Source organism: Taudactylus pleione, unplaced genomic scaffold (genome assembly GCF_031769625.1).
Source record: "Taudactylus pleione unplaced genomic scaffold, aTauple2 ptg000740l, whole genome shotgun sequence".
NCBI lineage: Eukaryota > Metazoa > Chordata > Amphibia > Anura > Myobatrachidae > Taudactylus > Taudactylus pleione.
The window spans coordinates 1,240,348-1,312,436 of NW_028285142.1; the positions used below are offsets into that span (position 1 = coordinate 1,240,348).

Sequence of the window (72,089 nt, forward strand, 5' to 3'; positions counted from 1 at the left end):
GGTTAAGAAGGCTGCAACTACATACCAGACCTGGGAATCAGAGTATGTAGAGGGACACAGGACAGAATCGGTATGAAATAACAAGAGATATGGTGAGAACTTACCTTTGTTATCTCTGTTTCTACGAAGTCCATAGGGTTGACCTTGGGGTATAGCTGGATCTGGATCCACGGCCCCACGCAGTTAAAGCTTTGCTGCTCCCAGGATGCACTTGGGTCCGTCCTCCTCTATACCCCGCCCCCGAGCCACAGGCACCTCAGTTGGTAAGCCAAGGCCGGAGGAGGAGACTAAATAGAGAGAAGGAAGACTGGAACACACAAGAAGCCATACTCACAGAAATGGGAGACGTTAAACCGGTGACCAGCCACACAGCCCATATGAAGCCAGGTGCGTCAGGGCGGGCGCCCTGTGGACCCTATGGACTTCGTAGAAACAGAGATAACAAAGGTAAGTTCTTACCATATCTCTTGTTTTCTACTTCAGGGTCCACAGGGTTGACCTTGGGGATGTCCCAAAGCAGTTCAACTAAGGGCGGGGACGCTCCTGTACTGAAAGGAGCACCCGGCGCCCGAAGGATGCATCCTGAGAGGCGAAGGTGTCAAACGCATAGAACCTCAAAAACTTTTGAATTGAAGACCAAGTGGCCGCCTTGCACAGCTGAACAGCGGAGGCGCCACGTCTAGCAGCCCAAGAGGGACCCACAGAACGAGTGGAATGAGCCTTAACAGAGGCTGGCACAGGTAAACCCTCCTGTGCATAAGCCTCACAAATAACTGAACGAAGCCAACGGGCTAATGTTTGCTTGTTGGCAGGCCAACCCCTCTTGTGAAAACCGAAGAGGACACACAATGAATCCGACTTCCTAACCGAAGCAGTCCGGTCCACATAGATTCTAAGTGCCCGGACCGCATCTAAGGAAGCCTCACCAGCTGAAAGATCAGGTGACTGAAAAATTGGCACAACAAGTTCCTGATTAATGTGGAACTTTGAGACCACCTTGGGCAAAAACTCAGGACGAGTGCGGAGCACCGCTCTGTCCTGGTGAAAAATCAGAAAAGGAGGGCGACAGGAAAGCGCCCCCAATTCTGACACCCTCCTGGCAGAAGCAATTGCCAGGAGAAAAACGGTCTTAAACGTCAGCCACTTGAGTTCCACCAACTCAAGCGGCTCAAAAGGAGGACCCTGCAAGACCCGTAGTACCACCGCCAAGTCCCAAGGAGCCACCGGAGGCACGAAGGGAGGCTGGATCCTGAGAACACCCTGGAAAAAGGTGTGAACATCTGGTAGTGTAGCAATCCATCGCTGAAACCACACGGACAAAGCAGACACATGAACCTTCAGAGAGGCCAGGCGTAAGCCGAGGTCCAAACTCGATTGAAGAAACCCGGAACACCTGCGGATCACAGTTTCTGGATTCACACCACTGAAAATAAGTGTGCCACACCCTGTGGTAAATCCGCGCGGAAGCAGGCTTGGGTGCCCTAAGCATGGTACCAATGACCGAACTGGAGAAACCCCTAGACCTCAAGACGGCTGTCTCAAGAGCCACGCCGTCAAAGACAGCCGACCCAGATCCGGGTAAAAGCAGGGCCCTTGAGACAACAGGTCCCGACGCTGAGGGAGAAGGTACGGAGCGTCGATGGAGAGGCACCTCAGATCGGAGTACCAAGGACGTCTGGGCCACGCCGGAGCTACCAGCACGAGCGTGCCGTCGTCCTGCTTGAATTTCCGCAGAACCCGAAGGGATATCAGAGGAAACAGATACGCCAGGTGAAACGTCCATTTCACCGACAGTGCGTCTACCAGACAGGCGCCTGCGTCTCTTGTCCTTGACCCGTAAACGGGCAACTTGTGATTGTGACGGTAGGCCATCAAGTCCAGCTCCGGCAGCCCACACCTGTCCACGAGTAGCTGAAACACCTCTGGGTGAAGCGACCATTCCCCGGGATGCACGTCGTGACGGCTGAGGAAGTCCGCCTCCCAATTGAGGACTCCGGGAATGAAGACTGCCGAGATCGCTGGAATGTGACACTCTGCCCAAGCAAGAATGCAAGACACCTCTGACATCGCTACCTGACTGCGAGTTCCTCCTTGGTGGTTGATGTACGCCACCGTGGTGGCGTTGTCGGACTGCACCTGAACCGCCCTTCCGTGAAGAGCGGGGCCGGACGACTGCAGGGCCCTGTATACTGCCCGCAGTTCCAGGATGTTGATGGGGAGAAGTGCTTCTTCCGCGGACCAACGACCCTGAAGCGATAATGAGCCGGTCACTGCCCCCCAACCCCGGAGACTGGCATCCGTCGTGAGCAGGACCCAGTCCGGGATCCAAAAGGGGCGCCCCTCGACTAGATGCGCTGTCTGAAGCCACCAAGCCAAAGACTGCCGAACCTCCGGGGACAACACCAGCATCTGAGAGCGGATCCGGTGAGGTAACCCGTTCCATTCCGATAGAATCAGCCCCTGCAGGGGCCGGGAATGGAACTGGGCAAATTCCACCATGTCGAATGTCGACACCATGGACCCCAGAACTCTCATAGCCGAATGGACAGACAGGCGCCAACTGCTCAGGCAACTGTGTATACGCAGCTGCAGGGAGGAGACCTTCTCCGGGGTCAGGAACATCCGTTGCTGACGAGAATCTAGCAGGGCTCCCAAATGAACCATCCGCTGTGACGGAATCAGGGAGGACTTTTTCCAATTTATCAGCCACCCGTGCGCTTGCAGGCAAGTGATCGTCAGGTGGAGATGTTGAAGCAGTACCTCCAGGGAGCTCGCAAGCAACAGGAGGTCGTCCAGATACGGCAACAGCCGTACATTCTGGTTCCGAAGATGTGCGGCCATGACCGCCATAATCTTCGTGAACACCCTCGGTGCCGTGGAGAGGCCAAAGGGTAGCGCCCGGAACTGAAAATGATGTTGAAGGATAGCGAACCTCAGATACCGCTGGTGCGAAGGTGCTATCGGAACATGGAGGTAGGCGTCCTGGATATCCAGGGACACCATGTAATCCCCTGGTTCCATCGCCAGAATGATGGAACGCAACGTTTCCATCCTGAACTTGGGGAATTTGTTCAGAGACTTCAAGTTGAGGATAGGGCGATGAGAACCATTGGGTTTCTGCACCAGAAACAGAAGAATAGTACCCCGTCCCTCGTTGTAATTGAGGAACGGGAACAATGACCCCTGCTTTCAGCAAGGACTCTACAGCTTCCTGAATCTGTAAAGTCTTGGTCGTATCCTGAGAAGGACTCGTGCAGAAAAACTGGTGGGGCAGTCTGTGCCGAAAAGACAGGGCGTACCCCTGGGAGACCACTTCTCGAACCCAGGCATACGTGGTGGTATTGTGCCAGCACTGGGCAAATAGAAGAAGTCGGCATCCCACTCTGGGGTCCCCCAGAGGGAGGCCCGTCCCATCAGGCAGAAGGTTTATCCTCCTGCTTGGAAGAAGGGCGCCTGGCACTCCAGGCCTGCTTCTTGGGCTTAGAAGCGGCCTTGGTCGCCGACTGCCTCGGGAAGGACTGACCTTTTGCCTTGCCCTGAACCCGAAAGGACCGAAAGGCAGAGCTCCGTACCTCAGTAGGTGCAGAGGCCGAAGGGAGAAAGGCTGATTTAGACTTAGCCATAGTATCCACAATTTTGTCCAAGTCTGGACCAAAAAGCAACTCCCCATTAAAAGATAAGGCCTCCAGTCCCTTTTTGGAGTCTGTGTCAGCTCTCCAAGACCTCAGCCACAAGGACCGACGCGCCGACACAGCTGCAGCCGACACCCGAGAGGTCAGCAGGCTTGCATCTAAAGATGCTTCCCCAATGTAGGAAGCCGCATCCCTCATTTGTCCTATCAACGCTCTCTGGAACTCCAGAGCATCTTCCGGAAAGGTATCCTCCAAAGCGTTGGCCCAGCTCTCGATGACCTTAGCCACCCAAGAGATGGCCATGGTCGGACGGGCAACTGCCCCCGAGAGTAGATAGACTTTAAACAAGTCTCCACTTTCCTGTCCGTGGGATCTTTCAGGGAAGAGATCGACGGCAAAGGCAGCGTAGCACTTTTAATTAAGCGGGTAACGTGGGAATCCACCGCAGGCGGAGTTTCCCACTTCCTGCAATGAGCCTCAGGAAAAAGGATAGTTTGAAGCCAACCGTTTCTGCGGTTGGAACCTCTTTCTGGGCAACTGCCAGGCCCCTGCCATATGATCCGTTAACTGGTCGGACAGGGGAAAAACCGTCAAAGCTACTTTGGCCTTCTTAAAATTAGGGTACTTCGACCTGGGAGCCGGAGCATCTTCCTCAATATGAAGGATGGCCCGCACCGCCCTAACCAATGCCGGTACATTAATGGAGGACTTAGCCTTCACCTCCTGGGCCCCAGCATCCGAGTCAGAGTCTTCATGGATCTCCCAGTCATCCGAAGACACGTCCGTGTCCGTAAACTGTGCCGCCAATGAAGCCGGAACAGGTCGCTTGGAAGCCCTTGGTGGCAAATCACTGTGCAACAGTTTGAAAGGCCGATGATGAAGCCGCCAGGCTCTGAACAGAGCTGGAGAACACATCCACCCAGGGAGGGGGTACCGTTTGAGGATACCCCTGAAACGGTACCATCAACTGCTGCGGTACCGTGGGAGATTGCACGTATACAGGCAAACCCGCATAAGGACCCACAGTCTGAGACCCGGGAGGAGACTGCACCAGAAGCATCTCGCCCGGGGAATGGGGGATGGTAGGCTGGGGAAACGCCCTAGAAGGGACCGCCAGCCGGTCCGCGATCGAAGCCAGCACTTGTGTAAACATCGCCCACGGAGGATCCTGCACCACTGGGGGTTTAGAGAGACCAGGTACCAGCTGGCACCGCCAGCACAGACCGTCCTGAGACAAATCCGCCCCCGTCAATCCCTGCCGAACAGCGTCGGCAGGAAAACACAGGAGCCACGGAGCGCTCATTCTCCTCATCAGACATGACACAAAACTTTTGCAATAAAAAAATGTATCACCGAAAAGAGGTGAGGCGTATAACACCCGCGCACTCCCAAGATGCAACACAAGCAGCCCACAACCTGGTACTGAGTAGCACACCGCTGTATGTGACGGACCTCACAAATACGTAGATCTATATAAGTGAGGTACACAGAAAGAACACCCCTCCCCCACGCACCTGCGGGCCGTAGAAGGAAAGGGATAGGTAAAAAGCTGACAGTAAGTAGAAATAAGCACAGACAGCAGCACTAGCAAAAGTCACATACCATGCAGAGAAGTTATACTCACTGCACCTTCCGCTACAATCAACCTCTCAGATTCAGTGTCTGGGATGGCTATAGCGCTGCGAACACTGTCCTGATCAGGGGAGAGGTACGCAGGGGGACTGGTCCACTGTATCCGCCTGGGAGCTCTGCGATGCTGCCTGGAAGATGGCCACCGGAGAGCACTGAGGAGTGGCCAGGAGATAACAGCCCAGCGACGCCAGCACACGAGAGAAGGCGCGCTTGGCTGAGGGGAGAAGCGCTAAAGCAGCGAAGAAGGCTGCCTCCCCTGCTAGTATTAAACCCCCAGGAAAGCCGGTTCCCCGCCGGTACACGCGGGGTATACCAGAGTGGGGGAGACCGGCGGCTAAGAGACTGCATTTGTTCCCCGCACGAAGCGCTGCACGCGGCTTACCTGGCCCTGTGGAATCCGGCAGCAGTCAGTGGGAGCTCCCGGAGCCACGCTAGTACTAACTCCGGGGTCCCGCTGCGACCCCCAGATCAGTACTGGCGTCGCAGCGCCAGCGGGGCTGTTGGAGCGGCAGCATAGACGTCCAGATAGACAGTCTGATGCTGCCGCTCTGAAGATAGTAAAAATAAAATCTTTTTAAAAATAAAGCTTAAGGGCTGCTTATGCAGCCCCACCGCGCAGGGTGACCCGACTCCGGCCGGGCACCAACTAAAACAGGTGCCTGTGGCTCGGGGTATAGACGACGGACCCAAGTGCATCCTGGGAGCAGCAAAGCTTTAACTGCGTGGTACCCGTGGATCCAGATCCAGCTATGCCCCAAGGTCAACCCTGTGGACCCCCTATGGACACTGAAGTAGAAACAGCCGGCCGCATGGACGGCAGTTCGATTCCTGGCAGTGTCAGTCCAACAGTGGAACAGATCCCAGCAGTGGCAGCCCTGGAAATCCCGATCGCCCCCAGGTAAGTATAAACTAACCTAGCCCTCCCTTAGGTTTAGGCAACTGGGAAGGGGGGGTTAGGCTTAGGCAACGGGGAAGGGGGGGTTAGGTTTAGGCACCCCTAATAAAACCCACCCCCCTGCGCCGATGAAATGAGCGATGTCTACATCTAGACGCCGGTCATTTCACTCTCGCCAGGATGAGTTGGGAAGCCGGCTGTCGGTATGTCAGCCAGCTTCCCGATTGCATCCCCACAGGACACCAGCTACTCACCCGCTGTCTGTCAGGAAATGGCCCCCAAACGCTTGCTGGGGGGGGTGGTGCCTGCAGGAGTCATCCACTGCAGCATTGCCTGAGAGCGGAGCAAAGGCGTAGAGTGGATGGGCCGGCTGCTGAGCAGGTGTGCAATCTCCCCCGGCCAGGCTGAGCTCTGCCGGGCCCTTCCTCCTCCAGAGCCCGGCGGTTGTGTCCTAGTGGACTCCAGGGTATTGGGGGCCAAGTGCCACTGGTGACTGGCGCTGGGCGTCCCCTGCCTGGCGCTAATAGGTTGCCCTGTGGCGGTTCCAGCCTAGGGATACCACGCGCAGTAGTGTCGCTTTACCTACCCTCCTTCCCCCCGCTGCTGCAACCCTGGGAGCCAGCATGTCCCGCTAGCAGGGACATGCTGCTCCTGCCCAGACTCGCGCTCTCTGGCAAGTGGGGGGGGGGACCAGTGCATCCTGGGAGGAAAGGGTAACTGCATGGTGCCCGATGCCTACGTCATCCACCTATACCCCAAGGTCACCTGTGGACCCTAAGGAACCTGTAGTAGAAATTTGCATATAATTGGAAACTTTAAGGGAATATTTTGACCCACAAGAGAAGTAAAAGGATTTTCTCAAAAAAATGAAGTGCAATTAGACTATTCACATAACCGTTTGGGCTTTTGTACCACAATGGTGCGGAAGTTTTACTTCATATCTTTAAGACCTGGGGAATGTGTCAGTAATGATTACACCTGTGCACATGCCAGCAACCTGGCAAATGTGACCTGTATGGGGGTCCAGAGGGCAGAGTTTGAGAACCACTGCTTTAAAGGACTGATATCCCTCTTAAAACAATTCTAACAATTAAGGGGACAGGGCATATTTGTTGGGGGCAACATGGTATCCGATTGGCAGCTGTGCACATGAGAGCGCAGTCAGGTTGGAACGCTTACCTCTGCAGCGTACAAGGACAGCTGCACCCAGGCTCTAAGCTCACCATTCTCTACAGGAGCTGTAGTGTACTTATGGCAACTTCCTAGACCAGTGATTCCCAACCTCAGCCTTCAAGGCACACTAAGTCCTGGCGATAGCCAGGCTTGAACACAGATGGTTAAATCAAAATAACTGAGGTACTAATTAAGTCACCTGTGCTCCAGTATGGCTATCCTCAAAACCTGGACTGTTAAGTGTCCCTTGAGGACCATGGTTGGGAATCCCTGTCCTAGACACTCAGATGGCGTGCCAGATTCCTTTCAGCAAGTAATAGAATCCCTATGGCAATGATTTGCATGTACTGATATTGATGGCAGATCACTTACGAGTGGCATCAGCAAACCCTACATTAGGTAATGACACCCGATTGTGGGACAGGGCCTGGTCTCACATAAGGCGTTTTGCTAGACATAGAACTACAGCCCTGTTTAGACCAATTCTGCATCAATCTTACTTGTAAAGTGCCAGGCGATCACTTCATTACACCCAGTATTCACTGTGGTCTCCATGAAATCACACAACTGTCCCTCCTTTATGTGGCTACACAGGCTTCCTACCCCATCTCCCAAAACTCTGCTGCTATTACAGTCCAGGGTTTGAGGATATCCAATTAAGTTAGTGCTTCTGTCAATTTGAAGTCAATACCTGGGACTTTAACACCGATTACCCTTGAAGTCTGGACTAAATGGCAGAGTTTGGGAAGCTGCCATTCACCTGTCAATGCTGCAGTTTGTCCAATGGCTTTACTTGCGTCTAAAGGCACACATCCACTAGACTATTAAATTGAGCAATTGAACAATGAAGTAAAGTGTGAAAATTTAGAAAAAAAATGTCTGAAACTAGCGATGTGTGCTCCCGCTGGTCGTTTAGACATCCATCATCGGGCAAACGTGTTGTACAACCAGATAATAAGGTTGGGTTCAGCATGTTATACGATTGATGAGCCTACACTGAATGACTGCACGGTTACAATGTTGTAATCATAGTCATTTTGCTGTCTTAGTGGATGTGTGCCTTACTCTAACAAGGAGTTGCTTTGTGCAGCACATTGACCATAACAGCTCTGCTACAGACATGACAATGGGGCAGACTACATCCCCCAATCTTTTAGTAAACCCTGGTTTATGTAGATTTTTGATGTCTGTATAAGATCACGGTAACACTGCAGCCTTAAGACTTCCTTGAACGTGGATGCAAGATTACTACATCACATGTAATCTAAAGATGACCTCACCAGCGTTTGTTACCTACAGTGGCTTGTCTATCGCACAATGCCATGTCACAAGGTTTAATAAGTGTATCCGAGTTGAATTTTAGATTCCTTCTTGCAGGCCATGTATAGACTACATACATTGTGTTTACACAGCTTCACATTATGTAGCCATTGTTATTCCATCATGATGCAGCCCTGGTGCTTTCTAGCAGAAATGCCTCACCAGGGGCAACATTAACCACACAATTAGTGATTGCTGCTGTGTAATAGGAACAGCTCATACCTAGCAGGTGGGGTATTATCCATTACAGCAGCAGTCACCTGCTCTCATCCCTGTGAGGGCTTCCTCCATAGACTGGATCTGTGTTTTGCTCCACACCCTCTGCTGTAAGGCCATGTGACTAGTTCTAATGATTGGCACATAGATTACAAGCATTCAATACAAATGCATAGAACATGCACAATACCAGGTAGCCTTAATTACCCCACACCATCTCCCAAGGGCCTCATCTGAGGCAGATTGGAGAAACAAGGTCCAAACCCAGAAGCCAATTAAATAGATTTATTCTTCTGAACAAATGCTTGTTACACAACAGGTAAAGTGCAATGGTGTTCTGTCTGGTGGAGTGACTTCAAGTATTAATGCCCCAAAGTTAAACTTTACAGCAGCTTACATGGGAATTAACACAGAACAGCCATTAAAAACAAAGTTGCGCCCTAGGAATTACAAGACTAACATGAGGAATGCGGTTCAAGTTTAGTCGACCTCTTCAATTGTTGGTCCTGATGATGCGCCACCTGATGGAGCACCGCCTGCTCCTGGGAAGCCACCGGGCATTCCGCCAGGCATGCCACCAGCGCTCTGGTACAGCTTTGTGATGATGGGGTTGCACACCTTCTCCAGCTCCTTCTGCTGGTGCTCAAACTCATCCTTCTCGGCAGTCTGGAAAGAAGAAGGTCAGGCTTAGAGGAGGACTAGATCAGAACTAGACAGGTTAGGCATGTTATCACTAGGCATGTGTCGCTCAGACATCCAAGGAAGGTACTGGAGCCATCATGAGCCTCACGGCTCTGGTCTGGAGGAAACTACGAATGGCGTTGGAAACATTCATCACAGCGACTAGAACCACCACCTGCCCAGTACACTTACCTGATTCTTGTCCAGCCAGGCAATTATCTCATTGCATTTTTCCTGGATCTTCTGCTTGTCCTCATCGGAGATCTTGCCTTGAAGCTTCTCGTCCTCCACAGTTGCCTTCATGTTGAATGCATAGGATTCCAGGGAGTTCTTAGAAGAGACTTTGTCTCTCTGCTTCTCATCCTCAGCTTTGTATTTCTCAGCTTCTTGGACCATACGCTCGATGTCTTCCTTGCTCAGACGACCTGTTACAAATTAAAACACAATTCAATTTGCACGTGAAGTGGACACAAACAGCATCAAAAGTATTTTCTTTTTTATAGGTTCATCCGCTCAGACATCCAAGGAAGGTACTGGAGCCATCATGAGCCTCACGACTCTGGTCTGGAGGAAACTACGAATGGCGTTGGAAACATTCATCATAGCGGGTGAGAAGTTTAGAGGATATAGGCGACTGTTTACCTTTGTCATTTGTTATGGTGATCTTGTTTTCTTTGCCAGTGCTCTTGTCGACAGCAGACACATTCAGGATACCATTGGCATCAATATCAAATGTCACCTCAATCTGAGGAACACCGCGAGGTGCTGGAGGGATACCAGTCAGCTCAAACTTGCCCAGTAAGTTGTTGTCTTTAGTCATTGCTCTCTCCCCTTCATATACCTGAAAGGTAAGACTGCAGTTAGAACATCTGGTGGGTGATTAACTGGCAACCAGTGGTCAGTTATAGTGTAACCAGTAGATGTTACTTCTAAGTATTGTCGCTCAGACATCCAAGGAAGGTACTGGAGCCATCATGAGCCTCACGGCTCTGGTCTGGAGGAAACTACGAATGGCGTTGGAAACATTCATCACAGCGACTAAGCAGAAGGGCATAGCAGGTCTCATTACCTGAATCAGGACACCAGGCTGGTTGTCAGAGTAGGTTGTGAAGGTCTGCGTTTGCTTTGTGGGAATGGTTGTGTTGCGCTTGATCAGGACAGTCATCACTCCACCAGCAGTCTCAATACCCAGAGACAGAGGTGTGACATCCAGCAGCAGGAGGTCCTGAACATTCTCAGATTTGTCACCGGACAAGATGGCAGCCTGCACAGCTGAAGGGAAAATAAAACTTAGATGTTATATTCTTTATAGTCAAGATTTAATTAGTACAGGGAAAAGGGTGCGGGTCGCTCAGACATCCAAGGAAGGTACAGGAGCCATCATGAGCCTCACGGCTCTGGTCTGGAGGAAACTACGAATGGCGTTGGAAACATTCATCACAGCGAACCATTTACCCATTACATGTTTCCCCTTAATGTACAGTCACCATCACAACTAAAAACATACCTGCACCATAAGCCACAGCCTCATCTGGGTTAATGCTTTTGTTAAGTTCCTTTCCATTAAAGAAATCCTGAAGGAGTTTCTGAATTTTGGGGATACGAGTGGACCCACCAACCAACACAATGTCATGGATCTGTGACTTATCAAGCTTGGCATCACGGAGAGCCTTTTCTACTGGGTCCAGTGTGCCTCTGAAGAGATCAGCATTCAGTTCTTCAAAGCGAGCTCTGGTGATTGAGGTATAGAAGTCGATTCCTTCATACAGAGAATCTATTTCTATGCTAGCCTGGGTGCTGGATGACAGTGTACGCTTTGCGCGCTCACAGGCTGTGCGGAGACGGCGAACAGCTCTCTTGTTATCGATGATATCTTTCTTGTGCTTCCTCTTGAACTCTGCTACAAAGTGATTCACCATTCTATTGTCAAAGTCTTCTCCACCCAAATGAGTGTCACCAGCGGTTGACTTTACTTCGAAGATCCCATCTTCAATGGTCAAGATGGAAACATCAAAAGTACCACCACCAAGATCAAAGATCAGCACGTTTCTCTCTGCGCCAACCTGTAAACAAGGAAAAAATAAAAATAAATAGTTCAAGTACAATTACTTTACAGAACTCAAGCGTTAAGAGTAGGCCTAACTGACATGACTGTCCTGACACTGACCATATAGACCAGGCCGACCTGTGACTCCAGCTGTTGCAAAACTACAAAGTCCCAGCATGCCTTGCCAGTTTTGCTATTAGGGCATGCTGGGATTTGTAGTTGGAGAGCCACACGTTGGCCAGGCCTGATATAGACCCTTGTTTTGAAAACAATGATTATCTCTACATATGCTCTTATACCACAAGTGAATTATATAGTTCAAAATGATATATGTAACCAACCATTTTGCCAAATTATATATTTACTTTCAACTTTTACTGAAAAGAAATTAATGTACATCTAATCTGCCAGAGATGAGTATTTAATTCATCAGTAAATGCAGCCCATATATGTACACATTACAATGCAGTTTATATGCATGCACTTACACCATTAATATCCATTAGAAGACTACTGTAGCTGAATAACCAGGAATATCCATAGCTTCCCAGAATATAGGATTGTAAATGCCTACAATGTTAGTTATTTTCTGCGGTAACTACTTTAGTTAAGTCCACTACCTGGTAAATGATTAGCATGCAGGTGTGGCAAGTTGTCCAACTTTAGATAACATGATACTGATGACACCCAACAAACAGCTTGAAATCACTGGCATAGCTAATGTGATCGCTCAGACATCCAAGGAAGGTACTGGAGCCATCATGAGCCTCACGGCTCTGGTCTGGAGGAAACTACGAATGGCTTTGGAAACATTCATCACAGCGATCAGTAGTTACAAGGCTAAAGCTGCATACACACGATTTTTTGAATGATTATCGTTAAATGATATCGTTTAACGATAATAGTTTGAAAAAATCGTTCACTTTCTGAGTCAAACGATGAACGATTATCGTTCATGCACGTTCACATTTGTAGTTCAGTCAGACTTGTCAACTCAACGATTTTCATTACTGGAATATGCAAAAATCGTTTGTAGTTCAAAAAAATCGTTCATTACACTTTAAAAAAAATCTAACAGAAAATTGTTCCAAAAAATAGTTCATAAAATCTTTGGTAACAAAATCGTTGAGTGTGCAGCTTAAGTTACAGTCAGTTACCTTCTTGTCCAACCCATAAGCAATGGCGGCAGCTGTTGGCTCATTGATGATACGCAGAACATTGAGGCCAGAAATTGTGCCGGCGTCTTTAGTGGCCTGACGCTGGGAATCGTTGAAGTAGGCAGGTACAGTGATCACAGCATTTGTCACAGTCTAGAGAGGGGAGAGAATAAGGTTTAGTACGACTGAAGGCCAATGACAATCACTGAAACAAGGCAGCAGATGCATCAACTATACAAATTGTAACATTAGTCATCTTACCGACTCATTAATACCCCGGGGACATGTCACATGTACAATTATACAGCATTGCAGCAGAGAATGCCAGAACTAAAGTTAATAAAATTTAGGCCCCCATACATCCGAGATTGATTGTGGCGATTCTGCAATCTAGTGCAAACTGCACGATTGCTGCAATCGATTGAAAAAGGGAAAGATTTTTTATGCACAATCGTGCAATTTGCAATCTCTGATGTATGGGGGCCTTGTGTTAATCAAGAATACCACTACACCTTACTCCCAATCACCATGATTACATTTATTAACCCACCTTTCCAAGGTAAGCTTCAGCGATCTCCTTCATCTTCACCAAGACCATGGATGAGATTTCTTCTGGAAAGAAACACTTTGTCTCTCCTTTGTAGTCTACTTGGACCTTGGGTCTTCCACCATCACTTATAACAGTGAATGGCCAGTGCTTCATGTCAGACTGTACAACGGCATCGTCAAATCTGCGGCCAATTAGACGCTTGGCATCTTAAAGGAAATAGCGATACACATTACATTATTGCACAACTAATGACAAAACCCTCACAAATCAGAGCCCGACAAGATGTATTGCCATGTACATCGGCTCTTCTGTCACTTTCTCACATGTTCTCAAAGATTATTCCCTTCCATAATTATGTTTTGCTAATCATAGGTTTCTGGTGTTTTCCCTACTACTGTAACCAGTAATGTTCTTGGGCAATATAAATAGATCAGATGCTGCTATTAATTCCCAACTACAGATACTCAGAAGTGGCCAGAACTCTTGGCTTGCTTCTATGTATAGTATAGCCATGGATTGTTAGAGGTGATGGTCACTGGCCTTCACATGCCACATAGTAGAAAGCACGACACTGATCTCCATCCATAGCGAGAACCAGCCTTGCACCATTCCCTCACCCCCCAGCGAGAACCAGCCTTGCACCATTCCCTCACCCCCCAGCGAGAACCAGCCTTGCACCATTCCCCTCACCCCCTAGCGAGAACCAGCCTGCCCCCTCCCCTCACCCCCTAGCGAGAACCAGCCTGCCCCCTCCCCTCACGAGAACCAGCCTGCCCCCTCCCCTCCTAGCGAGAACCAGCCTGGCCCCTCCCCTCTGACCTTACTGCACAGATCTGCAGCGCCGTTTTGTGATAGCACACAAGAGATGACTGGCTTATAGTATAGTAATAACAGATTTGTTTTAAGTGTGAACATATATATCCAATTAAAAATACTCAATTAACCTTTAGATTGTAAATTTTCCCTCCGCTGGAAAATGATAGCACCAAAGTTGCTATTAGTTCTCACTTCCCATCACTACTTGTAGTTATAGACCAAATGCAAACAAGAGAACTTACCGAAAACGGTGTTAGTTGGGTTCATGGCAACTTGATTTTTAGCAGCATCTCCGATGAGCCTTTCTGTGTCTGTGAAGGCCACGTAGCTGGGTGTAGTACGGTTACCCTGGTCATTAGCAATGATTTCCACCTTGCCATGTTGAAAGACACCCACGCAGGAGTAGGTGGTGCCAAGATCAATGCCGACTGCTGGTCCCTTAGACATGATTACTGCAAAATGAAATGCAAGGAGTGCATCAGCCACTGGAACAGACTCAGCCACAGGATACACAGATAATGGAGCAGGAGCTACAATGACACAGGGGCGGCTCAGGGGGAGGAGCTATGACACGGACAGTACAAAGCTCAGGGGAGGAGCTACACTGATACAGGAACAGGACACCACTCAAGGGGAGGAGCTATGACACAGACAGTACAAAGCTCAGGGGAGGAGCTACACTGATACAGGAACAGGACACCACTCAAGGGGAGGAGCTATGACACAGACAGTACAAAGCTCAGGGGAGGAGCTACACTGATACAGGAACAGGACACCACTCAAGGGGAGGAGCTATGACACAGACAGTACAAAGCTCAGGGGAGGAGCTACACTGATACAGGAACAGGACACTACTCAAGGGGAGGAGCTATGACACAGACAGTACAAAGCTCAGGGGAGGAGCTACACTGATACAGGAACAGGACACCACTCAAGGGGAGGAGCTATGACACAGACAGTACAAAGCTCAGGGGAGGAGCTACACTGATACAGGAACAGGACACCACACAAGGGGAGGAGCTAGTGATGGTAAGAATACAATGTTTCATTTGAACCATTGAAATGGTGCCAATTGTTAACTCTGCGATGTTAAGGAAAGCCATTGTATCACAAGGAGAAACCTATGCTGACCACTGGTACCAGATGGTCTGCAGCACAGAGTATTTGTCAGAGATATTGTGTTAAATGTATTTTTAAAGGGCAATCAGTTATCATGCAAAAGCACTTATTACCCCTTTAAAACAGCCAAACTTACCGATGCCGTTAAGTTGCAGGCTATATTTACCCCTGAAGGCCTGAGGCCAACGTTATTTCAGCAGTGACTGCCTTCATGCCAATATTGATGGGCTTCCTACTGCGTGCCACCAGTTGCAGCACCAATGTGTATGAATACACCATTGGATATTGCAGCTACCCCCATGGCAGGTGCAATATCTGCAGAGGTCAATGCAGCCACATCTGCATGCACTCACCATGGCACGCCTGCACCTGGCTAGCCACCCCTATTAGCTCCTATAAATATCCACCAACATCCCATGGCTCTGTGTGCAAGTCCAACCTGTGCGTTTCACAAGCAATGTACCAAGGCTATGTGATCAGTGTAACAAGTAAATACCCAGTATTACAGATGTCCCATCCTAGGAGCCAATGAGCACGACACAGCACGTTAGGGGGCATTAGGTACAAGACACAGCACAGGGGGCAGTAGGTACAGGATCAGGACAGCACATTAGGGGTAGTAGGTACAGGACACAACACAAGGGGCATTAGGGGTAGTAGTTACAGGGTACAGGACACAGCACAGGGGGCATTAGGTACAGGATCAGGACAGCACATTAGGGGGTAGTAGTTACAGGACACAACACAAGGGGCATTAGGGGGTAGTAGTTACAGGACACAGCACAGGGGGCATTAGGGGGTAGTAGTTACAGGGTACAGGACACAGCACAGGGGGCATTAGGGGGTAGTAGTTACTGGACAAGGACACAGCACAGGGGGCAGTAGTTACAGGACACAGCACAGGGGGCAGTAGTTACAGGACACAGCACAGGGGGCAGTAGTTACAGGACACAGCACAGGGGGCAGTAGTTACAGGACACAGCACAGGGGGCATTAGGGGGTAGTAGTTACAGGATCAGGACACAGCACATGGGGCATTAGGGGGTAGTAGTTTCAGGACCAGGACACAGCACATTAGGGGTAAGAGCCGCAGTGACACCGCCCCGGGTGTGGGAGCTACACTGACACCGCCGCCCTATGACTCAGGGACAGGACACGTGGTATTACAGAGGACAGGACAGATAGGTACAGGCACGGGGGCCATTTTGCGGCAAGGTGCCGCCATCTTGCTGTAGACTACACCCACGTGACACCGCACGGAAGCGGGTAACCGGCGGTAAGGGGGGAGCACCGCATCACCCCGCCCTCATTACACCGGTCACCCCCGGATCCGCCTTCCCTGAGCCCGCACTGCGGCTGCTGATCCCCGGCCGCCCTCAGCCCGTACCCGCCGCACTGCGGTTCCCCGGCTGTGATATCACACCCGCACTGCTGCTACTGACCCCCGCCCGGCTGTACGTACCTGCACTGCGGCTGGTATTCCCCGGACAGTGGCTGAGCTGCTCGCCGTCTCCGAGCTGTTGCTGAGGTGAATGAGGCGGAGCTCCTGTGCCGGCTCCCTTATATACGGCCTGAGAAGCTTCCAGAACTCGGTGACGTAGAAACCCTGCGTCATCCGCCCTGCACCAATCCGAGCGCTCCCTGCTCACACGTGACGTCATACGTCACACCCTTCTGGAACGTTCTCACCTTCCCTCGCCTGTGTGTGGGCTGCCGAGCGCCGCCATTTTAGAACTGATTCATAGATGCGTGCCGCTGCCACACAGCATTGTATGACACCGAGTGGCGGCGGTGATGGCGCAGCGCCTCTCCGCGCTTATTATTCGCGCTCTGCGCTGCCGTTACTCGGATCGTTCTGCGTCTCAACGGAACTGCCCTTAGGTAACATGGCGCTGCCCTGATGTAAAATGGCGGATGTCACGTTCATGGCGCTGCCCAGATGTAAAATGGCGGCTGTCACGTTCATGGCGCTGCCCAGATGTAAAATGGCGGATGTCACGTTCATGGCGCTGCCCAGATGTAATATGGCGGATTTCACGTACAAGTAGCGAAGTTGCTCTGATGTAACATGGTGGCTGTCTGTAATGTACGGTTGGTGAAGCTGAAGACGTTGGGAGGGGGGCGGAGCGTCCTGATTGGGTGCTGGCATCACGTGCAGCTCGGCGCGGGAAGGAAGCTGGGGTAAGGCGGGGTGTGTAACTGTCACTCCGTTGCTAGGCAGCTGTTGTGTCACCGTGACGTCACCCTCCCGGGCGCTTACGTCCCGCCGTGCGGAGGCCGCATCTCCTGGTTACCGAGTGCCGCTGCTGGGCTGTACCGGGCTCGCTGTTCCGTCTGGCCTGCCGTGGCATGGGCTGCCTTACCGCGGGCGGAGGTCACCCTGAGCGCACTCTGGTGAGTACAGATCTCACCCTCACTCAGACGGATATATAGAGAGAGAGAGAGAGAGAGACTTGATACATCTCCCCATAGCCTCTTGGTGAGCGGGCTGCCCTCCAGCTGTTGTAGAACTACACATCCCAGCATTCACTGCCACATTTCTGCTATTTGGCCATGGATAGCTATAGAATGAGGTGATGTAATGGACCTCTGACGTCACAACTACCTGACCAGCTGCAGCAGGCGGAGGGGGCGACCGTGTCCCCTCGCAGGCATGCTGCGCTCGCCACTGCTCGGATACACCCAATTAGCAGAGCTGCTCCGATGGTGTCACCCGATTTACAGAGGGTGCACAGATCTGACAGTGTTACTGTGGCGCACGTGGGGCAGGGGTGACACTGAATGTGGCGCACGTGGGGCAGGGGTGACACTGAATGGGGTGCACGTGGGGCAGGGGTGACCCTGAATGTGGGGCAGGGGTGACCCTGAATGTGGGGCAGGGGTGACCCTGAATGTGGGGCATGGGTGACACTGAATGTGGGGCAAGGGTGACACTGAATGTGGGGCATGGGTGACACTGAATGTGGGGCAGGGGTGACACTGAATGTAGCGCATGTGGGGCAGGGGTGACACTGAATGTGGCGCACGTGGGGCAGGGGTGACACTGAATGTGGCGCACGTGGGGCAGGGGTGACACTGAATGGGGTGCACGTGGGGCAGGGGTGACCCTGAATGTGGGGCAGGGGTGACCCTGAATGTGGGGCAGGGGTGACCCTGAATGTGGGGCATGGGTGACACTGAATGTGGGGCAAGGGTGACACTGAATGTGGGGCATGGGTGACACTGAATGTGGGGCAGGGGTGACACTGAATGTAGCGCATGTGGGGCAGGGGTGACACTGAATGTGGCGCACGTGGGGCAGGGGTGACACTGAATGTGGCGCACGTGGGGCAGGGGTGACACTGAATGGGGTGCACGTGGGGCAGGGGTGACCCTGAATGTGGGGCAGGGGTGACCCTGAATGTGGGGCAGGGGTGACCCTGAATGTGGGGCAGGGGTGACCCTGAATGTGGGGCAGGGGTGACACTGAATGTGGGGCAAGGGTGACACTGAATGTAGCGCACGTGGGGCAGGGGTGACACTGAATGTGGCGCACATGGGGCAGGGGTGACACTGAATGTAGCGCACGTGGGGCAGGGGTGACACTGAATGTGGCGCACGTGGGGCAGGGGTGACACTGAATGTAGCGCGGGTAGGGCAGGGGTGACACTGAATGGGGCGCACGTGGGGCAGGGGTGACACTGAATGGGGCACACGTGGGGCAGGGGTGACACTGAATGGGGCGCACGTGGGGCAGGGGTGACACTGAATGTGGCGCACGTGGGGCAGGGGTGACACTGAATGTGGCGCACGTGGGGCAGGGGTGACACTGAATGTGGCGCACGTGGGGCAGGGGTGACACTGAATGTGGTGCACGTGGGGCAGGGGTGACACTGAATGGGGTGCACGTGGGGCAGGGGTGACACTGAATGGGGCGCACGTGGGGCAGGGGTGACACTGAATGTGGGGCAGGGGTGACACTGAATGTGGCGCACGTGGGACAGGGGTGACACTGAATGTGGGGCAGGGGTGACACTGAATGTAGTGCGGGTAGGGCAGGGGTGATACTGAATGGGGTGCACGTGGGGCAGGGGTGACACTGAATGTGGCGCACGTGGGGCGGGGGTGACACTGAATGTGGGGCAGGGGTGACACTGAATGTGGGGCAGGGGTGACACTGAATGTGGGGCAGGGGTGACACTGAATGTGGGGCAGGGGTGACACTGAATGTGGGGCAAGGGTGACACTGAATGTAGCGCACGTGGGGCAGGGGTGACACTGAATGTGGCGCACGTGGGGCAGGGGTGACACTGAATGTAGCGCACGTGGGGCAGGGGTGACACTGGGGCGCACGTGGGGCAGGGGTGACACTGAATGGGGTGCACGTGGGGCAGGGGTGACACTGAATGTGGGGCAGGGGTGACACTGAATGTGGCGCACGTGGGACAGGGGTGACACTGAATGTGGCGCACGTGGGGCAGGGGTGACACTGAATGTAGTGCGGGTAGGGCAGGGGTGATACTGAATGGGGTGCACGTGGGGCAGGGGTGACACTGAATGTGGCACACGTGGGGCGGGGGTGACACTGAATGTGGGGTAGGGGTGACACTGAATGTGGGGCAGGGGTGACACTGAATGTGGGGCAAGGGTGACACTGAATGGGGCGCACGTGGGGCAGGGGTGACACTGAATGGGGCGCACGTGGGGCAGGGGTGACACTGAATGGGGCGCACGTGGGGCAGGGGTGACACTGAATGGGGCGCACGTGGGGCAGGGGTGACACTGAATGTGGCGCACGTGGGGCAGGGGTGACACTGAATGTGGGGCAGGGGTGACACTGAATGTGGCGCACGTGGGGCAGGGGTGACACTGAATGGGGCGCACGTGGGGCAGGGGTGATACTGAATGGGGTGCATGTGGGGCAGGGGTGACACTGAATGTGGGGCAGGGGAGACACTGAATGTGGCGCACGTGGGGCAGGGGTGACACTGAATGTAGCGCACTTGGGGCAGGGGTGACACTGAATGTGGCGCACGTGGGGCAGGGGTGACACTGAATGTGGCGCACGTGGGGCAGGGGTGACACTGAATGTGGCGCACGTGGGGCAGGGGTGACACTGAATGTAGCGCACGTGGGGAAGGGGTGACACTGAATGGGGTGCACGTGGGGCAGGGGTGCACGTGGGGCAGGGGTGACCCTGAATGTGGGGCAGGGGTGACCCTGAATGTGGGGCAGGGGTGACCCTGAATGTGGGGCAGGGGTGACCCTGAATGTGGGGCAAGGGTGACACTGAATGTGGGGCAAGGGTGACACTGAATGTAGCGCACGTGGGGCAGGGGTGACACTGAATGTGGCGCACGTGGGGCAGGGGTGACACTGAATGTGGCGCACGTGGGGCAGGGGTGACACTGAATGTGGCGCACGTGGGGCCGGGGTGACACTGAATGGGGCGCACGTGGGGCAGGGGTGACACTGAATGGGGCGCACGTGGGGCAGGGGTGACACTGAATGGGGCGCACGTGGGGCAGGGGTGACACTGAATGTGGGGCAGGGGTGACACTGAATGTGGCGCACGTGGGACAGGGGTGACACTGAATGTGGCGCACGTGGGGCAGGGGTGACACAATGTAGCGCGGGTAGGGCAGGGGTGATACTGAATGGGGCGCACGTGGGGCAGGGGTGACACTGAATGGGGCGCACGTGGGGCAGGGGTGACACTGAATGTGGGGCAGGGGAGACACTGAATGTGGTGCACGTGGGGCAGGGGTGGCACTGAATGTGGCGCACGTGGGGCAGGGGTGACACTGAATGTGGCGCACGTGGGGCAGGGGTGACACTGAATGGGGCGCACGTGGGGCAGGGGTGACACTGAATGGGGCGCACGTGGGGCAGGGGTGACACTGAATGGGGTGCACGTGGGGCAGGGGTGACACTGAATGGGGCGCACGTGGGGCAGGGGTGACACTGAATGTAGCGCACGTGGGGCAGGGGTGGCACTGAATGTGGCGCACGTGGGGCAGGGGTGACACTGAATGTGGGGCAGGGGTGACACTGAATGTGGGGCAAGGGTGACACTGAATGTGGGGCATGGGTGACACTGAATGTGGGGCAGGGGTGACACTGAATGTAGCGCATGTGGGGCAGGGGTGACACTGAATGTGGCGCACGTGGGGCAGGGGTGACACTGAATGTGGCGCACGTGGGGCAGGGGTGACACTGAATGTGGCGCACGTGGGGTAGGGGTGACACTGAATGTGGCGCACGTGGGGTAGGGGTGACACTGAATGTGGCGCACGTGGGGCAGGGGTGACACTGAATGTAGCGCACGTGGGGCAGGGGTGACACTGAATGTAGCGCACGTGGGGCAGGGGTGACACTGAATGGGGTGCACGTGGGGCAGGGGTGACACTGAATGTGGCGCACGTGGGGCAGGGGTGACACTGAATGTGGGGCAGGGGTGACACTGAATGTGGGGCAAGGGTGACACTGAATGTAGCGCACGTGGGGCAGGGGTGACACTGAATGTGGCGCACGTGGGGCAGGGGTGACACTGAATGTAGCGCACGTGGGGCAGGGGTGACACTGAATGGGGCGCATGTGGGGCAGGGGTGACACTGAATGGGGCGCACGTGGGGCAGGGGTGACACTGAATGGGGCGCACGTGGGGCAGGGGTGACACTGAATGTGGCGCACGTGGGGCAGGGGTGACACTGAATGTGGCGCACGTGGGGCAGGGGTGACACTGAATGTGGCGCACGTGGGGCAGGGGTGACACTGAATGTGGCGCACGTGGGGCAGGGGTGACACTGAATGTGGCGCACGTGGGGCAGGGGTGACACTGAATGTGGGGCAGGGGTGACACTGAATGTGGGGCAGGGGAGACACTGAATGTGGCGCACGTGGGGCAGGGGTGACACTGAATGTAGCGCACGTGGGGCAGGGGTGACACTGAATGTGGCGCACGTGGGGCAGGGGTGACACTGAATGTGGCGCATGGGTGACACTGAATGTAGCGCACGTGGGGCAGGGGTGACACTGAATGTAGCGCACGTGGGGCAGGGGTGACACTGAATGTGGCGCACATGGGGCAGGGGTGACCCTGAATGTAGCGCACGTGGGGCAGGGGTGACACTGAATGTGGGGCAGGGGTGACACTGAATGTGGGGCAGGGGTGACACTGAATGTAGCACACGTGGGGCAGGGGTGACACTGAATGTGGCGCACGTGGGGCAGGGGTGACACTGAATGTGGCGCACGTGGGGCAGGGGTGACACTGAATGTAGCGCACGTGGGGCAGGGGTGACACTGAATGTGGGGCAGGGGTGACACTGAATGGCGCACGTGGGGCAGGGGTGACACTGAATGTAGCGCACGTGGGGCAGGGGTGACACTGAATGGGGCGCATGTGGGGCAGGGGTGACACTGAATGGGGCGCATGTGGGGCAGGGGTGACACTGAATGTGGCGCACATGGGGCAGGGGTGACACTGAATGTAGTGCACGTGGGGCAGGGGTGACACTGAATGTGGCGCACGTGGGCAGGGGTGATGCCGACGTGAGAATGTGGATACGGCCCCTTGTCTGTACAAGATCATATAGAATGAAGTGTCTGATGCGCTGGTATCTTGTCCGCTGCCGGCATTAAATATCCGCGTATGTCATTTCAGCACACTGGGGCACATTCACTAACCAGCGCCGATCGTGGCTGATACCATTTATTTGTGTTGCTAGTTTATATGTAAGTCCGGCTTGCTTAGTAATTATGTCTCTCACCACTGTAATGCGATCAGTCTTCCATGTGGATAGGAGCTGCCCTGCTCAGCGAGTTCCTGGCCAGTCTGCCCAATGTTTTAAGGGGGAAAGCATTTAAATGGCAAAAAAAACAGGGAATCCGCCGATGCCTGCAAGCCGCAGGCTGGTACATTTACCTATTAGACTGGCTGCTTGGCACTGCCTTATTCCGCCCCAACAAAGCTATGAGGGAAAAGTGCTACTAAGGTCAATGTAAAAATGTCTATATTTAAACACAGGCATACATACGATTTACCGCCGGCCGTTCTAATCCCGGGAGAGGAGGAAATCCTGATTGTCAAAGGGAAATATTTACTAACCTAATTCTACCCCCTAACCCTCCCTAAGGGGTGCCTAACCCTAACCCTAACCTCATCCCCCCAAGTGGCTAACCCTAATCCCCCCCTCCCCCACCGCCTAAACCTAAGTCCCCCGCTGGGGTGCCTAACCCCCCCTTACCCTAGCCTAAACCTAACCTCCTGGGGGAAGGGGAGGGGTGCCTAACACTAAATCCCCTCTGGGAACCCTAAACCTAACCCTCCACCCCACTCGCGACTGTTTGCGCCCGGCTTACCTTCGATCGGTAAGCCGGGTGTCGGGATATCGGCGCCTGCCGTTTAACCCCTTGCCAGGATTAGACAGTCGGGAAGCCTGACGGTCAGGATTCCGTCCATCGGCTTCCCTCGGACGGCATGATCACTACCATGGAGGCCTTTATGCTCTGTTCATGTCCCAAATCATTTGCAGGAAAGTAGCGCAAACTTTAAAAAATGCCCGAACAATAATCTATACATCCCAACATGTCTGCCATTTCCATACACCATAAAGTAGAAAAGCGAGTGGTGGCTACAAAGTGAGAGAGCAGGCCAATAATAAGGAGTAATACTTTGTTTCCAGTGTCCTATTTATATAGTACTTTTATAGTATTCATTTGATACTATAAGTGAAAAGTTCTATATTATCAAATGTTGCCTTATTTAATATTGCAAATAAAACTGATTTATATTTTCTATTTTTGTTTGTGGTTTTTGTTTCTAAGACCAGGACCATAAAATGCCAGGCTGCTCCACCTCACCCTTCCAATAAACGTCTGGGCTTGCCGGGGATGTGGTTGGGCTTGTTATGGAATTCACAGCTGCGTCTTTACCATTTCAGAGTTGGCAACACTGCCTGCAGGCTGTGGCGGAGTGCTGCGCGCAGTAAGGAATTGGAAAGACTGACAGACTCCGCAGTTACAGCTCGGAATACGGACAGGAAGTGACCTCAGAACACCGCTGACATGTGCGAAGGGGCATCCAGAATAACTGGGCCAATTCCCCCCGATCCCACTCTCTTTCCAGACTGCTACAGGCGGCCGGCGTCAGCCCGTGGGAGGCTGGAGGGCACTGCTCTGAAGCTGGATTTTCTATCCGGCCCTTTGGCACCGGACCCCACATTATACCCAACTTGTTACACCTCACGACCGGCCCAACCTGCACCCAGAATCCGCCCCAATGCACAGGACATTTTGCAGAGGGGGCAGAGGGGCACTGTGGGTGTCCTCCTGAAACTGGAGGGGATCTCTCTCCACACTGACTCCCCTCCTCCAAGAAAGAGCAAGGACCACGGGAAGGAAAATGTGCGCCGTATGAGGGAAATCCAGAAACGGTGCAGAGATAAGGAGGTGGACAAGGTTCGGGAGGCTCCTAAGCCAGTGAAAGCTCTATGGAAATCCCCCAAATACGAAAATGTGGAGTCCAAGGTCAAAATCAAACTCCAGGAGCAGCCCACCCTTCCCAACACAGTGCAGGCAGCTTTCCTTAAGTCACATTCTAAGTGTGGGTCCTGTGTGCCACCCAAGAGACCGGTCTCACCAGCGCCCAGCCGCCCTACCACTCCCCGGAACACCATGGAGATCCAAGGCTCCAGTATTGACTTTGTAGCGCACAATGCAAGAAATGCTAAAAAGGTGCAGATCCGACGCTCTCGTTCCATGGAAACCCTGAGTGACGTCCTGGAAGAGAAGAAACGTCAACAGAAGGAGTACGATTCCAAGCAGAAGGGACACGTCCCCCAGTACCTTCTGGATCTAAAGGACAAATGGATGAAAGAGAAAGAAGAGCTGAAAAAGAGGACCCCTGACCCATCCTTGCCCCCTGGTCACTCTCTAATGCCGGAACGTGAAAGAGAAGAGACTCTTAATAAGATCAGACAGACACAGTCGCAGCTAGTAAAGGACCTACTGATGCTGCCGGTCCGAGCAGACACCCTCAGCATCCAGAACCGACGCACAGAGTTGGAGAAAAAACTCTCGGAGATTGAGGAGGCAATCAAAATATTTTCCCGTCCCAAAGTCTTCATCAAAATAGATTCTTAAACGTTGTCAGTGGGTATCCCAAAAACTTCCTCCTTTACCTGTGTGTAAGTTCTGCAGGATGAGTGTAGAAGATGCCTGGTGGACTCCTGACTTGGATACTACATCTGAAGAGACACCTAAAACCCTGTCAGTGTACTTTCTTGTGTTGCCTCAAGAGTGGATGATTGAATTTTGAACATTCTGTTTGAGTAATTTTGATATAAAAACTAATAACGGAATGTAGTGCATCTATGACAATTAAAAAGCTCTAGTTTTGCACTGTGTACTTTAAGGTATTTGTACATCGTCTATAACAGCAATGTTCTGCTTATTTCAATCATTGGAATATGTTAGCGTTTTGCGCGTTTTGGTGTAAATGGAAGGCTCTTACAATATTATATAGTTTTTTATTATCCTTTATACATAAGGCACCAAAGGCAATGGTGTACATAAAATAAACAGAATTACAGTGCATGAGTGCTGTACATAGGAACCATAGTGCAAGTATAATGCAAAGAGCAAAACCTCACACGTGAGAACAGGGCCGTGCAAGGCTGCAAAATTACACACAGCAGGTGAGAACAGGGCCGTGCAAGGCTGCAAAATTACACACAGCAGGTGAGAACAGGGCCGTGCAAGGCTGCAATATTACACACAGCAGGTGAGAACAGGGCCGTGCAAGGCTGCAAAATTACACACAGCAGGTGAGAACATGGCCGTGCAAGGCTGCAATATTACACACAGCAGGTGAGATCAGGGCCGTGCAAGGCTGCAAAATTACACACAGCAGGCGAGAACAGGGCCGTGCAAGGCTGCAAAATTACACACAGCAGGTGAGAACAGGGCCGTGCAAGGCTGCAAAATTACACACAGCAGGTGAGATCAGGGCCGTGCAAGGCTGCAAAATTACACACAGCAGGTGAGAACATGGCCGTGCAAGGCTGCAAAATTACACACAGCAGGTGAGATCAGGGCCGTGCAAGGCTGCAAAATTACACACAGCAGGTGAGAACAGGGCCGTGCAAGGCTGCAAAATTACACACAGCAGGCGAGAACAGGGCCGTGCAAGGCTGCAAAATTACACACAGCAGGTGAGAACAGGGCCGTGCAAGGCTGCAAAATTACACACAGCAGGTGAGAACAGGGCCGTGCAAGGCTGCAAAATTACACAGCAGCTGAGAACAGGGCCGTGCAAGGCTGCAAAATTACACACAGCAGCTGAGAACAGGGCCGTGCAAGGCTGCAATATTACACACAGCAGGTGAGAACAGGGCTGTGCAAGGCTGCAAAATTACACACAGCAGGTGAGAACAGGGCCGTGCAAGGCTGCAAAATTACACACAGCAGCTGAGAACAGGGCCGTGCAAGGCTGCAAAATTACACACAGCAGGTGAGATCAGGGCCGTGCAAGGCTGCAAAATTACACAGCAGGTGAGAACATGGCCGTGCAAGGCTGCAAAATTACACACAGCAGGTGAGATCAGGGCCGTGCAAGGCTGCAAAATTACACACAGCAGGTGAGAACAGGGCCGTGTAAGGCTGCAATATTACACACAGCAGGTGAGAACATGGCCGTGCAAGGCTGCAAAATTACACACAGCAGCTGAGAACAGGGCCGTGCAAGACTGCAAAATTACACACAGCAGGTGAGAACAGGGCCGTGCAAGGCTGCAATATTACACACAGCAGGTGAGAACAGGGCCGTGCAAGGCTGCAAAATTACACACAGCAGGTGAGAACATGGCCGTGCAAGGCTGCAATATTACACACAGCAGGTGAGATCAGGGCCGTGCAAGGCTGCAAAATTATACACAGCAGCTGAGAACAGGGCCGTGCAAGACTGCAAAATTACACACAGCAGGTGAGAACATGGCCGTGCAAGGCTGCAATATTACACACAGCAGGTGAGATCAGGGCCGTGCAAGGCTGCAAAATTACACACAGCAGCTGAGAACAGGGCCGTGCAAGACTGCAAAATTACACAGCAGGTGAGAACAGGGCCGTGCAAGGCTGCAAAATTACACACAGCAGGTGAGAACAGGGCCGTGCAAGGCTGCAAAATTACACACAGCAGCTGAGAACAGGGCCGTGCAAGGCTGCAATATTACATAAGTGACGACTTCATGAAGGTAGAATAAAAGTGAATTAATGCCATTTCAACCAAATTGTATGGCAGACAGAAGAATTCAAAACACAAAGAGGAGAACCTCACCAGGCGCTAGTGTGACTCAAAACTCTTTACAATTTATTAAGTAAATCCTGATACTTAGAAATTTGTTGCTGCTGCTAAGTATAAGGGGCTGGATCTTATGTAAGAGTTCAACAGAAGAAAAAGCAGAAGGAAGAAGCATTCAGCCTGAAAGACGGAAGACAGAGAGACATGAACAGAACAATAATGCAGAATGAGCTGAAAAGTGTAGACGGAACTAATTCAGCACGAGACGTTACGGGGATATGTGAGGAGGATGAAGCACTGACTGATGTGAGGCATAGGGTGGAGGACCCTGGCCAGGAGGTCTTACATTCTGAAGGGAGAGAGTAAAAGAGACAGTAAGAGTCCGTAGGATGATACAACAGAAGGAGACTGAGGCTAATTTGAGTGCTGTAATAGGGTGGAAATTGAAGGGTGACTAGGCTGTAATAGCAGAAAGGCAGTATGTGACTGCAACGCTCCAGGAGCCGGGGAGAGGATGGGGAAGGTGTACAAAGCCGGCTGAGGACAGATCAGGCCCAGCGCAGTACAGGTAGAGCTTTGTTCCTGATCGAGGTAGGTAGCAATAGTTTGGAGGGCCATAAAGCAGGACCTGGCACCTCCAGCTGACTGTACGGGGCCTGGAATGGGCCCCAATGGAGAGATTGCCGGAGCCTATCTGCAACTGGATTTAGGTCCTGATTCACTACGGATCACAACTGAGATTGCAATAGCGATTGCGCACGCAGTTGTCACAAACTCTCGGACGGATTGTGGATGCGGCCCGTATTCAGGGAATTGGCTGGACCTATGCCTGAGGCGCGGAGTCTAATGTGCTGGCGGTATTCACCAGGGACCCTCGCAAGAAGGTATAGACTTTGCTGCGTCCGACACACTGGTCGAGGCCCTCAGATTAGGTTCCCCTATACAGGTGCTGGTGAGTACTGGATGTAGTGCAGAAGAATAACGTAGTCGACAGGCCGGGTCAATACCAAACAGACGAGACGGTATCGGAGCAGCAACAAGCCAAGGTCAGGATCAGGATAACAGGTCAGTACTAGAACGCTGGAGTATGGTATGGAGCCTATACTCTGGCACCTGTCTCCTGCAGGTCGGCGTGCGCGCGCTTCTAGGAGAGCCACGGCCGCCTGTACTTGTGAGGGGGACCCAGAGCTGACATCATGGCAGCAGGCGCCGGGGACTCTCCGTCCACTGCCGACAGAGGTTCCAGTGCACTATGACAGCAGTCTCGCTGCAATATTATGATAATACATTGCAATCGCTATGCCGCCGCAGCATTACATAAGGATGCCCACTTTACCTTACACACATCTGTAATGTTTAGCAAGACTGAGAGACCATCAGTAACATAGAGTACCATCACATCCTCACACTCATTTACACAGGCTCTGACCTTACTCAGGAATTACTAACCTCATCACACACAGTGACTACACAAGACTGAGAGACCATCAGTAACATGGAGTACCATCACCGCCTCACACACACTTACACAGGCTCTGACCTTACTCAGGAATTACTAACCTCATCACACACAGTGATTACACAAGACTGAGACACCATCAGTAACAGTGAGTACCATCACAGCCTCACACACACTTACACAGGCTCTGACCTTACTCAGGAATTACTAACCTCATCACACACACTGACTACACAAGATTGAGATACCATCAGTAACATGGAGTACCATCACAGCCTCACATACACTTACACAGGCTCTGACCTTACTCAGGAATTACTAACCTCATCACACACAGTGATTACACAAGACTGAGAAACCATCAGTAATATGGAGTACCATCACATCCTCACACACACTTACACAGGCTCTGACCTTACTCAGGAATTACTAACCTCATCACACACAGTGATTACACAAGACTGAGAGACCATCAGTAACATGGAGTACCATCATAGCCTCACACACACACAGGCTCTGACCTTACTCAGGAATTACTAACCTCATCACACGCAGTGATTACACAAGACTGAGCTACCATCAGTAACATGGAGTACCATCACATCCTCACACACACTTACACAGGCTCTGACCTTACTCAGGAATTACTAACCTCATCACACACAGTGATTACACAAGACTGAGAGACCATCAGTAACATGGAGTACCATCACAGCCTCACACACACTTACACAGGCTTACTCAGGAATTACTCACCTCATCACACACAATGACTACACAAGACTGAGAGACCATCAGTAACATGGAGTACCATCACAGCCTCACACACACTTACACAGGCTTACTCAGGAATTACTCACCTCATCACACACAATGACTACACAAGACTGAGAGACCATCAGTAACATGGAGTACCATCACAGCCTCACACACACTTACACAGGCTCTGACCTTACTCAGGAATTACTAACCTCATCACACGCAGTGATTACACAAGACTGACATACCATCAGTAACATGGAGTACCATCATAGCCTCACACACACTTACACAGGCTCTGACCTTACTCAGGAATTACTAACCTCATCACACACAGTGATTACACAAGACTGAGAAACCATCAGTAACATGGAGTACCATCACAGCCTCACACACACACAGGCTCTGACCTTACTCAGGAATTAATCACCTCATCACACACAGTGATTACACAAGACTGACATACCATCAGTAACATGGAGTACCATCACAGCCTCACACACACTTACACAGGCTCTGACCTTACTCAGGAATTACTAACCTCATCACACACAGTGATTACAGAAGACTGAGAGACCATCAGTAACATGGAGTACCATCACATTCTCACACACACTTACAAAGGCTCTGACCTTACTCAGGAATTACTCACCTCATCACAAACAGTGATTACACAAGACTGAGAGACCATCAGTAACATGGAGTACCATCACAGCCTCACACACACTTACACAGGCTTACTCAGGAATTACTCACCTCATCACACACAATGACTACACAAGACTGAGAGACCATCAGTAACATGGAGTACCATCACAGCCTCACACACACTTACACAGGCTCTGACCTTACTCAGGAATTACTAACCTCATCACACACAGTGATTACACAAGACTGAGAGACCATCAGTAACATGGAGTACCATCACATTCTCACACACACTTACAAAGGCTCTGACCTTACTCAGGAATTACTCACCTCATCACAAACAGTGATTACACAAGACTGAGAAACCATCAGTAAAATGGAGTACCATCACAGCCTCACACACACACTTACACAGGCTCTGACCTTACTCAGGAATTACTAACCTCATCACAAACAGTGATTACACAAGACTGAGATACCATCAGTAACATGGAGTACCATCACAGCCTCACACACACTTACACAGGCTTACTCAGGAATTACTCACCTCATCACACACAATGACTACACAAGACTGAGACCATCAGTAACATGGAGTACCATCACAGCCTCACACACACTTACACAGGCTCTAACCTTACTCAGGAATTACTATCCTCATCACACCCAGTGATTACACAAGACTGAGAGACCATCAGTAACATGGAGTACCATCACAGCCTCACACACACTTACACAGGCTCTGACCTTACTCAGGAATTACTAACCTCATCACACACAGTGATTACAGAAGACTGAGCTACCATCAGTAACATGGAGTACCATCACAGCCTCACACACACTTACACAGGCTCTGACCTTACTCAGGAATTACTAACCTCATCACACACAGTGATTACACAAGACTGAGACACCATCAGTAACATGGAGTACCATCACATCCTCACACACACTTACACAGGCTCTGACCTTACTCAGGAATTACTAACCTCATCACACGCAGTGATTACACAAGACTGAGAAACCATCAGTAAAATGGAGTACCATCACATCCTCACACACACTTACACAGGCTCTGACCTTACTCAGGAATTACTAACCTCATCACACACAGTGACTACACAAGACTGAGACACCATCAGTAACATGGAGTACCATCACAGCCTCACACACACTTACACAGGCTCTGACCTTACTCAGGAATTACTAACCTCATCACACACAGTGATTACACAAGACTGAGATACCATCAGTAACATGGAGTACCATCACAGCCTCACACACACTTACACAGGCTTACTCAGGAATTACTAACCTCATCACACACAGTGATTACACAAGACTGAGATCCCATCAGTAACATGGAATACCATCACAGCCTCACACACACTTACACAGGCTCTGACCTTACTCAGGAATTACTAACCTCATCACACACAGTGACTACACAAGACTGAGAAACCATCAGTAACATGGAGTACCATCGTATCATCACACACACTTACACAGGCTCTGACCTTACTCAGGAATTACTAACCTCATCACACACAGTGATTACAGAAGACTGAGATACCATCAGCATTGTGCAGCATTCGGCACTGTCAGAGAGCTCGCAGATGTCAGTGAGGCTGCCGCGTCCGGGCTTCGTCAGAGAGCTTGCAGGTGTCAGTGAGGCTGTGGCGTCCGGGCACTGTCAGAGAGCTCGCAGATGTCAGTGAGGCTTCGGTGCCCATGCACTGTCAGAGAGCTCGCAGGTGTCAGTGAGGCTGCCGCGTCCGGACTCTGTCAGAGAGCTTGCAGGTGTCAGTGAGGCTGTGGCGTCCGGACTCTGTCAGAGAGCTCGCAGGTGTCAGTGAGGCTGCGGCGTCCATGCACTGTCAGAGAGCTCGCAGGTGTCAGTGAGGCTGTGGCGTCCGGGCTCTGTCAGAGAGCTCGCAGATGTCAGTGAGGCTGTGGCATCCAGACACTGTCAGAGAGCTCGCAGATGTCAGTGAGGCTGTGGCGTCCAGACACTGTCAGAGAGCTCACAGGTGTCAGTGAGGCTGTGGCGTCCAGACACTGTCAGAGAGCTCGCAGGTGTCAGTGAGGCTGCAGCATCCAGACACTGTCAGAGAGCTCGCAGGTGTCAGTGAGGCTGCGGCGCCGGGCTCTGTCAGAGAGCTCGCAGGTGTCAGTGAGGCTGCAGCATTCGGCACTGTCAGGGTGCTCGCAAATGTCAGTGAGGCTGCGGCTTCCGGGCACTGTCAGAGAGCTCGCAGATGTCAGTGAGGCTGCGGCGTCCAGGCTCTGTCAGAGAATTGCGCAGGGTCGTATATCAGTAAGACGGGTCAGCAGATGGCCGCCATCCTCCTCTCTGAGCGCAGACATTTGCCGGCTGCACTAATACGCCCCCATTTATTTGGTCTAGTAATAAGATCCTGCATTTGGGTAGAGACTTTTCCAGATGTGAATAGTTTTCCTTCAGTATAATACAGCAGGTACATGACCAGGGCCCATAGACCATCATCTACAGTACAATCAGTCCACATGTTGCCATATACTACATTTTACTTTTTATCCTATTTTATTTCCTAGGTTACAAAACCACAGAACACAAGGATGCATAGTAATAATGAAACAGGAGGTTTATTTTTTTTTGTTTGTTTGCCTATTAAAGAATTAGGGACATTTCCAAGGACACATTTCTATCCCTGGGACTGTCCCTAAAAATGAAGATCTGATGGTAACTATGAAGCTTTATAACACGAGGAGGCTTCTATTGGATGACTATGAATTTCCTCACAGTCCCCGATATGTAATCACTGACGTCACTCAGAGGAAAATTACATGATGTCATCAACCAAATATAGGTAACAATGCAACACAGCCCAAATCATCGGTCCTGAGGCCAGGGACCACCATAGGGGGCACCTACATACTACACACTTACAGGCATATTTACTAAAGTGAGAGTTATTAGAAGTGAGTTTTAGTAGAGATATTGCCCATAGCAACCAATCAGATTCTAGCTATTATCTTCTAGAAGGTGCTAGTTAAATGTTAAGTAGAATCTGATTGGTTTCTATGGGCAACTCAGTTCTAAAAACTCTCACTTTAGAAAATTTACCCCTCAGCACATTCAGGGACTTATCCATGTGCCGCCTCAGGTTTCTGAACACATGCTACAGATATATATATATATACACCTATGGTAGTTACACCCATGTGACAAGGAAGATGGGCCCCTCAGCTCTGTGCCCTATAGCAGCTGCCCCCCTTACACCTATGGTAGTTACACCCATGTGACAAGGAAGATGGTCCCCTCAGCTCTGGACCCCATAGCAGCTGCCCCCCTTACACCTATGGTAGTTACACCCATGTGACAAGGAAGATGGGCCCCTCAGCTCTGTGCCCTATAGCAGCTGCACCCCTTACACCTATGGTAGTTACACCCATGTGACAAGGAAGATGGTCCCCTCAGCTCTGGACCCCATAGCAGCTGCCCCCCTTACACCTATGGTAGTTACACCCATGTGACAAGGAAGATGGGCCCCTCAGCTCTGTGCCCTATAGCAGCTGCACCCCTTACACCTATGGTAGTTACACCCATGTGACAAGGAAGATGGTCCCCTCAGCTCTGGACCCCATAGCAGCTGCACCCCTTACACCTATGGTAGTTACACCCATGTGACAAGGAAGATGCCCCCCTCAGCTCTGAGCCCTATAGTAGCTGCCCCCCTTACACCTATGGTAGTTACACCCATGTAACAAGGAAGATGGCCCCTCAGCTGTGGGCCCTATAGCAGCTGCACCCCTTACACCTATGGTAGTTACACCCATGTGACAAGGAAGATGGTCCCCTCAGCTCTGGACCCCATAGCAGCTGCCCCCCTTACACCTATGGTAGTTACACCCATGTGACAAGGAAGATGGGCCCCTCAGCTCTGTGCCCTATAGCAGCTGCCCCCTTACACCTATGGTAGTTACACCCATGTGACAGGGAAGATGCCCCCCTCAGCTCTGGACCCCATAGCAGCTGCACCCCTTACACCTATGGTAGTTACACCCATGTGACAAGGAAGATGCCCCCCTCAGCTCTGAGCCCTATAGTAGCTGCCCCCCTTACACCTATGGTAGTTACACCCATGTAACAAGGAAGATGGCCCCTCAGCTGTGGGCCCTATAGCAGCTGCACCCCTTACACCTATGGTAATTACACCCATATGACACGGAAGATGGCCCCTCAGCTCTGGGCCCTATAGCAGCTGCCCCCCTTACACCTATGGTAGTTACACCCATGTGACAAGGAAGATGCCCCCCTCAGCTCTGAGCCCTATAGTAGCTGCCCCCCTTACACCTATGGTAGTTACACCCATGTAACAAGGAAGATGGCCCCTCAGCTGTGGGCCCTATAGCAGCTGCACCCCTTACACCTATGGTAATTACACCCACATGACACGGAAGATGGCCCCTCAGCTCTGGGCCCTATAGCAGCTGCACCCCTTACACCTATGGTAGTTACACCCATGTAACAAGGAAGATGGCCCCTCAGCTCTGGGCCCTATAGCAGCTGCACCCCTTACACCTATGGTAATTACACCCATATGACACGGAAGATGGCCCCTCAGCTCTGGGCCCTATAGCAGCTGCACCCCTTACACCTATGGTAGTTACACCCATGTGACAAGGAAGATGGCCCCTCAGCTCTGAGCCCTATAGCAGCTGCCCCCTTACACCTATGGTAGTTACACCCATGTGACAAGGAAGATGGCCCCTCAGGTCTGGGTCCTATAGCAGCTGCACCCCTTACACCTATGGTAGTTACACCCATGTGACAAGGAAGATGGCCCCTCAGCTCTGAGCCCTATAGCAGCTGCCTCCTTACAACTATGGTAGTTACACCCATGTGACAAGGAAGATGCCTCCCTCAGCTCTGGGCCCTATAGCAGCTGCCCCCCTTACACCTATGGTAGTTACACCCATGTGACAAGGAAGATGGCCCCCTCAGCTCTGGGCCCTATAGCAGCTGCACCCCTTACACCTATGGTAGTTACACACATGTAACAAGAAGATGGCCCCTCAGCTCTGGGCCCTATAGCAGCTGCACCCCTTACACCTATGGTAGTTACACCCATGTAACAAGGAAGATGGCCCCTCAGCTCTGAGCCCTATAGCAGCTGCACCCCTTACACCTATGGTAGTTACACCCATGTAACAAGGAAGATGGCCCCTCAGCTCTGGGCCCTATAGCAGCTGCACCCCTTACACCTATGGTAATTACACCCATATGACACGGAAGATGGCCCCTCAGCTCTGGGCCCTATAGCAGCTGCACCCCTTACACCTATGGTAGTTACACCCATGTGATAAGGAAGATGGCCCCTCAGCTCTGGGCCCTATAGCAGTTGCACCCCTTACACCTATGGTAGTTACACCCATGTGACAAGGAAGATGGGCCCCTCAGCTCTGAGCCCTATAGCAGCTGCCCCCTTACACCTATGGTAGTTACACCCATGTAACAAGGAAGATGGCCCCTCAGCTCTGGGCCCTATAGCAGCTGCACCCCTTACACCTATGGTAATTACACCCATATGACACGGAAGATGGCCCCTCAGCTCTGGGCCCTATAGCAGCTGCACCCCTTACACCTATGGTAGTTACACCCATGTGACAAGGAAGATGGGCCCCTCAGCTCTGAGCCCTATAGCAGCTGTAACCCTTACACCTATGGTAGTTACACCCATGTGACAAAGAAGATGGGTCCCTCAGCTCTGGGCCCTATAGTAGCTGCCCCCTTACACCTATGGTAGTTACACCCATGTGACAAGGAAGATGGCCCCTCAGCTCTGGGCCCTATAGCAGCTGCACCCCTTACACCTATGGTAGTTACACCCATGTGACAAGGAAGATGGCCCCTCAGGTCTGGGTCCTATAGCAGCTGCACCCCCTGCACCTATGGTAGTTACACCCATGTGACAAGGAAGATGGCTCCTCAGCTCTGGGCCCTATAGTTGCTGCCCCCTTACACATATGGTAGTTACACCCATGTGACAAGGAAGATGGGCCCCTCAGCTCTGTGCCCTATAGCAGCTGTAACCCTTACACATATGGTAGTTACACCCATGTGACAAGGAAGATGGCCCCCTCAGCTCTGGGCCCTATAGCAGCTGCCCCCCTTACACCTATGGTAGTTACACCCATGTGACAAGGAAGATGGCCCCTCAGCTCTGGGCCCTATAGCAGCTGCACCCCTTACACCTATGGTAGTTACACCCATGTGACAAGGATGATGGGCCCACAGCTCTGGGCCCTATAGCAGCTGCACCCCTTACACCTATGGTAGTTACACCCATGTGTCAAGGAAGATGGCCCCTCAGGTCTGGGTCCAATAGCAGCTGCACCCCCTGCACCTATGGTAGTTACACCCATGTGACAAGGAAGATGGCTCCTCAGCTCTGGGCCCTATAGTAGCTGCCCCCTTACACATATGGTAGTTACACCCATGTGACAAGGAAGATGGGCCCCTCAGCTCTGTGCCCTATAGCAGCTGTAACCCTTACACATATGGTAGTTACACCCATGTGACAAGGAAGATGGCCCCCTCAGCTCTGGGCCCTATAGCAGCTGCCCCCCTTACACCTATGGTAGTTACACCCATGTGACAAGGAAGATGGCCCCTCAGCTCTGGGCCCTATAGCAGCTGCACCCCTTACACCTATGGTAGTTACACCCATGTGACAAGGAAGATGGGCCCTCAGCTCTGGGCCCAATAGCAGCTGCACCCCTTACACCTATGGTAGTTACACCCATGTGATAAAGAAGATGGGCCCTCAGCTCTGGGCCCTATAGCAGCTGCACCCCTTACACCTATGGTAGTTACACCCATGTGACAAGGAAGATGGGCCCCTCAGCTCTGGGTACTATAGCAGCTGCCCCCTTACACCTATGGTAGTTACTCCCATGTGACAAGGAAGATTGGCCCCTCAGCTCTGGGCCCTATAGCAGCTGCACCCCTAGCACCTATGGTAGTTACACCCATGTGACAAGGAAGATGGGCCCCTCAGCTCTGGGCCCTATAGCAGCTGCACCCCTCGTACCTATGATAGTTACACCCATGTGACAAGGAAGATGGCTCCTCAGCTCTGGGCCCTATAGTAGCTGCCCCCTTACACATATGGTAGTTACACCCATGTGACAAGGAAGATGGGCCCCTCAGCTCTGTGCCCTTTAGCAGCTGTAACCCTTACACATATGGTAGTTACACCTATGTGACAAGGAAGATGGCCCCCTCAGCTCTGGGCCCTATAGCAGCTGCCCCCCTTACACCTATGGTAGTTACACCCATGTGACAAGGAAGATGGCTCCTCAGCTCTGGGCCCTATAACAGCTGCACCCCTTACACCTATGGTAGTTACACCCATGTGACAATGAAGATGGGCCCCTCAGCTCTGGGCCCTATAGCAGCTGCACCCCTTACACCTATGGTAGTTACACCCATGTGATATGGAAGATGGGCCCTCAGCTCTGGGCCCTATAGCAGCTGCAACCCTTACACCTATGGTAGTTACACCCATGTGACAAGGATGATGGGCCTCCAGCTCTGGGCCCTATAGCAGCTGCACCCCTTACACCTATGGTAGTTAGACCCATGTGACAAGGAAGATGGCCCCCTCAGCTCTGGGTACTATAGCAGCTGCCCTCTTACACCTATTGTAGTTTCTCCCATGTGACAAGGAAGATGGGCCCCTCAGCTCTGGGCCCTATAGCAGCTGCACCCCTTACACCTATGGTAGTTACACCCATGTGACAAGGAAGATGGGCCCCTCAGCTCGGCCCTATAGCAGCTGCACCCCTCGTACCTATGATAGTTACACCCATGTGACAAGGAAGATGGCTCCTCAGCTCTGGGCCCTATAGTAGCTGCCCCCTTACACATATGGTAGTTACACCCATGTGACAAGGAAGATGGGCCCCTCAGCTCTGTGCCCTATAGCAGCTGCACCCCCTGCACCTATGGTAGTTACACCCATGTGACAAGGAAGATGGGCCCCTCAGCTCTGGGCCCTATAGCAGCTGCCCCCCTTACACCTATGGCAGTTACACCCATGTGACAAGGAAGATGGCTCCTCAGCTCTGGGCCCTATAGCAGCTGCACCCCTTACACCTATGGCAGTTACACCCATGTGACAAGGAAGATGGCTCCTCAGCTCTGGGCCCTATAGCAGCTGCAACCCTTACATCTATGGTAGTTACACCCATGTGACAATGAAGATGGGCCTCCAGCTCTGGGCCCTATAGCAGCTGCACCCCTTACACCTATAGTAGTTACACCCATGTGACAAGGAAGATGGGCCCCTCAGCTCTGGGTACTATAGCAGCTTTCCTCTTACACCTATGGTAGTTTCTCCCATGTGACAAGGAAGATGGGCCCCTCAGCTCTGGGCCCTATAGCAGCTGCACCCCTAGCACCTATGGTAGTTACACCCATGTGACAAGGAAGATGGGCCCCTCAGCTCTGGGCCCTATAGCAGCTGCCCCTTTACACCTATGGTAGTTACACCCATGTGACAAGGAAGATGGGCCCCTCAGCTCTGGGCCCTATAGCAGCTGCACCCCTCGTACCTATGATAGTTACACCCATGTGACAAGGAAGATGGGCCCCTCAGCTCTGGGCCCTATAGCAGCTGCACCCCTAGTACCTATGGTAGTTACACCCATGTGACAAGGAAGATGGGCCCCTCAGCTCTGGCTCCCATAGCAGCTGCACCCCTTACACCTATGGTAGTTACACCCATGTGACAAGGAAGATGGGCCCCTCAGCTCTGGGTACTATAGCAGCTTTCCCCTTACACCTATGGTAGTTTCTCCCATGTGACAAGGAAGATGGGCCCCTCAGCTCTGGGCCCTATAGCAGCTGCACCCCTAGCACCTATGGTAGTTACACCCATGTGACAAGGAAGATGGGCCCCTCAGCTCTGGGCCCTATAGCAGCTGCCCCTTTACACCTATGGTAGTTACACCCATGTGACAAGGAAGATGGGCGCCTCAGCTCTGGGCCCCATAGCAGCTGCCCCCCTTACACCTATGGTAGTTACACCCATGTGACAAAGAAGATGGGTCCCTCAGCTCTGAGCCCTAAAGCAGCTGCACCCTTACATCTATGGTAGTTACACCCATGTGACAATGAAGATGGGCCTCCAGCTCTGGGCCCTATAGCAGCTGCACCCCTTACACCTATAGTAGTTACACCCATGTGACAAGGAAGATGGGCCCCTCAGCTCTGGGTACTATAGCAGCTTTCCTCTTACACCTATGGTAGTTTCTCCCATGTGACAAGGAAGATGGGCCCCTCAGCTCTGGGCCCTATAGCAGCTGCACCCCTAGCACCTATGGTAGTTACACCCATGTGACAAGGAAGATGGGCCCCTCAGCTCTGGGCCCTATAGCAGCTGCCCCTTTACACCTATGGTAGTTACACCCATGTGACAAGGAAGATGGGCCCCTCAGCTCTGGGCCCTATAGCAGCTGCACCCCTCGTACCTATGATAGTTACACCCATGTGACAAGGAAGATGGGCCCCTCAGCTCTGGGCCCTATAGCAGCTGCACCCCTAGTACCTATGGTAGTTACACCCATGTGACAAGGAAGATGGGCCCCTCAGCTCTGGCTCCCATAGCAGCTGCACCCCTTACACCTATGGTAGTTACACCCATGTGACAAGGAAGATGGGCCCCTCAGCTCTGGGTACTATAGCAGCTTTCCCCTTACACCTATGGTAGTTTCTCCCATGTGACAAGGAAGATGGGCCCCTCAGCTCTGGGCCCTATAGCAGCTGCACCCCTAGCACCTATGGTAGTTACACCCATGTGACAAGGAAGATGGGCCCCTCAGCTCTGGGCCCTATAGCAGCTGCCCCTTTACACCTATGGTAGTTACACCCATGTGACAAGGAAGATGGGCGCCTCAGCTCTGGGCCCCATAGCAGCTGCCCCCCTTACACCTATGGTAGTTACACCCATGTGACAAAGAAGATGGGTCCCTCAGCTCTGAGCCCTAAAGCAGCTGCACCCTTACATCTATGGTAGTTACACCCATGTAACAATGAAGATGGGCCCCTCAGGTCTGGGTCCTATAGCAGCTGCACCCCCTGCACCTATGGTAGTTACACCCATGTGACAAGGAAGATGGGCCCCTCAGCTCTGGGCCCTATAGCAGCTGCCCCCTTACACCTATGGTAGTTACTCCCATGTGACACGGAAGATTGGCCCCTCAGCTCTGGGCCCTATAGCAGCTGCACCCCTAGCACCTATGGTAGTTACACCCATGTGACAAGGAAGATGGGCCCCTCAGCTCTGGGCCCTATAGCAGCTGCACCCCTCGTACCTATGATAGTTACACCCATGTGACAAGGAAGATGGCTCCTCAGCTCTGGGCCCTATAGTAGCTGCCCCCTTACACATATGGTAGTTACACCCATGTGACAAGGAAGATGGGCCCCTCAGCTCTGTGCCCTTTAGCAGCTGTAACCCTTACACATATGGTAGTTACACCCATGTGACAAGGAAGATGGCCCCCTCAGCTCTGGGCCCTATAGCAGCTGCCCCCCTTACACCTATGGTAGTTACACCCATGTGACAAGGAAGATGGCTCCTCAGCTCTGGGCCCTATAGCAGCTGCACCCCTTACACCTATGGTAGTTACACCCATGTGACAATGAAGATGGGCCCTCAGCTCTGGGCCCTATAGCAGCTGCACCCCTTACACCTATGGTAGTTACACCCATGTGATATGGAAGATGGGCCCTCAGCTCTGGGCCCTATAGCAGCTGCAACCCTTACACCTATGGTAGTTACACCCATGTGACAAGGATGATGGGCCTCCAGCTCTGGGCCCTATAGCAGCTGCACCCCTTACACCTATGGTAGTTAGACCCATGTGACAAGGAAGATGGCCCCCTCAGCTCTGGGTACTATAGCAGCTGCCCTCTTACACCTATTGTAGTTTCTCCCATGTGACAAGGAAGATGGGCCCCTCAGCTCTGGGCCCTATAGCAGCTGCACCCCTTACACCTATGGTAGTTACACCCATGTGACAAGGAAGATGGGCCCCTCAGCTCTGGGCCCTATAGCAGCTGCACCCCTCGTACCTATGATAGTTACACCCATGTGACAAGGAAGATGGCTCCTCAGCTCTGGGCCCTATAGTAGCTGCCCCCTTACACATATGGTAGTTACACCCATGTGACAAGGAAGATGGGCCCCTCAGCTCTGTGCCCTATAGCAGCTGTAACCCTTACACATATGGTAGTTACACCCATGTGACAAGGAAGATGGCCCCCTCAGCTCTGGGCCCTATAGCAGCTGCCCCCCTTACACCTATGGCAGTTACACCCATGTGACAAGGAAGATGGCTCCACAGCTCTGGGCCCTATAGCAGCTGCACCCCTTACACCTATGGCAGTTACACCCATGTGACAAGGAAGATGGCTCCTCAGCTCTGGGCCCTATAGCAGCTGCAACCCTTACATCTATGGTAGTTACACCCATGTGACAATGAAGATGGGCCTCCAGCTCTGGGCCCTATAGCAGCTGCACCCCTTACACCTATGGTAGTTACACCCATGTGACAAGGAAGATGGGCCCCTCAGCTCTGGGCCCTATAGCAGCTGCCCCTTTACACCTATGGTAGTTACACCCATGTGACAAGGAAGATGGGCGCCTCAGCTCTGGGCCCCATAGCAGCTGCCCCCCTTACACCTATGGTAGTTACACCCATGTGACAAAGAAGATGGGTCCCTCAGCTCTGAGCCCTAAAGCAGCTGTACCCTTACACCTATGGTAGTTACACCCATGTAACAAGGAAGATGGGCCCCTCAGGTCTGGGTCCTATAGCAGCTGCACCCCCTGCACCTATGGTTGTTACACCCATGTGACAAAGAAGATGGCTCCTCAGCTCTGGGCCCTATAGTAGTTGCCCCCTTACACCTATGGTAGTTACACCAATGTGACAAGGAAGATGGGCCCCTCAGCTCTGGGCCCTATAGCAGCTGCACCCCTTAAACCTATGGTAGTTACACCCATGTGACAAGGAAGATGGCCCCTCAGGTCTGGGTCCTATAGCAGCTGCACCCCCTGCACCTATGGTAGTTACACCCATGTGACAAAGAAGATGGCTCCTCAGCTCTGGGCCCTATAGTAGTTGCCCCCTTACACCTATGGTAGTTACACCCATGTGACAAGGAAGATGGGCCCCTCAGCTCTGGGCCCTATAGCAGCTGCCCCCCTTACACCTATGGTAGTTACACCCATGTGACAAAGAAGATGGGCCCCTCAGCTCTGAGCCCTAAAGCAGCTGCACCCTTACATCTATGGTAGTTACACCCATGTAACAAGGAAGATGGGCCCCCCTCACCTCTGGGCCCTAAAGCAGCTGCACCCCTTACACCTATGGTAGTTACACCCATGTGACAAGGAAGATGGCCCCTCAGGTCTGGGTCCTATAGCAGCTGTAACCCTTACACCTATGGTAGTTACACCCATGTGACAGGGAAGATGCCCCCCTCAGCTCTGGGCCCCATAGCAGCTGCACCCCTTACACCTATGGTAGTTACACCCATGTGACAAGGAAGATGGTCCCCTCAGCTCTGGACCCCATAGCAGCTGCACCCCTTACACCTATGGTAGTTACACCCATGTGACAAGGAAGATGCCCCCCTCAGCTCTGAGCCCTATAGTAGCTGCCCCCCTTACACCTATGGTAGTTACACCCATGTAACAAGGAAGATGGCCCCTCAGCTGTGGGCCCTATAGCAGCTGCACCCCTTACACCTATGGTAGTTACACCCATGTGACAAGGAAGATGGTCCCCTCAGCTCTGGACCCCATAGCAGCTGCCCCCCTTACACCTATGGTAGTTACACCCATGTGACAAGGAAGATGGGCCCCTCAGCTCTGTGCCCTATAGCAGCTGCCCCCTTACACCTATGGTAGTTACACCCATGTGACAGGGAAGATGCCCCCCTCAGCTCTGGACCCCATAGCAGCTGCACCCCTTACACCTATGGTAGTTACACCCATGTGACAAGGAAGATGCCCCCCTCAGCTCTGAGCCCTATAGTAGCTGCCCCCCTTACACCTATGGTAGTTACACCCATGTAACAAGGAAGATGGCCCCTCAGCTGTGGGCCCTATAGCAGCTGCACCCCTTACACCTATGGTAATTACACCCATATGACACGGAAGATGGCCCCTCAGCTCTGGGCCCTATAGCAGCTGCCCCCCTTACACCTATGGTAGTTACACCCATGTGACAAGGAAGATGCCCCCCTCAGCTCTGAGCCCTATAGTAGCTGCCCCCCTTACACCTATGGTAGTTACACCCATGTAACAAGGAAGATGGCCCCTCAGCTGTGGGCCCTATAGCAGCTGCACCCCTTACACCTATGGTAATTACACCCACATGACACGGAAGATGGCCCCTCAGCTCTGGGCCCTATAGCAGCTGCACCCCTTACACCTATGGTAGTTACACCCATGTAACAAGGAAGATGGCCCCTCAGCTCTGGGCCCTATAGCAGCTGCACCCCTTACACCTATGGTAATTACACCCATATGACACGGAAGATGGCCCCTCAGCTCTGGGCCCTATAGCAGCTGCACCCCTTACACCTATGGTAGTTACACCCATGTGACAAGGAAGATGGCCCCTCAGCTCTGAGCCCTATAGCAGCTGCCCCCTTACACCTATGGTAGTTACACCCATGTGACAAGGAAGATGGCCCCTCAGGTCTGGGTCCTATAGCAGCTGCACCCCTTACACCTATGGTAGTTACACCCATGTGACAAGGAAGATGGCCCCTCAGCTCTGAGCCCTATAGCAGCTGCCTCCTTACAACTATGGTAGTTACACCCATGTGACAAGGAAGATGCCTCCCTCAGCTCTGGGCCCTATAGCAGCTGCCCCCCTTACACCTATGGTAGTTACACCCATGTGACAAGGAAGATGGCCCCCTCAGCTCTGGGCCCTATAGCAGCTGCACCCCTTACACCTATGGTAGTTACACACATGTAACAAGAAGATGGCCCCTCAGCTCTGGGCCCTATAGCAGCTGCACCCCTTACACCTATGGTAGTTACACCCATGTAACAAGGAAGATGGCCCCTCAGCTCTGAGCCCTATAGCAGCTGCACCCCTTACACCTATGGTAGTTACACCCATGTAACAAGGAAGATGGCCCCTCAGCTCTGGGCCCTATAGCAGCTGCACCCCTTACACCTATGGTAATTACACCCATATGACACGGAAGATGGCCCCTCAGCTCTGGGCCCTATAGCAGCTGCACCCCTTACACCTATGGTAGTTACACCCATGTGATAAGGAAGATGGCCCCTCAGCTCTGGGCCCTATAGCAGTTGCACCCCTTACACCTATGGTAGTTACACCCATGTGACAAGGAAGATGGGCCCCTCAGCTCTGAGCCCTATAGCAGCTGCCCCCTTACACCTATGGTAGTTACACCCATGTAACAAGGAAGATGGCCCCTCAGCTCTGGGCCCTATAGCAGCTGCACCCCTTACACCTATGGTAATTACACCCATATGACACGGAAGATGGCCCCTCAGCTCTGGGCCCTATAGCAGCTGCACCCCTTACACCTATGGTAGTTACACCCATGTGACAAGGAAGATGGGCCCCTCAGCTCTGAGCCCTATAGCAGCTGTAACCCTTACACCTATGGTAGTTACACCCATGTGACAAAGAAGATGGGTCCCTCAGCTCTGGGCCCTATAGTAGCTGCCCCCTTACACCTATGGTAGTTACACCCATGTGACAAGGAAGATGGCCCCTCAGCTCTGGGCCCTATAGCAGCTGCACCCCTTACACCTATGGTAGTTACACCCATGTGACAAGGAAGATGGCCCCTCAGGTCTGGGTCCTATAGCAGCTGCACCCCCTGCACCTATGGTAGTTACACCCATGTGACAAGGAAGATGGCTCCTCAGCTCTGGGCCCTATAGTTGCTGCCCCCTTACACATATGGTAGTTACACCCATGTGACAAGGAAGATGGGCCCCTCAGCTCTGTGCCCTATAGCAGCTGTAACCCTTACACATATGGTAGTTACACCCATGTGACAAGGAAGATGGCCCCCTCAGCTCTGGGCCCTATAGCAGCTGCCCCCCTTACACCTATGGTAGTTACACCCATGTGACAAGGAAGATGGCCCCTCAGCTCTGGGCCCTATAGCAGCTGCACCCCTTACACCTATGGTAGTTACACCCATGTGACAAGGATGATGGGCCCACAGCTCTGGGCCCTATAGCAGCTGCACCCCTTACACCTATGGTAGTTACACCCATGTGTCAAGGAAGATGGCCCCTCAGGTCTGGGTCCAATAGCAGCTGCACCCCCTGCACCTATGGTAGTTACACCCATGTGACAAGGAAGATGGCTCCTCAGCTCTGGGCCCTATAGTAGCTGCCCCCTTACACATATGGTAGTTACACCCATGTGACAAGGAAGATGGGCCCCTCAGCTCTGTGCCCTATAGCAGCTGTAACCCTTACACATATGGTAGTTACACCCATGTGACAAGGAAGATGGCCCCCTCAGCTCTGGGCCCTATAGCAGCTGCCCCCCTTACACCTATGGTAGTTACACCCATGTGACAAGGAAGATGGCCCCTCAGCTCTGGGCCCTATAGCAGCTGCACCCCTTACACCTATGGTAGTTACACCCATGTGACAAGGAAGATGGGCCCTCAGCTCTGGGCCCAATAGCAGCTGCACCCCTTACACCTATGGTAGTTACACCCATGTGATAAAGAAGATGGGCCCTCAGCTCTGGGCCCTATAGCAGCTGCACCCCTTACACCTATGGTAGTTACACCCATGTGACAAGGAAGATGGGCCCCTCAGCTCTGGGTACTATAGCAGCTGCCCCCTTACACCTATGGTAGTTACTCCCATGTGACAAGGAAGATTGGCCCCTCAGCTCTGGGCCCTATAGCAGCTGCACCCCTAGCACCTATGGTAGTTACACCCATGTGACAAGGAAGATGGGCCCCTCAGCTCTGGGCCCTATAGCAGCTGCACCCCTCGTACCTATGATAGTTACACCCATGTGACAAGGAAGATGGCTCCTCAGCTCTGGGCCCTATAGTAGCTGCCCCCTTACACATATGGTAGTTACACCCATGTGACAAGGAAGATGGGCCCCTCAGCTCTGTGCCCTTTAGCAGCTGTAACCCTTACACATATGGTAGTTACACCTATGTGACAAGGAAGATGGCCCCCTCAGCTCTGGGCCCTATAGCAGCTGCCCCCCTTACACCTATGGTAGTTACACCCATGTGACAAGGAAGATGGCTCCTCAGCTCTGGGCCCTATAACAGCTGCACCCCTTACACCTATGGTAGTTACACCCATGTGACAATGAAGATGGGCCCCTCAGCTCTGGGCCCTATAGCAGCTGCACCCCTTACACCTATGGTAGTTACACCCATGTGATATGGAAGATGGGCCCTCAGCTCTGGGCCCTATAGCAGCTGCAACCCTTACACCTATGGTAGTTACACCCATGTGACAAGGATGATGGGCCTCCAGCTCTGGGCCCTATAGCAGCTGCACCCCTTACACCTATGGTAGTTAGACCCATGTGACAAGGAAGATGGCCCCCTCAGCTCTGGGTACTATAGCAGCTGCCCTCTTACACCTATTGTAGTTTCTCCCATGTGACAAGGAAGATGGGCCCCTCAGCTCTGGGCCCTATAGCAGCTGCACCCCTTACACCTATGGTAGTTACACCCATGTGACAAGGAAGATGGGCCCCTCAGCTCGGCCCTATAGCAGCTGCACCCCTCGTACCTATGATAGTTACACCCATGTGACAAGGAAGATGGCTCCTCAGCTCTGGGCCCTATAGTAGCTGCCCCCTTACACATATGGTAGTTACACCCATGTGACAAGGAAGATGGGCCCCTCAGCTCTGTGCCCTATAGCAGCTGCACCCCCTGCACCTATGGTAGTTACACCCATGTGACAAGGAAGATGGGCCCCTCAGCTCTGGGCCCTATAGCAGCTGCCCCCCTTACACCTATGGCAGTTACACCCATGTGACAAGGAAGATGGCTCCTCAGCTCTGGGCCCTATAGCAGCTGCACCCCTTACACCTATGGCAGTTACACCCATGTGACAAGGAAGATGGCTCCTCAGCTCTGGGCCCTATAGCAGCTGCAACCCTTACATCTATGGTAGTTACACCCATGTGACAATGAAGATGGGCCTCCAGCTCTGGGCCCTATAGCAGCTGCACCCCTTACACCTATAGTAGTTACACCCATGTGACAAGGAAGATGGGCCCCTCAGCTCTGGGTACTATAGCAGCTTTCCTCTTACACCTATGGTAGTTTCTCCCATGTGACAAGGAAGATGGGCCCCTCAGCTCTGGGCCCTATAGCAGCTGCACCCCTAGCACCTATGGTAGTTACACCCATGTGACAAGGAAGATGGGCCCCTCAGCTCTGGGCCCTATAGCAGCTGCCCCTTTACACCTATGGTAGTTACACCCATGTGACAAGGAAGATGGGCCCCTCAGCTCTGGGCCCTATAGCAGCTGCACCCCTCGTACCTATGATAGTTACACCCATGTGACAAGGAAGATGGGCCCCTCAGCTCTGGGCCCTATAGCAGCTGCACCCCTAGTACCTATGGTAGTTACACCCATGTGACAAGGAAGATGGGCCCCTCAGCTCTGGCTCCCATAGCAGCTGCACCCCTTACACCTATGGTAGTTACACCCATGTGACAAGGAAGATGGGCCCCTCAGCTCTGGGTACTATAGCAGCTTTCCCCTTACACCTATGGTAGTTTCTCCCATGTGACAAGGAAGATGGGCCCCTCAGCTCTGGGCCCTATAGCAGCTGCACCCCTAGCACCTATGGTAGTTACACCCATGTGACAAGGAAGATGGGCCCCTCAGCTCTGGGCCCTATAGCAGCTGCCCCTTTACACCTATGGTAGTTACACCCATGTGACAAGGAAGATGGGCGCCTCAGCTCTGGGCCCCATAGCAGCTGCCCCCCTTACACCTATGGTAGTTACACCCATGTGACAAAGAAGATGGGTCCCTCAGCTCTGAGCCCTAAAGCAGCTGCACCCTTACATCTATGGTAGTTACACCCATGTGACAATGAAGATGGGCCTCCAGCTCTGGGCCCTATAGCAGCTGCACCCCTTACACCTATAGTAGTTACACCCATGTGACAAGGAAGATGGGCCCCTCAGCTCTGGGTACTATAGCAGCTTTCCTCTTACACCTATGGTAGTTTCTCCCATGTGACAAGGAAGATGGGCCCCTCAGCTCTGGGCCCTATAGCAGCTGCACCCCTAGCACCTATGGTAGTTACACCCATGTGACAAGGAAGATGGGCCCCTCAGCTCTGGGCCCTATAGCAGCTGCCCCTTTACACCTATGGTAGTTACACCCATGTGACAAGGAAGATGGGCCCCTCAGCTCTGGGCCCTATAGCAGCTGCACCCCTCGTACCTATGATAGTTACACCCATGTGACAAGGAAGATGGGCCCCTCAGCTCTGGGCCCTATAGCAGCTGCACCCCTAGTACCTATGGTAGTTACACCCATGTGACAAGGAAGATGGGCCCCTCAGCTCTGGCTCCCATAGCAGCTGCACCCCTTACACCTATGGTAGTTACACCCATGTGACAAGGAAGATGGGCCCCTCAGCTCTGGGTACTATAGCAGCTTTCCCCTTACACCTATGGTAGTTTCTCCCATGTGACAAGGAAGATGGGCCCCTCAGCTCTGGGCCCTATAGCAGCTGCACCCCTAGCACCTATGGTAGTTACACCCATGTGACAAGGAAGATGGGCCCCTCAGCTCTGGGCCCTATAGCAGCTGCCCCTTTACACCTATGGTAGTTACACCCATGTGACAAGGAAGATGGGCGCCTCAGCTCTGGGCCCCATAGCAGCTGCCCCCCTTACACCTATGGTAGTTACACCCATGTGACAAAGAAGATGGGTCCCTCAGCTCTGAGCCCTAAAGCAGCTGCACCCTTACATCTATGGTAGTTACACCCATGTAACAATGAAGATGGGCCCCTCAGGTCTGGGTCCTATAGCAGCTGCACCCCCTGCACCTATGGTAGTTACACCCATGTGACAAGGAAGATGGGCCCCTCAGCTCTGGGCCCTATAGCAGCTGCCCCCTTACACCTATGGTAGTTACTCCCATGTGACACGGAAGATTGGCCCCTCAGCTCTGGGCCCTATAGCAGCTGCACCCCTAGCACCTATGGTAGTTACACCCATGTGACAAGGAAGATGGGCCCCTCAGCTCTGGGCCCTATAGCAGCTGCACCCCTCGTACCTATGATAGTTACACCCATGTGACAAGGAAGATGGCTCCTCAGCTCTGGGCCCTATAGTAGCTGCCCCCTTACACATATGGTAGTTACACCCATGTGACAAGGAAGATGGGCCCCTCAGCTCTGTGCCCTTTAGCAGCTGTAACCCTTACACATATGGTAGTTACACCCATGTGACAAGGAAGATGGCCCCCTCAGCTCTGGGCCCTATAGCAGCTGCCCCCCTTACACCTATGGTAGTTACACCCATGTGACAAGGAAGATGGCTCCTCAGCTCTGGGCCCTATAGCAGCTGCACCCCTTACACCTATGGTAGTTACACCCATGTGACAATGAAGATGGGCCCTCAGCTCTGGGCCCTATAGCAGCTGCACCCCTTACACCTATGGTAGTTACACCCATGTGATATGGAAGATGGGCCCTCAGCTCTGGGCCCTATAGCAGCTGCAACCCTTACACCTATGGTAGTTACACCCATGTGACAAGGATGATGGGCCTCCAGCTCTGGGCCCTATAGCAGCTGCACCCCTTACACCTATGGTAGTTAGACCCATGTGACAAGGAAGATGGCCCCCTCAGCTCTGGGTACTATAGCAGCTGCCCTCTTACACCTATTGTAGTTTCTCCCATGTGACAAGGAAGATGGGCCCCTCAGCTCTGGGCCCTATAGCAGCTGCACCCCTTACACCTATGGTAGTTACACCCATGTGACAAGGAAGATGGGCCCCTCAGCTCTGGGCCCTATAGCAGCTGCACCCCTCGTACCTATGATAGTTACACCCATGTGACAAGGAAGATGGCTCCTCAGCTCTGGGCCCTATAGTAGCTGCCCCCTTACACATATGGTAGTTACACCCATGTGACAAGGAAGATGGGCCCCTCAGCTCTGTGCCCTATAGCAGCTGTAACCCTTACACATATGGTAGTTACACCCATGTGACAAGGAAGATGGCCCCCTCAGCTCTGGGCCCTATAGCAGCTGCCCCCCTTACACCTATGGCAGTTACACCCATGTGACAAGGAAGATGGCTCCACAGCTCTGGGCCCTATAGCAGCTGCACCCCTTACACCTATGGCAGTTACACCCATGTGACAAGGAAGATGGCTCCTCAGCTCTGGGCCCTATAGCAGCTGCAACCCTTACATCTATGGTAGTTACACCCATGTGACAATGAAGATGGGCCTCCAGCTCTGGGCCCTATAGCAGCTGCACCCCTTACACCTATGGTAGTTACACCCATGTGACAAGGAAGATGGGCCCCTCAGCTCTGGGCCCTATAGCAGCTGCCCCTTTACACCTATGGTAGTTACACCCATGTGACAAGGAAGATGGGCGCCTCAGCTCTGGGCCCCATAGCAGCTGCCCCCCTTACACCTATGGTAGTTACACCCATGTGACAAAGAAGATGGGTCCCTCAGCTCTGAGCCCTAAAGCAGCTGTACCCTTACACCTATGGTAGTTACACCCATGTAACAAGGAAGATGGGCCCCTCAGGTCTGGGTCCTATAGCAGCTGCACCCCCTGCACCTATGGTTGTTACACCCATGTGACAAAGAAGATGGCTCCTCAGCTCTGGGCCCTATAGTAGTTGCCCCCTTACACCTATGGTAGTTACACCAATGTGACAAGGAAGATGGGCCCCTCAGCTCTGGGCCCTATAGCAGCTGCACCCCTTAAACCTATGGTAGTTACACCCATGTGACAAGGAAGATGGCCCCTCAGGTCTGGGTCCTATAGCAGCTGCACCCCCTGCACCTATGGTAGTTACACCCATGTGACAAAGAAGATGGCTCCTCAGCTCTGGGCCCTATAGTAGTTGCCCCCTTACACCTATGGTAGTTACACCCATGTGACAAGGAAGATGGGCCCCTCAGCTCTGGGCCCTATAGCAGCTGCCCCCCTTACACCTATGGTAGTTACACCCATGTGACAAAGAAGATGGGCCCCTCAGCTCTGAGCCCTAAAGCAGCTGCACCCTTACATCTATGGTAGTTACACCCATGTAACAAGGAAGATGGGCCCCCCTCACCTCTGGGCCCTAAAGCAGCTGCACCCCTTACACCTATGGTAGTTACACCCATGTGACAAGGAAGATGGCCCCTCAGGTCTGGGTCCTATAGCAGCTGTAACCCTTACACCTATGGTAGTTACACCCATGTGACAGGGAAGATGCCCCCCTCAGCTCTGGGCCCCATAGCAGCTGCACCCCTTACACCTATGGTAGTTACACCCATGTGACAAGGAAGATGCCCCCCTCTGCTCTGGGCCCTATAGCAGCTGCCCCCCTTACACCTATGGTAGTTACACCCATGTGACAAGGAAGATGGCCCCTCAGCTCTGGGCCCCATAGCAGCTGCACCCCTTACACCTATGGTAATTACACCCATATGACACGGAAGATGGCCCCTCAGCTCTGGGCCCTATAGCAGCTGCATGCCTTACACCTATGGTAGTTACACCCATGTGACAAGGAAGATGGCCCCTCAGCTCTGAGCCCTATAGCAGCTGCCCCCCTTACACCTATGGTAGTTACACCCATGTGACAAGGAAGATGGGCCCCTCAGCTCTGGGCCCTATAGCAGCTGCACCCCTTACACATATGGTAGTTACACCCATGTGACAAAGAAGATGGGTCCCTCAGCTCTGGGCCCTATATTAGCTGCCCCCTTACACCTATGGTAGTTACACCCATGTGACAAGGAAGATGGCCCCTCAGCTCTGGGCCCTATAGCAGCTGCACCCCTTACACCTATGGTAGTTACACCCATGTGACAAGGAAGATGGGCTCCTCAGCTCTGGGTACTATAGCAGCTGCCCCCATACACCTATGGTAGTTACTCCCATGTGACACGGAAGATTGGCCCCTCAGCTCTGGGCCCTATAGCAGCTGCACCCCTAGCACCTATGGTAGTTACACCCATGTGACAAGGAAGATGGGCCCCTCAGCTCTGGGCCCTATAGCAGCTGCACTCCTCGTACCTATGATAGTTACACCCATGTGACAAGGAAGATGGCTCCTCAGCTCTGGGCCCTATAGTAGCTGCCCCCTTACACATATGGTAGTTACACCCATGTGACAAGGAAGATGGGCCCCTCAGCTCTGTGCCCTTTAGCAGCTGTAACCCTTACACATATGGTAGTTACACCCATGTGACAAGGAAGATGGCCCCCTCAGCTCTGGGCCCTATAGCAGCTGCCCCCCTTACACCTATGGTAGTTACACCCATGTGACAAGGAAGATGGCTCCTCAGCTCTGGGCCCTACAGCAGCTGCACCCCTTACACCTATGATAGTTACACCCATGTGACAATGAAGATGGGCCCTCAGCTCTGGGCCCTATAGCAGCTGCACCCCTTACACCTATGGTAGTTACACCCATGTGATATGGAAGATGGGCCCTCAGCTCTGGGCCCTATAGCAGCTGCAACCCTTACACCTATGGTAGTTACACCCATGTGACAAGGATGATGGGCCTCCAGCTCTGGGCCCTATAGCAGCTGCACCCCTTACACCTATGGTAGTTAGACCCATGTGACAAGGAAGATGGCCCCCTCAGCTCTGGGTACTATAGCAGCTGCCCTCTTACACCTATTGTAATTTCTCCCATGTGACAAGGAAGATGGGCCCCTCAGCTCTGGGCCCTATAGCAGCTGCACCCCTTACACCTATGGTAGTTACACCCATGTGACAAGGAAGATGGGCCCCTCAGCTCTGGGCCCTATAGCAGCTGCACGCCTCGTACCTATGATAGTTACACCCATGTGACAAGGAAGATGGCTCCTCAGCTCTGGGCCCTATAGTAGCTGCCCCCTTACACATATGGTAGTTACACCCATGTGACAAGGAAGATGGGCCCCTCAGCTCTGGGTACTATAGCAGCTTTCCTCTTACACCTATGGTAGTTTCTCCCATGTGACAAGGAAGATGGGCCCCTCAGCTCTGGGCCCTATAGCAGCTGCACCCCTAGCACCTATGGTAGTTACACCCATGTGACAAGGAAGATGGGCCCCTCAGCTCTGGGCCCTATAGCAGCTGCCCCTTTACACCTATGGTAGTTACACCCATGTGACAAGGAAGATGGGCCCCTCAGCTCTGGGCCCTATAGCAGCTGCACCCCTCGTACCTATGATAGTTACACCCATGTGACAAGGAAGATGGGCCCCTCAGCTCTGGGCCCTATAGCAGCTGCACCCCTAGTACCTATGGTAGTTACACCCATGTGACAAGGAAGATGGGCCCCTCAGCTCTGGCTCCCATAGCAGCTGCACCCCTTACACCTATGGTAGTTACACCTATGTGACAAGGAAGATGGGCCCCTCAGCTCTGGGTACTATAGCAGCTTTCCCCTTACACCTATGGTAGTTTCTCCCATGTGACAAGGAAGATGGGCCCCTCAGCTCTGGGCCCTATAGCAGCTGCACCCCTAGCACCTATGGTAGTTACACCCATGTGACAAGGAAGATGGGCCCCTCAGCTCTGGGCCCTATAGCAGCTGCCCCTTTACACCTATGGTAGTTACACCCATGTGACAAGGAAGATGGGCGCCTCAGCTCTGGGCCCCATAGCAGCTGCCCCCCTTACACCTATGGTAGTTACACCCATGTGACAAAGAAGATGGGTCCCTCAGCTCTGAGCCCTAAAGCAGCTGCACCCTTACATCTATGGTAGTTACACCCATGTAACAATGAAGATGGGCCCCTCAGGTCTGGGTCCTATAGCAGCTGCACCCCCTGCACCTATGGTAGTTACACCCATGTGACAAGGAAGATGGGCCCCTCAGCTCTGGGCCCTATAGCAGCTGCCCCCTTACACCTATGGTAGTTACTCCCATGTGACACGGAAGATTGGCCCCTCAGCTCTGGGCCCTATAGGAGCTGCACCCCTAGCACCTATGGTAGTTACACCCATGTGACAAGGAAGATGGGCCCCTCAGCTCTGGGCCCTATAGCAGCTGCACCCCTCGTACCTATGATAGTTACACCCATGTGACAAGGAAGATGGCTCCTCAGCTCTGGGCCCTATAGTAGCTGCCCCCTTACACATATGGTAGTTACACCCATGTGACAAGGAAGATGGGCCCCTCAGCTCTGTGCCCTTTAGCAGCTGTAACCCTTACACATATGGTAGTTACACCCATGTGACAAGGAAGATGGCCCCCTCAGCTCTGGGCCCTATAGCAGCTGCCCCCCTTACACCTATGGTAGTTACACCCATGTGACAAGGAAGATGGCTCCTCAGCTCTGGGCCCTATAGCAGCTGCACCCCTTACACCTATGGTAGTTACACCCATGTGACAATGAAGATGGGCCCTCAGCTCTGGGCCCTATAGCAGCTGCACCCCTTACACCTATGGTAGTTACACCCATGTGATATGGAAGATGGGCCCTCAGCTCTGGGCCCTATAGCAGCTGCAACCCTTACACCTATGGTAGTTACACCCATGTGACAAGGATGATGGGCCTCCAGCTCTGGGCCCTATAGCAGCTGCACCCCTTACACCTATGGTAGTTAGACCCATGTGACAAGGAAGATGGCCCCCTCAGCTCTGGGTACTATAGCAGCTGCCCTCTTACACCTATTGTAGTTTCTCCCATGTGACAAGGAAGATGGGCCCCTCAGCTCTGGGCCCTATAGCAGCTGCACCCCTTACACCTATGGTAGTTACACCCATGTGACAAGGAAGATGGGCCCCTCAGCTCTGGGCCCTATAGCAGCTGCACCCCTCGTACCTATGATAGTTACACCCATGTGACAAGGAAGATGGCTCCTCAGCTCTGGGCCCTATAGTAGCTGCCCCCTTACACATATGGTAGTTACACCCATGTGACAAGGAAGATGGGCCCCTCAGCTCTGTGCCCTATAGCAGCTGTAACCCTTACACATATGGTAGTTACACCCATGTGACAAGGAAGATGGCCCCCTCAGCTCTGGGCCCTATAGCAGCTGCCCCCCTTACACCTATGGCAGTTACACCCATGTGACAAGGAAGATGGCTCCACAGCTCTGGGCCCTATAGCAGCTGCACCCCTTACACCTATGGCAGTTACACCCATGTGACAAGGAAGATGGCTCCTCAGCTCTGGGCCCTATAGCAGCTGCAACCCTTACATCTATGGTAGTTACACCCATGTGACAATGAAGATGGGCCTCCAGCTCTGGGCCCTATAGCAGCTGCACCCCTTACACCTATGGTAGTTACACCCATGTGACAAGGAAGATGGGCCCCTCAGCTCTGGGCCCTATAGCAGCTGCCCCTTTACACCTATGGTAGTTACACCCATGTGACAAGGAAGATGGGCGCCTCAGCTCTGGGCCCCATAGCAGCTGCCCCCCTTACACCTATGGTAGTTACACCCATGTGACAAAGAAGATGGGTCCCTCAGCTCTGAGCCCTAAAGCAGCTGTACCCTTACACCTATGGTAGTTACACCCATGTAACAAGGAAGATGGGCCCCTCAGGTCTGGGTCCTATAGCAGCTGCACCCCCTGCACCTATGGTTGTTACACCCATGTGACAAAGAAGATGGCTCCTCAGCTCTGGGCCCTATAGTAGTTGCCCCCTTACACCTATGGTAGTTACACCAATGTGACAAGGAAGATGGGCCCCTCAGCTCTGGGCCCTATAGCAGCTGCACCCCTTAAACCTATGGTAGTTACACCCATGTGACAAGGAAGATGGCCCCTCAGGTCTGGGTCCTATAGCAGCTGCACCCCCTGCACCTATGGTAGTTACACCCATGTGACAAAGAAGATGGCTCCTCAGCTCTGGGCCCTATAGTAGTTGCCCCCTTACACCTATGGTAGTTACACCCATGTGACAAGGAAGATGGGCCCCTCAGCTCTGGGCCCTATAGCAGCTGCCCCCCTTACACCTATGGTAGTTACACCCATGTGACAAAGAAGATGGGCCCCTCAGCTCTGAGCCCTAAAGCAGCTGCACCCTTACATCTATGGTAGTTACACCCATGTAACAAGGAAGATGGGCCCCCCTCACCTCTGGGCCCTAAAGCAGCTGCACCCCTTACACCTATGGTAGTTACACCCATGTGACAAGGAAGATGGCCCCTCAGGTCTGGGTCCTATAGCAGCTGTAACCCTTACACCTATGGTAGTTACACCCATGTGACAGGGAAGATGCCCCCCTCAGCTCTGGGCCCCATAGCAGCTGCACCCCTTACACCTATGGTAGTTACACCCATGTGACAAGGAAGATGCCCCCCTCTGCTCTGGGCCCTATAGCAGCTGCCCCCCTTACACCTATGGTAGTTACACCCATGTGACAAGGAAGATGGCCCCTCAGCTCTGGGCCCCATAGCAGCTGCACCCCTTACACCTATGGTAATTACACCCATATGACACGGAAGATGGCCCCTCAGCTCTGGGCCCTATAGCAGCTGCATGCCTTACACCTATGGTAGTTACACCCATGTGACAAGGAAGATGGCCCCTCAGCTCTGAGCCCTATAGCAGCTGCCCCCCTTACACCTATGGTAGTTACACCCATGTGACAAGGAAGATGGGCCCCTCAGCTCTGGGCCCTATAGCAGCTGCACCCCTTACACATATGGTAGTTACACCCATGTGACAAAGAAGATGGGTCCCTCAGCTCTGGGCCCTATATTAGCTGCCCCCTTACACCTATGGTAGTTACACCCATGTGACAAGGAAGATGGCCCCTCAGCTCTGGGCCCTATAGCAGCTGCACCCCTTACACCTATGGTAGTTACACCCATGTGACAAGGAAGATGGGCCCCTCAGCTCTGGGTACTATAGCAGCTGCCCCCTTACACCTATGGTAGTTACTCCCATGTGACACGGAAGATTGGCCCCTCAGCTCTGGGCCCTATAGCAGCTGCACCCCTAGCACCTATGGTAGTTACACCCATGTGACAAGGAAGATGGGCCCCTCAGCTCTGGGCCCTATAGCAGCTGCACTCCTCGTACCTATGATAGTTACACCCATGTGACAAGGAAGATGGCTCCTCAGCTCTGGGCCCTATAGTAGCTGCCCCCTTACACATATGGTAGTTACACCCATGTGACAAGGAAGATGGGCCCCTCAGCTCTGTGCCCTTTAGCAGCTGTAACCCTTACACATATGGTAGTTACACCCATGTGACAAGGAAGATGGCCCCCTCAGCTCTGGGCCCTATAGCAGCTGCCCCCCTTACACCTATGGTAGTTACACCCATGTGACAAGGAAGATGGCTCCTCAGCTCTGGGCCCTATAGCAGCTGCACCCCTTACACCTATGATAGTTACACCCATGTGACAATGAAGATGGGCCCTCAGCTCTGGGCCCTATAGCAGCTGCACCCCTTACACCTATGGTAGTTACACCCATGTGATATGGAAGATGGGCCCTCAGCTCTGGGCCCTATAGCAGCTGCAACCCTTACACCTATGGTAGTTACACCCATGTGACAAGGATGATGGGCCTCCAGCTCTGGGCCCTATAGCAGCTGCACCCCTTACACCTATGGTAGTTAGACCCATGTGACAAGGAAGATGGCCCCCTCAGCTCTGGGTACTATAGCAGCTGCCCTCTTACACCTATTGTAATTTCTCCCATGTGACAAGGAAGATGGGCCCCTCAGCTCTGGGCCCTATAGCAGCTGCACCCCTTACACCTATGGTAGTTACACCCATGTGACAAGGAAGATGGGCCCCTCAGCTCTGGGCCCTATAGCAGCTGCACGCCTCGTACCTATGATAGTTACACCCATGTGACAAGGAAGATGGCTCCTCAGCTCTGGGCCCTATAGTAGCTGCCCCCTTACACATATGGTAGTTACACCCATGTGACAAGGAAGATGGGCCCCTCAGCTCTGTGCCCTATAGCAGCTGTAACCCTTACACATATGGTAGTTACACCCATGTGACAAGGAAGATGGCCCCCTCAGCTCTGGGCCCTATAGCAGCTGCCCCCCTTACACCTATGGCAGTTACACCCATGTGACAAGGAAGATGGCTCCTCAGCTCTGGGCCCTATAGCAGCTGCACCCCTTACACCTATGGCAGTTACACCCATGTGACAAGGAAGATGGCTCCTCAGCTCTGGGCCCTATAGCAGCTGCAACCCTTACATCTATGGTAGTTACACCCATGTGACAATGAAGATGGGCCTCCAGCTCTGGGCCCTATAGCAGCTGCACCCCTTACACCTATGGTAGTTACACCCATGTGACAACGAAGATGGGCCCCTCAGCTCTGGGTACTATAGCAGCTTTCCTCTTACACCTATGGTAGTTTCTCCCATGTGACAAGGAAGATGGGCCCCTCAGCTCTGGGCCCTATAGCAGCTGCACCCCTAGCACCTATGGTAGTTACACCCATGTGACAAGGAAGATGGGCCCCTCAGCTCTGGGCCCTATAGCAGCTGCCCCCTTACACCTATTGTAGTTACACCCATGTGACAAGGAAGATGGGCCCCTCAGCTCTGGGCCCTATAGCAGCTGCACCCCTAGTACCTATGGTAGTTACACCCATGTGACAAGGAAGATGGGCCCCTCAGCTCTGGCTCCCATAGCAGCTGCACCCCTTACACCTATGGTAGTTACACCCATGTGACAAGGAAGATGGGCCCCTCAGCTCTGGGTACTATAGCAGCTTTCCCCTTACACCTATGGTAGTTTCTCCCATGTGACAAGGAAGATGGGCCCCTCAGCTCTGGGCCCTATAGCAGCTGCACCCCTAGCACCTATGGTAGTTACACCCATGTGACAAGGAAGATGGGCCCCTCAGCTCTGGGCCCTATAGCAGCTGCCCCTTTACACCTATGGTAGTTACACCCATGTGACAAGGAAGATGGGCGCCTCAGCTCTGGGCCCCATAGCAGCTGCCCCCCTTACACCTATGGTAGTTACACCCATGTGACAAAGATGGGTCCTTCAGCTCTGAGCCCTAAAGCAGCTGCACCCTTACACCTATGGTAGTTACACCCATGTGACAAAGAAGATGGCCCCTCAGCTCTGGGCCCTATAGTAGTTGCCCCCTTACACCTATGGTAGTTACACCCATGTGACAAGGAAGATGGGCCCCTCAGCTCTGGGCCCTATAGCAGCTGCACCCCTTAAACCTATGGTAGTTACACCCATGTGACAAGGAAGATGGCCCCTCAGGTCTGGGTCCTATAGCAGCTGCACCCCCTGCACCTATGGTAGTTACACCCATGTGACAAAGAAGATGGCTCCTCAGCTCTGGGCCCTATAGTAGTTGCCCCCTTACACCTATGGTAGTTACACCCATGTGACAAGGAAGATGGGCCCCTCAGCTCTGGGCCCTATAGCAGCTGCCCCCCTTACACCTATGGTAGTTACACCCATGTGACAAAGAAGATGGGCCCCTCAGCTCTGAGCCCTAAAGCAGCTGCACCCTTACATCTATGGTAGTTACACCCATGTAACAAGGAAGATGGGCCCCCCTCACCTCTGGGCCCTAAAGCAGCTGCACCCCTTACACCTATGGTAGTTACACCCATGTGACAAGGAAGATGGCCCCTCAGGTCTGGGTCCTATAGCAGCTGCACCCCCTGCACCTATGGTAGTTACACCCATGTGACAAGGAAGATGGGCCCCTCAGCTCTGTGCCCTATAGCAGCTGTAACCCTTACACCTATGGTAGTTACACCCATGTGACAGGGAAGATGCCCCTCTCAGCTCTGGGCCCCATAGCAGCTGCACCCCTTACACCTATGGTAGTTACACCCATGTGACAAGGAAGATGCCCCCCTCAGCTCTGGGCCCTATAGCAGCTGCCCCCCTTACACCTATGGTAGTTACACCCATGTGACAAGGAAGATGGCCCCTCAGCTCTGGGCCCCATAGCAGCTGCACCCCTTACACCTATGGTAATTACACCCATATGACACGGAAGATGGCCCCTCAGCTCTGGGCCCTATAGCAGCTGCATCCCTTACACCTATGGTAGTTACACCCATGTGACAAGGAAGATGGCCCCTCAGCTCTGAGCCCTATAGCAGCTGCCCCCCTTACACCTATGGTAGTTACACCCATGTGACAAGGAAGATGGGCCCCTCAGCTCTGGGCCCTATAGCAGCTGCACCCCTTACACATATGGTAGTTACACCCATGTGACAAAGAAGATGGGTCCCTCAGCTCTGAGCCCTAAAGCAGCTGCACCCTTACACCTATGGTAGTTACACCCATGTGACAAAGAAGATGGGTCCCTCAGCTCTGGGCCCTATAGCAGCAGCACCCCTTACACCTATGGTAGTTACACCCATGTGACAAGGAAGATGGCCCCTCAGGTCTGGGTCCTATAGCAGCTGCACCCCCTGCACCTATGGTAGTTACACCCATGTGACAAGGAAGATGGCTCCTCAGCTCTGGGCCCTATAGTAGCTTCCCCCTTACACATATGGTAGTTACACCCATGTGACAAGGAAGATGGGCCCCTCAGCTCTGTGCCCTATAGCAGCTGTAACCATTACACATATGGTAGTTACACCCATGTGACAAGGAAGATGGCCCCCTCAGCTCTAGGCCCTATAGCAGCTGCCCCCCTTACACCTATGGTAGTTACACCCATGTGACAAGGAAGATGGCCCCTCAGCTCTGGGCCCTATAGCAGCTGCACCCCTTACACCTATGGTAGTTACACCCATGTGACAAGGATGATGGGCCCACAGCTCTGGGCCCCATAGCAGCTGCACCCCTTACACCTATGGTAGTTACACCCATGTGTCAAGGAAGATGGCCCCTCAGGTCTGGGTCCAATAGCAGCTGCACCCCCTGCACCTATGGTAGTTACACCCATGTGACAAGGAAGATGGCTCCTCAGCTCTGGGCCCTATAGTAGCTGCCCCCTTACACATATGGTAGTTACACCCATGTGACAAGGAAGATGGGCCCCTCAGCTCTGTGCCCTATAGCAGCTGTAACCCTTACACATATGGTAGTTACACCCATGTGACAAGGAAGATGGCCCCCTCAGCTCTGGGCCCTATAGCAGCTGCCCCCCTTACACCTATGGTAGTTACACCCATGTGACAAGGAAGATGGCCCCTCAGCTCTGGGCCCTATAGCAGCTGCACCCCTTACACCTATGGTAGTTACACCCATGTGACAAGGAAGATGGGCCCTCAGCTCTGGGCCCTATAGCAGCTGCACCCCTTACACCTATGGTAGTTACACCTTTGTGATAAAGAAGATGGGCCCTCAGCTCTGGGCCCTATAGCAGCTGCAACCCTTACACCTATGGTAGTTACACCCATGTGACAAGGAAGATGGGCCCTCAGCTCTGGGCCCTATAGCAGCTGCACCCCTTACACCTATGGTAGTTACACCCATGTGACAAGGAAGATGGGCCCCTCAGCTCTGGGTACTATAGCAGCTGCCCCCTTACACCTATGGTAGTTACTCCCATGTGACAAGGAAGATTGGCCCCTCAGCTCTGGGCCCTATAGCAGCTGCACCCCTAGCACCTATGGTAGTTACACCCATGTGACAATGAAGATGGGCCCCTCAGCTCTGGGCCCTATAGCAGCTGCACCCCTCGTACCTATGATAGTTACACCCATGTGACAAGGAAGATGGCTCCTCAGCTCTGGGCCCTATAGTAGCTGCCCCCTTACACATATGGTAGTTACACCCATGTGACAAGGAAGATGGGCCCCTCAGCTCTGTGCCCTATAGCAGCTGTAACCCTTACACATATGGTAGTTACACCCATGTGACAAGGAAGATGGCCCCCTCAGCTCTGGGCCCTATAGCAGCTGCCCCCCTTACACCTATGGTAGTTACACCCATGTGACAAGGAAGATGGCTCCTCAGCTCTGGGCCCTATAGCAGCTGCACCCCTTACACCTATGGTAGTTACACCCATGTGACAATGAAGATGGGCCATCAGCTCTGGGCCCTTTAGCAGCTGCACCCCTTACACCTATGGTAGTTACACCCATGTGATATGGAAGATGGGCCCTCAGCTCTGGGCCCTATAGCAGCTGCAACTCTTACACCTATGGTAGATACACCCATGTGACAAGGAAGATGGGCCTCCAGCTCTGGGCCCTATAGCAGCTGCACCCCTTACACCTATGGTAGTTACACCCATGTGACAAGGAAGATGGCCCCCTCAGCTCTGGGTACTATAGCAGCTGCCCCCTTACACCTATTGTAGTTTCTCCCATGTGACAAGGAAGATGGGCCCCTCAGCTCTGGGCCCTATAGCAGCTGCACCCCTTACACCTATGGTAGTTACACCCATGTGACAAGGAAGATGGGCCCCTCAGCTCTGGGCCCTATAGCAGCTGCACCCCTCGTACCTATGATAGTTACACCCATGTGACAAGGAAGATGGCTCCTCAGCTCTGGGCCCTATAGTAGCTGCCCCCTTACACATATGGTAGTTACACCCATGTGACAAGGAAGATTGCCCCCTCAGCTCTGTGCCCTATAGCAGCTGTAACCCTTACACATATGGTAGTTACACCCATGTGACAAGGAAGATGGCCCCCTCAGCTCTGGGCCCTATAGCAGCTGCCCCCCTTACACCTATGGCAGTTACACCGATGTGACAAGGAAGATGGACGCCCCTCAGCTCTGGGCCCTATAGCAGCTGCACCCCTTACACCTATGGTAGTTACACCCATGTGACAAGGATGATGGGCCCACAGCTCTGGGCCCTATAGCAGCTGCACCCCTTACACCTATGATAGTTACACCCATGTGACAAGGAAGATGGGCCCCTCAGCTCTGGTCTCCATAGCAGCTGCCCCCTTACACCTATGGTAGTTACACCCATCTGACAAGGAAGATGGGCCCTCAGCTCTGGGCCCTATAGCAGCTGCACCCCTTTCACCTATGGTAGTTACACCCATGTGACAAGGAAGATGGACGCCCCTCAGCTCTGGGCCCTATAGCAGCTGCCCCCTTACACCTATGGTAGTTACACCCATGTGACAAGGAAGATGGCCCCTCAGCTCTGGGCCCTATAGTAGCTGCACCCCTTACAGCTATGGTAGTTACACCCATGTGACAAGGAAGATGGGCCCTTCAGCTCTGGGCCCTATAGCAGCTGCACCCCTTACACCTATGGTAGTTACACCCATGTGACAAGGAGGATGGACGCCCCTCAGCTCTGGGCCCTATAGCAGCTGCACCCCTTACACCTATGGTAGTTATACCCATGTGAGAAGATGGGCCCCTCAGCTCTGGGCCCTATAGCAGCTGCACCCCTTACACCTATGGTAGTGACAAGGAAGATGGACGCCCCTCAGATCTGGGCCCTATAGCAGCTGCACCCGTTACACCTATGGTAGTTACACCCATGTGAAAAGGAAGATGGACCTCTCAGCTCTGGGCCCTATAGCAGCTGCACCCCTTACACCTATGGTAGTTACACCCATGTGACAAGGAGGATGGACGCCCCTCAGCTCTGGGCCCTATAGCAGCTGCACCCCTTACACCTATGGTAGTTACACCCATGTGACAAGGAAGATGGGCCCCTCAGCTCTGGGCCCTATAGCAGCTGCACCCCTTACACCTATGGTTGTTACACCCATGTGACAAGGAAGATGGTCCCTCAGCTCTTGGCCCTATAGCAGCTGCACCCCTTACACGTATGGTAGTTACACCCATGTGACAAGGAAGATGGCCCCTCAGCTCTGGGCCCCATAGTAGCTGCACCCCTTACACCTTTGGTAGTTACACCCATGTGACAGGAAGATGGCCCCTCAGCTCTGGGCCCTATAGCAGCTGCACCCCTTACACCTATGATAGTTACAACCATGTGACAAGGAAGATGGGCCCCTCAGCTCTGGGCCCTATAGCAGCTGCACCCCTTACACCTATGGTAGTTACACCCATGTGACAAGGAAGATGGACACCCTCAGCTCTGGGCCCTATAGCAGCTGCCCCCTTACACCTATGGTAGTTACACCCATGTGACAAGGAAGATGGGCTCCTCAGCTCTGGGCGCTATAGCAGCTGCACCCTTTACACCTATGATAGTTACACCCATGTGACAAGGAAGATGGGCCCCTCAGCTCTGGTCTCCATAGCAGCTGCCCCCTTACACCTATGGTAGTTACACCCATGTGACAAGGAAGATGGGCCCTCAGCTCTGGGCCCTATAGCAGCTGCACCCCTTTCACCTATGGTAGTTACACCCATGTGACAAGGAAGATGGACGCCCCTCAGCTCTGGACCCTATAGCAGCTGCCCCCTTACACCTATGGTAGTTACACCCATGTGACAAGGAAGATGGCCCCTCAGCTCTGGGCCCTATAGTAGCTGCACCCCTTACAGCTATGGTAGTTACACCCATGTGACAAGGAAGATGGGCCCTTCAGCTCTGGGCCCTATAGCAGCTGCACCCCTTACACCTATGGTAGTTACACCCATGTGACAAGGAAGATGGGGCCCCTCAGCTCTGGGCCCTATAGCAGGTGCACCCTTTACTCCTATGGTAATTACACCCATGTGACAAGGAAGATGGGCCCCTCAGCTCTGGGCGCTATAGCAGCTGCACCCCTTACACCTATGGTAGTTACACCCATGTGACAAAGAAGATGGGCCCCTCAGCTCTGGCCCTATAGCAGCTGCACCCCTTACACCTATGGTAGTTACACCCATGTGACAAGGAGGATGGACGCCCCTCAGCTCTGGGCCCTATAGCAGCTGCACCCCTTACACCTATGGTAGTTACACCCATGTGACAAGGAAGATGGGCCCCTCAGCTCTGGGCCCTATAGCAGCTGCACCCCTTACACCTATGGTTGTTACACCCATGTGACAAGGAAGATGGTCCCTCAGCTCTTGGCCCTATAGCAGCTGCACCCCTTACACCTATGGTAGTTACACCCATGTGACAAGGAAGATGGCCCCTCAGCTCTGGGCCCCATAGCAGCTGCACCCCTTACACCTATGGTAGTTACACCCATGTGACAAGGAAGATGGCCCCTCAGCTCTGGGCCCTATAGCAGCTGCACCCCTTACACCTATGATAGTTACACCCATGTGACAAGGAAGATGGGCCCCTCAGCTCTGGGCCCTATAGCAGCTGCACCCCTTACACCTATGGTAGTTACACCCATGTGACAAGGAAGATGGACACCCTCAGCTCTGGGCCCTATAGCAGCTGCCCCCTTACACCTATGGTAGTTACACCCATGTGACAATGAAGATGGGCCCCTCAGCTCTGGGCACTATAGCAGCTGCACCCTTTACACCTATGGTAGTTACACCTATGTGACAAGGAAGATGGGCTCCTCAGCTCTGGGCCCTATAGCAGCTGCACCCCTTACACCTATGATAGTTATACCCATGTGACAAGGAAGATGGGCCCCTCAGCTCTGGTCTCCATAGCAGCTGCCCCCTTACACCTATGGTAGTTACACCCATGTGAGAAGGAAGATGGGCCCTCAGCTCTGGGCCCTATAGCAGCTGCACCCCTTTCACCTATGGTATTTACACCCTTGTGACAAGGAAGATGGACGCCCCTCAGCTCTGGGCCCTATAGCAGCTGCCCCCTTACACCTATGGTAGTTACACCCATGTGACAAGGAAGATGGCCCCTCAGCTCTGGGCCCTATAGTAGCTGCACCCCTTACAGCTATGGTAGTTACACCCATGTGACAAGGAAGATGGGCCCCTCAGCTCTGGGCCCTATAGCAGCTGCACCCCTTACACCTATGGTAGTTACACCCATCTGACAAGGAAGATGGGGCCCCTCAGCTCTGGGCCCTATAGCAGGTGCACCCTTTACTCCTATGGTAATTACACCCATGTGACAAGGAAGATGGGCCCCTCAACTCTGGGCGCTATAGCAGCTGCACCCCTTACACCTATGGTAGTTACACCCATGTGACAAAGAAGATGGGCCCCTCAGCTCTGGCCTTATAGCAGCTGCACCCCTTATACCTATGGTAGTTACACCCATGTGACAAGGAGGATGGACGCCCCTCAGCTCTGGGCCCTATAGCAGCTGCACCCCTTACACCTATGGTAGTTATACCCATGTGAGAAGATGGGTCCCTCAGCTCTGGGCCCTATAGCAGCTGCACCCCTTACACCTATGGTAGTGACAAGGAAGATGGACGCCCCTCAGATCTGGGCCCTATAGCAGCTGCACCCGTTAAACCTATGGTAGTTACACCCATGTGAAAAGGAAGATGGACCTCTCAGCTCTGGGCCCTATAGCAGCTGCATCCCTTACACCTATGGTAGTTACACCCATGTGACAAGGAGGATGGACGCCCCTCAGCTCTGGGCCCTATAGCAGCTACACCCCTTACACCTATGGTAGTTACACCCATGTGACAAGGAAGATGGCCCCTCAGCTCTGGGCCCTATAGCAGCTACACCGCTTACACCTATGGTAGTTACACCCATGTGACTAGGAAGATGGGCCCCTCAGCTCTGGGCCCTATAGCAACTGCCCCCTTACACCTATGGTAGTTACACCCATGTGACAAGGAAGATGGCCCCTCAGCTCTGGGCCCTATAGCAGCTGCACTCCTTACACCTATCATAGTTACACCCATGTGACAAGGAAGATGGCCCCTCAGCTCTGGGCCCTATAGCAGCTGCCCCCTTACACCTATGGTAATTACACCCATGTGACAAGGAAGATGGGCCCCTCAGCTCTGGGCGCTATAGCAGCTGCACCCCTTACACCTATGGTAGTTACACCCATGTGACAGTGAAGATGACCCCTCAGGTCTGGGCCCTATAGCAGCTACACCCCTTACACCTATGGTAGTTACACCCATGTGACAAGGAAGATGGACGCCCCTCAGCTCTGGGCCCTATAGCAGCTGCCCCCTTACACCTATGGTAATTACACCCATGTGACAAGGAAGGTGGGCCCCTCAGCTCTGGGCGCTATAGCAGCTGCACCCCTTACACCTATGGTAGTTACACCCATGTGACAAGGAAGATGGGCCCCTCAGCTCTGGCCCTATAGCAGCTGCACCCCTTACACCTATGGTAGTTACACCCATGTGACAAATAGGATGGACGCCCCTCAGCTCTGGGCCCTATAGCAGCTGCACCCCTTACACCTATGGTAGTTACACCCATGTGACAAGGAAGATGGGCCCTCAGATCTGGGCCCTATAGCAGCTGCACCCCTTTCACCTATGGTAGTTACACCCATGTGACAAGGAAGATGGACGCCCCTCAGCTCTGGGCCCTATAGCAGCTGCCCCCTTACACCTAGGGTAGTTACACCCATGTGACAAGGAAGATGGCCCCTCAGCTCTGGGCCCTATAGTAGCTGCACCCCTTACAGCTATGGTAGTTACACCCATGTGACAAGGAAGATGGGCCCCTCAGCTCTGTGCCCTATAGCAGCTGTAACCCTTACACATATGGTAGTTACACCCATGTGACAAGGAGGATGGACGCCCCTCAGCTCTGGGCCCTATAGCAGCTGCACCCCTTACACCTATGGTAGTTATACCCATGTGAGAAGATGGGTCTCTCAGCTCTGGGCCCTATAGCAGCTGCACCCCTTACACCTATGGTAGTGACAAGGAAGATGGACGCCCCTCAGATCTGGGCCCTATAGCAGCTGCACCCGTTACACCTATGGTAGTTACACCCATGTGAAAAGGAAGATGGACCTCTCAGCTCTGGGCCCTATAGCAGCTGCACCCCTTACACCTATGGTAGTTACACCCATGTGACAAGGAGGATGGACGCCCCTCAGCTCTGGTCCCTATAGCAGCTACACCCCTTACACCTATGGTAGTTACACCCATGTGACTAGGAAGATTGGCCCCTCAGCTCTGGGCCCTATAGCAACTGCCCCCTTACACCTATGGTAGTTACACCCATGTGACAAGGAAGATGGCCCCTCAGCTCTGGGCCCTATAGCAGCTGCACTTCTTACACCTATCATAGTTACACCCATGTGACAAGGAAGATGGCCCCTCAGCTTTGGGCCCTATAGCAGCTGCACCCCTTACACCTATGGTAGTTACACCCATGTGACAAGGAAGATGGACGCCCCTCAGCTCTGGGCCCTATAGCAGCTGCCCCCTTACACCTATGGTAATTACACCCATGTGACAAGGAAGATGGGCCCCTCAGCTCTGGGCGCTATAGCAGCTGCACCCCTTACACCTATGGTATTTACACCCATGTGACAAGGAAGATGGGCCCCTCAGCTCTGGCCCTATAGCAGCTGCACCCCTTACACCTATGGTAGTTACACCCATGTGACAAATAGGATGGACGCCCCTCAGCTCTGGGCCCTATAGCAGCTGCACCCCTTACACCTATGGTAGTTACACCCATGTGACAGTGAAGATGGCCCCTCAGCTCTGGGCCCTATAGCAGCTACACCCCTTACACCTATGGTAGTTAGACCCATGTGACAAGGAGGATGGATGCCCCTCAGCTCTGGGCCCTATAGCAGCTGCACCCCTTACACCTATGGTAGTTACACCCATGTGACAAGGAGGATGGACGCCCCTCAGCTCTGGGCCCTATAGCAGCTGCACCCCTTACACCTATGGTAGTTACACCCATGTGACAGTGAAGATGACCCCTCAGCTCTGGGCCCTATAGCAGCTACACCCCTTACACCTATGGTAGTTACACCCATGTGACAAGGAAGATGGACGCCCCTCAGCTCTGGGCCCTATAGCAGCTGCCCCCTTACACCTATGGTAATTACACCCATGTGACAAGGAAGATGGGCCCCTCAGCTCTGAGCGCCATAGCAGCTGCACCCCTTACACCTATGGTAGTTACACCCATGTGACAAGGAAGATGGGCCCCTCAGCTCTGGCCCTATAGCAGCTGCACCCCTTACACCTATGGTAGTTACACCCATGTGACAAATAGGATGGACGCCCCTCAGCTCTGGGCCCTATAGCATCTGCACCCCTTACACCTATGGTAGTTACACCCATGTGACAGTGAAGATGGCCCCTCAGCTCTGGGCCCTATAGCAGCTACACCCCTTACACCTATGGTAGTTAGACCCATGTGACAAGGATGATGGATGCCCCTCAGCTCTGGGCCCTATAGCAGCTGCACCCCTTACACCTATGGTAGATACACCCATGTGACAAGGAGGATGGACGCCCCTCAGCTCTGGGCCCTATAGCAGCTGCACCCCTTACACCTATGGTAGTTACACCCATGTGACAGTGAAGATGACCCCTCAGCTCTGGGCCCTATAGCAGCTACACCCCTTACACCTATGGTAGTTACACCCATGTGACAAGGAGGATGGATGCCCCTCAGCTCTGGGCCCTATAGCAGCTGCACCCTTTACACCTATGGTAGTTACACCCATGTGACAAGGAGGATGGACGCCCCTCAGCTCTGGGCCCTATAGCAGCTGCACCCCTTACACCTATGGTAGTTACACCCATGTGACAGTGAAGATGGCCCCTCAGTTCTGGGCCCTATAGCAGCTGCCCCCCTTACACCTATGGTAGTTACACCCATGTGACAAGGAAGATGGCCCCTCAGCTCTGGGCCCTATAGCAGCTGCACCCCTTACAGCTATGGTAGTTACACCCATGTGACAAGGAAGATGGGCCCCTCAGCTCTGGGCCCTATAGCAGCTGCTCCCCTTACACCTATGATAGTTACACCCATGTGACAAGGAAGATGGGCCCCTCAGCTCTGGTCTCCATAGCAGCTGCCCCCTTACACCTATGGTAGTTACACCCATGTGACAAGGAAGATGGGCCCTCAGCTCTGGGCCCTATAGCAGCTGCACCCCTTTCACCTATGGTAGTTACACCCATGTGACAAGGAAGATGGACGCCCCTCAGCTCTGGGCCCTATAGCAGCTGCCCCCTTACACCTATGGTAGCTACACCCATGTGACAAGGAAGATGGCCCCTCAGCTCTGGGCCCTATAGTAGCTGCACCCCTTACAGCTATGGTAGTTACACCCATGTGACAAGGAAGATGGGCCCCTCAGCTCTGGGCCCTATAGCAGCTGCACCCCTTACACCTATGGTAATTACACCCATGTGACAAGGAAGATGGGGCCCCTCAGCTCTGGGCCCTATAGCAGGTGCACCCTTTACTCCTATGGTAATTACACCCATGTGACAAAGAAGATGGGCCCCTCAGCTCTGGCCCTATAGCAGCTGCACCCCTTACACCTATGGTAGTTACACCCATGTGACAAGGAGGATGGACGCCCCTCAGCTCTGGGCCCTATAGCAGCTGCACCCCTTACACCTATGGTAGTTACACCCATGTGACAAGGAAGATGGGCCCCTCAGCTCTGGGCCCTATAGCAGCTGCACCCCTTACACCTATGGTTGTTACACCCATGTGACAAGGAAGATGGTCCCTCAGCTCTTGGCCCTATAGCAGCTGCACCCCTTACACCTATGGTAGTTACACCCATGTAACAAGGAAGATGGCCCCTCAGCTCTGGGCCCCATAGCAGCAGCACCCCTTACACCTATGGTAGTTACACCCATGTGACAAGGAAGATGGCCCCTCAGCTCTGGGCCCTATAGCAGCTGCACCCCTTACACCTATGGTAGTTACACCCATGTGACAAGGAAGATGGACGCCCCTCAGCTCTGGGCCCTATAGCAGCTGCCCCCTTACACCTATGGTAGTTACACCCCTGTGACAAGGAAGATGGCCCCTCAGCTCTGGGCCCTATAGTAGCTGCACCCCTTACAGCTATGGTAGTTACACCCATGTGACAAGGAAGATGGGCCCCTCAGCTCTGGGCCCTATAGCAGCTGCACCCCTTACACCTATGGTAGTTACACCCATGTGACAAGGAAGATGGGGCCCCTCAGCTCTGGGCCCTATAGCAGGTGCACCCTTTACTCCTATGGTAATTACACCCATGTGACAAGGAAGATGGGCCCCTCAGCTCTAGGCGCTATAGCAGCTGCACCCCTTACACCTATGGTAGTTACACCCATGTGACAAAGAAGATGGGCCCCTCAGCTCTGGCCCTATAGCAGCTGCACCCCTTACACCTATGGTAGTTACACCCATGTGACAAGGAGAATGGACGCCCCTCAGCTCTGGGCCCTATAGCAGCTGCACCCCTTACACCTATGGTAGTTACACCCATTGACAAGGAAGATGGGCCCCTCAGCTCTGGGCCCTATAGCAGCTACACCCCTTACACCTATGGTTGTTACACCCATGTGACAAAGAAGATGGTCCCTCAGCTCTTGGCCCTATAGCAGCTGCTCCACTTACACCTATGGTAGTTACACCCATGTGACAAGGAAGATGGCCCCTCAGCTCTGGGCCCCATAGCAGCTGCACCCCTTACACCTATGGTATTTACACCCATGTGACAAGGAAGATGGCCCCTCAGCTCTGGGCCCTATAGCAGCTGCACCCCTTACAGCTATGGTAG

At 53.2% G+C, this 72,089-nt stretch overlaps 2 protein-coding genes and 5 non-coding genes across 8 annotated transcripts; 1 reads left to right on the forward strand and 6 right to left on the reverse strand.

Moving 5' to 3' along the window:
• Window positions 1-9,138: 9,138 nt before the first annotated feature.
• HSPA8 (heat shock protein family A (Hsp70) member 8) lies at window positions 9,139-16,807 on the reverse strand. Its single transcript, XM_088457165.1, has 9 exons — window positions 16,701-16,807; window positions 14,362-14,571; window positions 13,304-13,509; window positions 12,754-12,906; window positions 11,057-11,612; window positions 10,619-10,821; window positions 10,192-10,390; window positions 9,742-9,974; window positions 9,139-9,534 (listed from the first exon to the last, which is right to left on the reverse strand). The coding sequence occupies exons 2-9, from the start codon at window positions 14,564-14,566 to the stop codon at window positions 9,349-9,351; spliced, it is 1,941 nt and encodes a 646-aa protein (XP_088313291.1). The 5' UTR covers window positions 14,567-14,571; window positions 16,701-16,807; the 3' UTR covers window positions 9,139-9,348.
• Window positions 9,613-9,711, reverse strand: LOC148477149 (small nucleolar RNA SNORD14). The gene has a single exon (XR_015872551.1). It is a non-coding gene; the product is annotated as a small nucleolar RNA SNORD14 (small nucleolar RNA).
• Window positions 10,059-10,157, reverse strand: LOC148477150 (small nucleolar RNA SNORD14). Its single transcript, XR_015872553.1, has one exon. It is a non-coding gene; the product is annotated as a small nucleolar RNA SNORD14 (small nucleolar RNA).
• LOC148477151 (small nucleolar RNA SNORD14) lies at window positions 10,489-10,587 on the reverse strand. Its single transcript, XR_015872552.1, has one exon. It is a non-coding gene; the product is annotated as a small nucleolar RNA SNORD14 (small nucleolar RNA).
• LOC148477152 (small nucleolar RNA SNORD14) lies at window positions 10,897-10,995 on the reverse strand. The gene has a single exon (XR_015872550.1). It is a non-coding gene; the product is annotated as a small nucleolar RNA SNORD14 (small nucleolar RNA).
• Window positions 12,323-12,421, reverse strand: LOC148477153 (small nucleolar RNA SNORD14). The gene has a single exon (XR_015872548.1). It is a non-coding gene; the product is annotated as a small nucleolar RNA SNORD14 (small nucleolar RNA).
• Window positions 16,808-17,331: 524 nt separating the features above from the next.
• ENKD1 (enkurin domain containing 1) lies at window positions 17,332-25,626 on the forward strand. Of its 2 annotated transcripts, none has more exons than XM_088457151.1 (2): window positions 17,332-17,632; window positions 24,047-25,626. In XM_088457151.1, exon 2 carries the CDS (start codon window positions 24,287-24,289, stop codon window positions 25,361-25,363), a length of 1,077 nt encoding a protein of 358 aa, XP_088313277.1. In that variant the 5' UTR covers window positions 17,332-17,632; window positions 24,047-24,286; the 3' UTR covers window positions 25,364-25,626. The 2 variants fall into 2 exon arrangements, with proteins under 2 accessions (XP_088313277.1, XP_088313278.1); XM_088457152.1 differs by having other exon boundaries at window positions 24,163-25,626.
• Window positions 25,627-72,089: the final 46,463 nt, after the last annotated feature.

Excerpts from the sequence above, each read along its gene's own strand:
- HSPA8 (XM_088457165.1), bottom strand. The coding sequence starts at position 14,566 with ATGTCTAAGGGACCAGCAGTCGGCATTGATCTTGGCACCACCTACTCC. Across the intron at positions 13,510-14,361 it reads CCCAACTAACACCGTTTTCG|ATGCCAAGCGTCTAATTGGC; the intron begins GTAAGTTCTCTT and ends ATTTCCTTTAAG. Across the intron at positions 10,822-11,056 it reads GGCTGTGGCTTATGGTGCAG|CTGTGCAGGCTGCCATCTTG; the intron begins GTATGTTTTTAG and ends TTTTCCCTTCAG.
- ENKD1 (XM_088457151.1), top strand. The coding sequence starts at position 24,287 with ATGTGCGAAGGGGCATCCAGAATAACTGGGCCAATTCCCCCCGATCCC.